This window comes from Panicum virgatum, chromosome 1K (assembly GCF_016808335.1).
Source record: "Panicum virgatum strain AP13 chromosome 1K, P.virgatum_v5, whole genome shotgun sequence".
Lineage (NCBI taxonomy): Eukaryota > Viridiplantae > Streptophyta > Magnoliopsida > Poales > Poaceae > Panicum > Panicum virgatum.
The window spans coordinates 15467904-15539084 of NC_053136.1; the positions used below are offsets into that span (position 1 = coordinate 15467904).

General features: G+C 45.2%; 4 protein-coding genes and 1 long non-coding RNA gene across 7 annotated transcripts in view; 3 read left to right on the top strand and 2 right to left on the bottom strand.

Moving 5' to 3' along the window:
- Positions 1-5675: 5675 nt before the first annotated feature.
- Positions 5676-6500, top strand: LOC120696982. The gene has a single exon (XM_039980067.1). It carries the CDS (start codon positions 5772-5774, stop codon positions 6060-6062), a length of 291 nt encoding a protein of 96 aa, XP_039836001.1. The 5' UTR covers positions 5676-5771; the 3' UTR covers positions 6063-6500.
- A 1138-nt stretch (positions 6501-7638) lies between these two features.
- On the bottom strand, positions 7639-13151 carry LOC120696993. Of its 2 annotated transcripts, none has more exons than XM_039980076.1 (3): positions 12997-13151; positions 11445-11513; positions 7639-10196 (listed from the first exon to the last, which is right to left on the bottom strand). In XM_039980076.1, exon 3 carries the CDS (start codon positions 9925-9927, stop codon positions 8026-8028), a length of 1902 nt encoding a protein of 633 aa, XP_039836010.1. In that variant the 5' UTR covers positions 9928-10196; positions 11445-11513; positions 12997-13151; the 3' UTR covers positions 7639-8025. The 2 variants fall into 2 exon arrangements, with proteins under 2 accessions (XP_039836010.1, XP_039836018.1); XM_039980084.1 differs by lacking the exon at positions 12997-13151 and adding an exon at positions 12673-12929.
- A 5885-nt stretch (positions 13152-19036) lies between these two features.
- LOC120697007 (50S ribosomal protein L21, chloroplastic-like) lies at positions 19037-21603 on the bottom strand. The gene is made up of 5 exons (XM_039980095.1): positions 21253-21603; positions 20725-20805; positions 19664-19765; positions 19510-19584; positions 19037-19374 (listed from the first exon to the last, which is right to left on the bottom strand). Exons 1-5 carry the CDS (start codon positions 21553-21555, stop codon positions 19291-19293), a joined length of 645 nt encoding a protein of 214 aa, XP_039836029.1. The 5' UTR covers positions 21556-21603; the 3' UTR covers positions 19037-19290.
- Positions 21604-54619: 33016 nt separating this feature from the next.
- Positions 54620-61089, top strand: LOC120697015 (BAG family molecular chaperone regulator 6-like). Of its 2 annotated transcripts, none has more exons than XM_039980115.1 (7): positions 54620-55017; positions 56087-58177; positions 58293-58490; positions 58620-58799; positions 58929-59042; positions 59130-59363; positions 59456-61089. In XM_039980115.1, exons 2-7 carry the CDS (start codon positions 56159-56161, stop codon positions 60818-60820), a joined length of 4110 nt encoding a protein of 1369 aa, XP_039836049.1. In that variant the 5' UTR covers positions 54620-55017; positions 56087-56158; the 3' UTR covers positions 60821-61089. The 2 variants fall into 2 exon arrangements, with proteins under 2 accessions (XP_039836049.1, XP_039836042.1); XM_039980108.1 differs by having other exon boundaries at positions 54666-55017; positions 58611-58799.
- Positions 61090-67698: 6609 nt separating this feature from the next.
- The window catches only part of LOC120697031, a 4363-nt gene continuing 880 nt past the window's right edge, over positions 67699-71181 (top strand). Inside the window, exon 1 of the long non-coding RNA XR_005684342.1 lies at positions 67699-67800. This is a non-coding gene — a long non-coding RNA (uncharacterized LOC120697031). The remainder of the gene's footprint in view (positions 67801-71181) is intronic.

A 71181-nucleotide genomic window follows, 5' to 3' on the forward strand; every position in this document is an offset into this window, starting at 1 on the left:
TAGGGAGAAGAATACTGGTGTTCAAGCCCTTGATCACTGCAAAAGGCGTCAAAACGAGCGTTTTTGAATTCTGTGCCATTGTCACTATGAATCGCTCTCATGGCCTGGGGTAACTCGTTTTTCAACCTCAAGATCAAGTCTCGAACAAACTCGAAAGCCTCATCCTTGATTCTCATGAAAAAGACCCAAAAATAGCGAGAAAAGTCGTCCACAATCACAAGCACGTACCACTTCCCACCAACAGACATCACCTTAGAAGGACCAACTGTGTCCATGTGTAGCAACTCTCCAGGGTGAGCGGTCATCACCTGATTAATAGGTGGATGTGAAGTAGCAATCATCTTCCCGTGGCGACACGGATGGCAAATAAGGTCCTTTTCGAACTTCAATCTGGGCAATCCTCGGATCAGGCCAAGTGAGCTCAGTCTCGACAACAAATCGAAGCTCAAATGTCCAAGTCTCCTATGCCACTTCCACAAATCAGAAGAAAGACCAGCCATCAAGCAATGAAAAGGGCCAAAAGGAGTTCCAGAGAAGTCAACCAAGAAAACCCGATCGCAAGGTGTAATCCGGCAAACCAAATCTCCCTTGGAATCCAAAACACGCGAATAGCCCTCCTTGAAGCGAACCTCAAACCCCTCATCAAGAAGTTGCGAAACAGAGAGCAAATTAAAACCAAGATTCAAAACCAAAGCAACTTCTCTCAGGGTAAAGCGATCAGAAACTCGAACAGCGCCAAGTCCACGTACCTTTCCTCTTCCATTATCCCCGAACACAATGTACTCCTTTGAGCGCATCGGGGTGAGGCTGGAGAACCATTTGTCATTTCCGGTCATATGGCGCGAACAACCAGAGTCCATGATCCACCTGTTCTCCAAGCCTCCGACCTGCACATCAGTAGTGAGACAAAGGGTGAGCAAATATCTCAACACTGGGGTTAGCAAAGTGAGAAGCAAACCAGTGTCGAGCCATTTGCTCTACAGAAGGGTTAGCAAAACCAGACAAAGCGTATCCCCCGTCCCGTCTACCGCATGACTGACGAACACCACCGCGAGGAAAGCGTGGAGCCTCAAGACTTCCTCCAAAGCCTCGGTCCCGTGATCCATAGCCGTACTGAAAACGACCAGGAGCACGACCGGCAAAGCGACCACCCGCTGGAGCACGGTAACAACCACCGTCTCCCTGACCTCCAACTACACGGCGCGCCCTAGCAACTCGCCTATTACCACACCGAGGAGGACCATGCACACGAACAGAGTACATGTCCGCGTTCCGTCTCTCCTGCTCTCTCCTCACAGCCCGTTTCCTCCTGAAGCAAAACTACTCCAGGTGACCTTCCCTGTCACAGAACTCGCAGTGGTACCTTACCTCACGCTTGGGAGGTGGAGGACTAGCCTACGGACGGGGAGGAGCAGCCCCCATCTTCTGGGCAACCTGGGCTGTGGCAGCAGGGAGCGTGTCGAGGGGATTCCTCAGCTCATTGGGCTTTGGAACCCAAACCTGCTTCTGCGGAGGTGCTTTCGGTGGTTCTTTAAGCACACCATCCGCGGGGTCAATAAGTGAAGGCTGCGTGCTCGTGCTAGCAGTGTTTCCAGCAGCCTTGCCAATCTTACCATACAACCTGTCAAAGTCTGACTTCGTGTATGTGTAACCGACCCCAAACCCATCACCACGCTTGAACTGCTTAATCATCATGCCCAACTGCGGCTCACTGCTAGAAACCCAACTCAGAATCGCCCTAAGATAGGTATTCTCATTCTCCAGGTTGGCTTTCTCTACCGTAAGATTATCTAAATCAGCAATCAAACCAGGGCAAACAGAGCAGTCAATAGGTGGGCTAGACTCTACGACCTTAGTCTTTCCAAAAGACTTGATCAAAGCGTTCTTCTCCTCTAGCTCCGACCTAAGCGTGGGACAAACCTTACAAGCACCAAGCAAAACAGGCCTAGATCTAAGCTCCTCTAGTTCACAAACAACAGTAGCAAACTTGGACTGCAAAGAAGCTAGATCAGACTTGAAGATAGGACACTTATCGCATTCAAGCACATCACTAACAATGGGAGCGTCCTTGACAAGTTCAACCTCATGCTTGGCCTTGGCTAGCTCGTGAGATACGTCAGAAAGCGAAGTCTTAGCAACATCTAAATTCGCGACGTTCTCATCATGCTTGGTATGGAGAGCAACAAGATCATTCATGTGAGATATGCAGTCAGCGCACTCATCCTCACTAGATTTCTCCCTAGCACAAGCCAGCTCGGCCCTAAGCTTTCTACGCTCTCTAGCTGCTTCCTTAAGCAGTCTTTTCTAGTTGTCGAGAGCGGCGTACAACTCCCTAACATCTGTATCAAACAGGTCGATCGTGGAGTTTACCTCTGAATCGCTCTCGGATCCAGGAGAAGAGCCGGAGTGCGTCGGTGTAGTATGTCCACCTGAAGACGCACGAGCACCATCAGCTTCGCCCGCCATGGTGCAGAAGCTCTTGCGCCGACTGCCGCCAAGCAAAGGCCGATGAAGCCGGTGGCTTCCTTGTCCCGCTTCTTCTTTTTCTTGTCGTCGTCGTCGGAGGTCGGTGAACAAGAGCGGTCGGTGTCGGAGCTCTTGTCGAGGTCGCTGAGCTGCGCCAGGAAGGCCTTCTCCCGCTTCTTGGCCTTGTACTAGAAGCGCTTCTTGAGCGACTCCTTGTCGAAGCATCCTCCCCGGTCACGACTGCGGTGCTTGTGGCGCCGACGCTCCTTGTTGGAGCCTCCCTCGTCGCGGTCGCGGTGGCGGTAGTAGTCGAAGGAGTTATTCTGGCCACTACCGGACTTCATGGGGCAATCGGCGATGAAGTGGTTCAGATCGCCGCAGTTGTAGCACCCGGGGTTCTTCTTCCTCTGGCTGTTGTGGTAGACGCGCTGGAACTTGCTGATGAGAAGGCACAAGTCGTCATCGCCCAGCGTCTCCAGCTGCTCATCTGAAACAGAAGGCAAAGAGACAAGAGAAAAGCCAAGAGTAGAGTTAGCGTTAGAGCTCGATCCACCTGGGCCAGTCACAAGAGCGACGCTCTTGGAAGGAGGGGTACCATTGAGCTTGGCTCGTGTCTGGTTATCCACCTCCGTGGCCTTGAGGTTGCTGAAAAGCTCGTTCACGGTCAGAGTCTCATAGCCTGCAGACTCAATGATCGTGTTCACCTTGAGATCCCACACAGAGCGGTCAAGTGCGTAGAGCAACTTGAGAGCCTTCTCGTGCTCTGTGTACTCAAGGGCACCAGCAGATCTGTTCGCATTGACCTTGTTCACAATCGACTGAAAATGACTGAACATCAGGTCAATGCTCTCACCCGGCTCCTGTGTGAAGTTCTCGTACTCACGCCGGTGAGTCTCGAACAGTCTGGCCTTCACCTGAGGTGTACCCTCGTGGTAGTTCTCAAGGCACGTCCAAATTTTGTGGGCTTTCTAAAAAACCCTGGACGCGTAAGAACTCCGCATGAGAAACGAGAGCGAACAAGGCATTGACGGCCTTGGCGTTAGCCTCGTGCTGGGTCACCTGAAGAGGCGTGGTCCGAACAGCCAACACCTCGTAAAGCTGGTTCTTGGTAATTTCCCAGACCTCGGCTCCCATGCTCTGTAAGAAGGCTCTCATGCAAACCTTCCAGTAGGCATAGTCCTCGCCGGAAAACACCGGGATCTTACCAAGACTCGACATGGTCGCCAAGTGGTTTCGAACCGGTTAAGGTACTGAAAACCTCAACCAAGCTCTGATACCAATTGAAGGACCGAAGCCGGCGACTAGAGGGGGGTGAATGGGAGCCGATCAAAATTTCTTCGAAATTCGAATCGTCGGCCTATGTCCCAAAAACGCCCAAGCCCTCAAACATTCTGACCAAAGTTTGGAATAGCTATTGAAAAGCTAAACCAACACAAAAGGCCTCGAACGAGCAAGCGAAACCACGAAGCAAATCGGAAGCAAATCGGAAAAACTGCAGAACTGATCTGCCTGGACCGGTCTGACCGGTGCACAGGACCGGTCTGACCGGTCACAACTGTTCAAGAACTACCAGACCGGTCTGACCGGTCTTGCCTACCGGTCTGACCGGTGGCACCCAGAAAACCCCCGAAAACTTGGATTCAAATGATGAATCTCAACCAAATGACCACGAAAATCGATGAAACTTGGGGGATAGCTTCGCCCCTACCCCGTGAACATATCCCCAAAAGATCTCGTCCTAAAGATCAACGAATCTTGAGAATTATGGGGGAGATCAAAAGGGATTGAGGTTTTCTCAAGAACTCAAGAAATCGAATTCGAACACGCCAGTGATTCCAGAGGGGTTAGGACAGGGTTAGAAGCACGGGAATCACAGAAAAAAAACTCGTGGACTCCTCGCAATCAAGTGCACCAAAAACGAAATCGAAATTTCATCAAACAAGACACAAAACGAGGAGATGGATTGATTCAAACCGCCCAGAGGGCACGAGGAGGTTAGGGCCTCCTTTCCCAATCAAATCCATAAGAGTTCTCACACAAACAACATTCAAATCTACCCTAAAGAGATGAACAGGGAGAGAGGAACATAGAGGCGGCGGCCTGGGGAAACAAAGAATACACGGACATAATAAAAAAGCCGCTCTTGACCTAACACAAGTGAAGGGGTATTTATACCCGCGGGACCGGTCAGACCGGTTGGCCTGCAGCACCCCCTGTACACGATCTCATCCGACGTCCGAGATTCTTTCTTCGAAACGAAGTCTTCTCCGCGATGCCGCCGTCTTGGTGAAGATCCAGTCCGCGGTTTTGGAGGGTCCGCGAAACCCGGGTAGGTGGCCGGTTTTGAGAAAACCGCCAAAACCTCACGCGCGGGAAGATTCCCGCCTCCGCGCCGTGTCCCTAGACGCCGTTCCCTCCTCGGCCTTCTGACGCCCCTAGACGCCGCCCGACGCCCGTCAACTCCTCGCCCGCAGCGAGGCCCTAGATGCCGTCGACGCCCGTCGCCTCCGTCAGTCCCGAGACCGACGCCCGTGCCTCCACGACTTGGCGTCTTCAACCGCCGTCCGCCTCCTTGGTTTTGTGGCGCAAACCAAGAAACCCGTCTTCCGTCGCCGCTTGCGCCCTCGATCCAGGAGTGGACGCCACAGCTGCCGCCCGGTCCGAGCTCCGGTCCTGGCTGCCCTTCACCGCCGTCCACCGCACGGTCCATCGGCCACAGCACCTCCACGGCAGCTCTCCGTCGACACTCGACGCCCGTATACCTGCAATCCAAAGATCAAGCGCACGATCACACCACATGGTTGATAATTCACTCATCACAAATAGGATAGAGTAATCTCGTTCCTCAGGTTGCAAGTGGGCGAGTCCATGCGGCGGTCGGAATGTGCGGAGGGAGAGCAGGGTGGATGCCGCCGTCGCGATGCGATGCGATCACACTGCACGCCGCCCGGCCGGTTTCCTCTCACGCCACCGAGCGTAGCACCACGATTCATTCGGCAATCATGCAGTATGTTTCTATATGATCATCTGAGGCTGCACGTGTCCGCAGCACTATGATGCCGATTATAGATGGGCGGCCTAGTTTTTTTTTAACTGGAAGGGAGGAAAATAAAATCCTGTCAGACCTAACCGTAGGATCCGCGTTTTTCCATCAGAATCCTACCTCTATAAATACCCCGGCTCAGACGAGCGCCCTGCTTCAACAAACCACCTGCCAGTTCGGAGGAAACAAACTACAAGCCCCAGCAATCGTAGCATCCGAGCCAACCCTGCAGGCCAGCCGGGAGCTCCTGCTGCCAAGAAGCATGGGCTCTCTGGGACCTAGCATGGTGACCCTGCAGCAGCAGCAGCAGCACCCCAAGGCAGGCATGCCCGCGGCGGCGGCGGCGGCCGGCGAGCAGCAGCAGGGCGGCGGCGGCGACGGGTTCTTCCGGATGCCGCTGCACTACCCGCGGTACAAGAGGGCGGACTACGAGGCGATGCCGGAGTGGCACGTGGACTGCCTGCTGCGCGAGTACGGCCTCCCCGTCGCCGGCGACCTCCGCGCCAAGCGGGAGTTCGCCATGGGCGCCTTCCTCTGGCCCGACCAGTACTGATGATCATCGCTGCGTTGTCGTTGGCGCCGTCGTCGTCGTCGTCGTCGTCGTCGTCGTCCCGGATCGTTGAAGCATGCATGGATGGATCGAGATTCTCCCCCGATATTGATGATTCTCGCAGGAGTGAGTATGAACGTGTTTGTCGTCCCGTGATCGAATCTCCGGCGGAACTATGTTATCATCGTGATGAAATAATTATTTCGCTGATCTCCCTGATATCAGCTCGCGTGCATCGAACTGTATGTGGTAATACTAAGAGAGTTACTAGAGTATTATCCCTGAACAGCTATGTATGGAAAGAAGTTGCCGTGGTAGTAATTGTGACTGCAATATTCGCATGTCCGCTGCATTAATGTACTATGCATGATGATTATTAGTCGACCAAATTTTGATTAGGCAAGCCCTGTTTGTTTCTACATTAACATAGTTTACGTAAAATATCACAGGCTGTTGTCGTCTTGTTTACCTGTTCTAGCATTGAGATTCTACTAGAATTATTGGTCACCTGGGCTTCACGTGTTCTCAAATCACGTTCGGCCGTTGCTTGCTGCCAAACACGAAGGCACAACAGGGGGGCCTCGTGTTCCGGAGAACATCCAGAATGTTCTTGCAGCATCGGCTTAGGCTAGCAGTTCGCTGTCGCCAATCAAGTTCGACCAACGAACTCTGCGTGGTTTCTAGAGAAATCACCAGGTCTGTGTCGAAACGAAACCCATCACAGACCTGCTGCTTGTGATCCTAAACGTATAGTATAGTAAGTAGGTCGTCTTAATTAGTACTTTATAAATTCTTAATTTGCAAATAAGCCTGTCATTTTTATCACCAAGAATCATTCAGGTTCAGACTGTTTATGTGCTTCTGAACGCCTGACCTCTGATTGATAGCGGCGGGATCCTAGCTGTTGGTGTGGACGCGGCGAGCAGGGTCAGCGGAACTGCGGAAGCATGCTGCGCAGATGGCATGTCACTGCGGTCGCGTTCACGGATCAAATCAAGAGGCGTGCTCGCCTAAGCTTGCAGTCACAAGGATCAGGTATGTTTAGCAGCACCGCATGGATTGCCCGGCCAATTACGTGTTTGCAGGCAACCTATCCTATCAGTGGTTTCAGAGAGAATGATTCATTCAGGTTTCTGCAATTGAGCCAATATGCCCATCTTGATCGATAGGCTGAGACAAAGCTTTGCGTGCAAGCAGTGAAGCAGAGAGGCTTGGTTCTGAAATTTTAAAGCTGTCACAATTCTTGGTTCATCTTCTTGTAACATGATTGGCATGTTTTTTTTTTCTTTTTTCCTTTTTTTTTTGGGGGGAGAACACGATTACCATGTTAAGGTGTTACAAACATGCCGCCTCCAAATAAACAGGAAACTATCTCGATTGAGCCCCTAAACCAACTATTGTCTGACAAGCACGATCCATACGTCTTACTCTTACAGGAACAAACATGCAAAATCGTAATGCGCAAACAAGATGGCGGAAAAGAAACTGCTATGCACCATAGGTGTAGTGTCATCGAAGTTTCTTACTTCAGACAGAGAACAAAAGTTTCATAGATAATTCACACACTGCTTCCCAAAGATGAATCAACAGGGGAACCACCCACAAGACTAATCTTGTGTGTTCACAATCATACAAAAATGGAAAGAAAGCATAACGGTTCTTGAAAGGAGTACATATAATTCACACTTCGCTTATATTAATGCAACCTCCCTCTATTTATATCATGATGAGGGGTTCCTCTACACAACTCATACAACACGACTACTACAGAGCACACACGACCACACCACTTACAAAGCACGCACGACCAAGGAAACGATCAACAAAGCAGTCCCTGACCAATTATCACACAGACAGTTCACACATAATCACACCATACACAGGATTCACACCAGAGGACACAGGAGGCACTTCAAGATGAAGCGAAGGAGCAAATCGAGATGGAGGGCTCAAAGGAACTCAGGCATTACAGCCAGCTGCGCCGTGCAGAGCTGCTAGGTTTTGCCATGTCACCTGAAGATTTCCAGTTGAGGGTTGCGGAGGTGCTAGCATCACAATCGTTGGTGGGTTTCTTCCCTAGGCTCACACCACCAAGCATGGGCATAAAGTTACCACCATGCACACGGCCCTCATGGGCTGAGGCTGGTGCACGGCGAGGAGCCTCTGCTGGGTGCAGGAAGAAGCTGTGCATGCTTGTTCCAATGCTTGGAGGACTAGCTCCGTGAGAAAGGGCATCGCTGACCATACTGAAAACACCAAATGAGACGCCCCCATGGACGCTGTTGTCGTTCACCAGCGGGTTGTGATGATCGCACAGGCCCTTTTTGCCTCTTCCAAGGCGGTCACAAGGAGTGCTACCGGATCCGAGGTCTGAACCCGGATGCCCCCACAAGCAACGCCTGCCTCCGCCGTGCGCCTTGCAGAAATCAGTGCTTCCCTGCGCACTCTTATCACAGCCGGTGGACTGGCATCGCTTACCCCCACCGTGACCAACACATCGGTCGGTGCGGCCTCTTGCACTCTTCTTGCAACCTTCTACTACGCACCGCTTGCCTCCTCCATGCGCGACACAGAATTGGGTCCCGCCATGCACACTCTTCGTGCAACCTTCAGCTGAACAGCGTTTGCCACCTCCATGGCCCTTGCAGAATGGTGTGCTCCCCTCTGCTCCCTTGGGACAATCGGGGTGTGTGCATCTCTTTCCACCACCGTGAGCTTTGCAAAAATTAGTGCTGCCCTGAGCTCCCTTACCACAACCAGTATGCTGACAGCGGCGACCACCTCCGTGAGCGATGCACATGCCTGACCGCCCTTCAGCACTCTTTGTGCAGTTTGGCTTTTGGCACCTCTTCCCGCCACCATGCTTGATACAGCGGCCGGATTTCCCTCGTGCTGCTCTTTTGCATCCTTCATGACTGCAACGCCGGCCACCGCCGTGTGCTATGCAGTAATCAGTACGGCCTTCAGCGCTCTTGGTGCATCCAAGATAGCTGCAACGCCTCCCCCCTCCATGAGCTTTACAAAAAATAGTCTTGCCCTCTGCTCCTTTGTTGCAGCCTTCCTTTTGGCACCTTCTACCCCCACCATGGGCAATGCACCGCCCTGATGAACCTCTGGCTCCTTTTATACATCCTGGGTATGAACAAACCTTTGTGCTGCTGCTGCGCTGCTGCGAATGGACAAACCCGGAAGAATAGGCTGCTGGACTTTTCGGCTGTTGGACCACTGTTGGTGGTGGAGGAGCTGGAGCTTGAATCTGATTAGAGCTCACTGGAAATGCTTGGCTCAGAGAAAACCCTGTCAATTGTTCAGCCTGGTTAAGAAAAGAAAGCACCATGCCTCCATATGGACGTCGAGCAGATGTAGATCCTTCATCAACTGTTGGCACTAAAGCCATAATACGTGGATGCACAAATGTGTCCTGAAGTGCAGTGGTTCTAATCAGGTCTGTATCAGTTACCCCAGATTGAGATGGTGCCAAAGATAACTTGAGATCCAAACCAGGCTTCTCAAAAGCCCTCCTAGAATCACAAGCCTGTTTATGCAGCATGGAAGTACCCTCATTGCCAAGAGATAACTGAAAATTTATGTCATAGTCCATACATGAGCCATCGTCACTTCCCCTGGCAGAAGAAACAGTGCAGCCAGTACCCATGCTCTGCCGGCTGCTATCTGAGCTTGATGAGTCGCCCAGACCTAGAGCCAATTCAGTCAACTTTCTCTTGTAACCTCTCGGAGCAAGCACATCAGGTTGGCTAGAACCAGGTGCTGGATGACTGGCTGCTGGAACCACAGTATGCTGATTCACAAAGCCATTTGGATTTGAGAAACTTATGGTGAATGCTGAATGCCCATGTCTGGGTTCCATTGCTCCTACAGTCCACCAAACTTATGAGAAAGTACCAGCTGGCCTCACTTCCGGGTTAAATAATTGTCAACAAACCTACGAAGTTAGAAAACCTAGAGAAATTAGCAGGCCTCAACATCTTCGCATCCTCCACTAACAAACCCTGAAGTATCTCTACGATCCATTTCCCAGTGCTGTATGTGAAATGATGCTACTTAATCACGAAGAGGTGACAATTTAGACCCGTGAATAACCAATAAACACTTTCATCCAACGAAGTGACCAAAGTTCTGCAAGCAGTTAACAGAACACAGGTGAGATAAGTGCCTGAGGTAAAATAATTATGAAGACAGAAAAATAATATAGATACTGTAAAAAATACAAAAAAAAATCATAGTTTTTTATGGCATTCTGTCCATATCCATGATGAATGCTGACTCTTCACCTATGCCATTGACATAATTAAAGGGAAGAAAGTCTGACATATGAAAACACAATCTTACATTTACTGCTCAACCAGAATTCAGCAATAAAAAGACACGATGGAATTCATACTACATAGCCAACATAACAAGATTGATGAATTCTAATCGTGCCCGGAGAGGATGAAGACACCAGTGTCTGATAACATATCTCATAAGTGAATGACACAACAGTGGCTTGGCTAACAAAATAGCATAACAGAAACAAACAGAAAGACAGAAAGTGAAACAGGCTAGCTCATTCTGGGTAGCAACTTGTTTACTTAGTTCAAGTTGTGTAGCCCTCTATGTCTATAATAAGGCATTGAGACATGATAGAAGGACCATTTTCATTTAAATCATCGAGCAAATGCCCTCATATGTAAACTAATATCTCTAAGGCTTCAACAACACTCTTCAGTCTTCACTTAAGTATATCTGAACCACAGGAGTTCAAGGCAGTGTGAGGCAGCAGCAATTACACAGGACCAGAAACAGTGCCTACTTTGCACTTTACAGAGAAGACGGGTTAGGAACGATTAGTTCTATTTCTAATTATTTCATTCTGCTGTATTCCAATCTAGCATTGTAATATCTTCTTGGGGTTTTGCACATAGTAGCTCTATATAAGGTAGGGATTTGATGTCTTTATCATCAAGTGACGATGGGTTAAAACTTAAAAATCTCCCAACTCCATCTCTGTTCCCTACTTTTGTCCAGATTTTTTCGAAACAGTATCTGCAAATTAGCTAAAGTAAATTGGCAATGTTACTTAGTAACTAAAATCCCAAATGTCCTAAGTAGTAGAAAGTGTTTACTGAGTGTCCACCCAGTGTGGCTGAAACAGTTTAACAATTGAAAATAAAAATCGCAACAAGCAATGTAATGATAAAGAAAGCCAGAAAGTTAAACGACCAAGCTCTGGGAGTTGAGTCACTGCTAGTTTGAACTTTGAAACAATTATAGGACAAGACAAAACCTACAGGCACTGTACAATTGCACATAATATACTAAGGACTGGACCAAGTTTTGCTATAAGAATATTCAGTGGCACAATTTGAAGCATACGGGCCTTACCAGTGCGAATCAAACAACAGTAGGCCAGATATGCTTATAGCTGACTACCCAAATGCTCAGCAACTGTGCCTGCAAAAGCGAATCCAGAAGCCAAAATCTCATCATGCATGCCAGTCTGCAACTTTATATCAGGAACAAGAATATTAGCATGTCTTGATCACAACAAAAGGAAAGAACCAGCATATATCTGCAATGGGTCGTAGGACTGCGTTATTTTTTCCACAAGGACCATACTAATGTAGGGCTAGAATATTCTAGATTCCTCTCATTCTCAACAAGCAAAATGGAATCTGTTCCAATTATCCAGAGAAAACTATCAAGATAAATTTTAAATAGTGTCTACAGAATACCCTCACAGGCCTTTCATGAGCAAAAGCCACAATGATGAAAGAATATTCTAAAAAATGTAAACTATGAAAGAGGGGGGGGGGGGGTCAGAAGATTCACAGGATAGGAAAAGTCAAAGGAAACAGCCTTTTACACCATAGAACTTGTAAAAAAACAACCATTGAAAGGCAAAAAAGAGGACTATATCAGTGTGCGAAATTTTAGTTACGACAATTGTAGAAAATGTACAAGCAATATCATATACCTAGCCATGACTGATCCAACTAGGGTCCGAAACTATTCTATAAACAAACTAGGGCCCCAAACTGAAGCCAAATATAGCTTCTTGCAAATATACTTCTCACAGCTGTTACTTTATAGGTCATTAGTATTGTTTTTATCAAGCACAAACATCGTAAAGGATATTTATTCCTTCTTCTCCATACATTTTACTACTAAACACTAGATAGCAATTTACAATTCAGCGGCAGACTCTGCTTCAAGGCTGTGACAGAATATGGTTTCACATAACGGATTGATCATATCTATTCAGTGCTTATATGAACCCACAAAACCAGACAGAAGCTCGAGCTCGATGCAGGCTCCTCTCCTCTCACGGTCTCACCTATGCCCGGACACCACCCAAGATCTGACCCAGTACCGTCCCTCGATATAAGAACAGCGTCGCGGCGGAACGGAGCTCAAGGCATCTCCACCAAAAGCCGTCCAATCCCGAGCGCGCGCTTCATGAACCGCAGGAACACGGGTTGAGCTAACAAAAAAAATGAACGCATCTCGCAACTCCGGGGTGCAAAAGAATTCAGTAACCGGAAGCGCCGCCGACAACCGAAGGTTGGGCTCACTCACTACAAAGGCAACAGAGCTAGAACGCCATACTAACCTTCCACCTTGCACCTCTCCGGGTCACTGCGCCGGAGCCGGGGAAGGATCAACGTGCTGCCCACCACGAACTTAAATAGCAGCAGCATCACCCACCCCCGCGGGAGGGAATCCCAATTAAATATCGTAAAGCGAGCACCGGGGAAATCGCCGGGGCAGCAGCGAGAAATTTCCGCGCGAGCCTCGCTGGGTGGTGCAAACGAAACGGACGAGAACGAAAACGAAATCGTCCGTGGAATACGGCGGCGGCGCCCGCGAGGCAGCGCGCGCCCCGAGGTCGGGGGAGGGGAGAGAAGGGGGAGGGGAGGGGTGGGGTGGGAGATACCTAGGCGGCGGCGGGGTTCGCGTCGTCGCCGTCGCCCGCGCCTCGGGGACGCAGCGGGAGGGAGGCGGAGGAAAGCGAGAGGCGGTGGTGGGTGATGCGATGCGGACGCAGGAGCCGGACGGGGAGAAATGGAGCAGAGAGGGCACAGAACGGGAGATGCTGAGGCCAGCCAGGCGGTCGGGGGCAATTTCGGGATTCGTGCGGGGGCGATAATGGAAAAGCCACTTTTCGTTTCGTCATGCCCTTGGGTTGGGGCGCGTGATGCCAAGTTTGTTTGGGTTTTAGCAGGAAAGACCCTCGTGGTACTTCTAATTGCACATTGCGCCATTCTAAAGAAGCTTTCTCACGGAAATTTATTTGTCATGGATGTCAAACCGTACTAGAAAAATAAATGTCGGATGAGGTGATTGTCAAAAGACAGAACTATTGTTATGAGTTATGATGGAGGAGGTAAAAGTACGATGTGAATCAGTGTTTGTTAACTTTTATCAAAGACAAACAATGTATACTACGTACGTGCTATCTTTCTCCTAACTCGCTGAGCAATACTTTCAACTCACGCATCATCTATTGGTTCAGCTATAATTTATAAACTTGTTATTTTGCTCCGTACAAAGAAAAGTAAAGTAGGACAACATCGATGATGCCCGATCACATGATGCAGGTGCTGAAGACAGCGGGAGAAAGCAACAGGGTGTAATGCCATATGAGATTAACCTTTGAGCAAGCCAATGCACGGAGGAATCCGCCTAGACATAAACTAATTCAGATTGATAGTAATAATAAAAGTAACAAGAACATGAAGAGAGAGAGAGAGAGGACATAAGTAGCAAAAGAACACATCTAAGGTATCTTGGATTGAGAGCGCATTTGGTTTGTGTCCACAGTGCGCCATGCTGCAACTAGGACATGCCGCCATACTAAGACCACCGTTTAATTCATGTCCGCAGTTTAGACCTCTAATTCATTTCCGTTTCATTTTGTTACCATGGATCGAAAAATGTCTAGCCGGCAATCTGTCCACCATGTCTGGACCAATGACGTGCGCTCAGTCACGTCGTAACTAGCACGATCCGAAACTAAATTAGTATATACTATGTTGTTAACTAAGGATAGTTTATACTACAAATTAACCTTTCTTACCATAGGACATATTTGATTGGGCAATGTTGATCTCAAACAAGAAATGAGATTGAGATTTAAGAATGCAAGGAAACCCAAACTACAAAACTTTGCTTTGCGGGAACCAAAGAAAATACGTTGGTCGATTTGGAAATATGGAATCCGGTAGGGATCTTTCCGCGAAATCGATCCAAAACCAAACGAAGCCGCCCAGAAGAAACCGTGGCCGCCTGCGCAGTGCGCACCCGCCTCTCCCCCGCACCGCCCACCTCCCCGCACCCACCCACCGACGCGTGGGGCCGGCACCCACCACGCCCCGCACGTCAGCGGCGTCCGCTACGCGCGGACGAGGCGGCGTGGGGCGCGAGCAAGCGCTGCTCGTCACGGGTGACGCGGCCCGCACCGCGCCGGCGCGCCCCCCTGGGAGTGCGGGAGGTGGGCCCCGCGCGCGCCGAGGGCGAGCGAGCGATGGATGGTCGCGGCGGCCGGGTCCCGGGTCGCTTTCCCGGCGCCCTTGGTTTGCGGGGCGGGCCCGGCTGACGTGGCGGCCGCCTCCGACGGTGATCTGTGATCGATCTCCTGCTCCGCGAGACCGACCTGGTGCGGGCTCGTTCGCATCGCGCTTCCAACTTGCGTCCAATAGCGTCGCTAGGGTCTGTATTTTATTTTCGGAAGGCCCATTACGGTTTTTAAATAAATATAGTATAAAGTGCTATTAGCACATGCGTATCCACGTATGCACCTTACTTCTATGCTATCCACGTATGCAAAAATAGGTTACAAAAGCCATATGTTATCCTATGCTAAACCAAAGGAGATGAATTTAAAAAATAATAGAAAAAAGATAATAAATATACGGTTTATTCGTTGGAATCAAGGAAAGATAATCTTGGATGAACATTTGTCCTATGAGTGGTGACACTGATGGATTGATTGATTGAGTCGACGAACGACTACATGCCTAGTACATCGACACCGCAATTTCGAAGATGAACAATGACATGGACCTAAAATCCTGAAGTAATTCCGGAGAAGCAAAGTTTCTCTTGGTCTCAACCTAGTAAACAAACCACCGAATGATGAGTTGGCGTTGGAATTAATTAGCGTCGCGGGCGCCAATCACCGTGGTTACCCGATCGACGAAGCTACTACAATTTGTCCTTTGCCTGACATTTGTTAAGCTAATAAGCCCTCCAAATGATTCAAAATCATAACCGATGTCGCGCGGTCACATGTACTATTTCGGCCACCAACACAAAAAATTAACAAATAATGTTGCCCTTGTAGGATTCGGACGTCGCGGCGTCTTTTGTACCCGATCCTCCGTTGAACCATGCGCTCACACTTTTTCAGAGACGACGACGACGATGATGAGACTACGGTGCGCAGGTTTTATTACCGTTTGTAATAAATTGGCGGCGTGGAGGACCCGCTTGGTTAGGCTCCAATCAGGCTTACTCGCGGATCTCCCGATCCATGTCACCTCGCATTGGCATTGTTTATTAGTGCCACGATGACGCGCCATGTTTTTGGAGCCTTTATTTTGGCGACGCCGCCTGAGTCGTCGCGGAGGGGATATTTTGTCGTTGGGCAGTGGGAAATGGCAGGTGCCTTGTTGCCTGCACTTTTGCCTTCTCTGTGTGTGTGTGCGTGTGCCGTGGCAGGTTCGTTGCACCTGGACGTGGCTGTCGCTGTGTTCTCAGAGTACCAGGATGGGTTCGCCGACGAGGTGCTGGAGCACCAACGAGGGTCCTGCTTCATGTACCGTGTGTGTGTGTGTCTTTTTGCTTGTCTTTGAAATGTTTTCCAATCTCCTGCCACAAGCTTGTTCTATATATATATATATATATATATATGCAGTAAATACCCCATCCATGTTTGAACTTTGAGCTCAATCTAAGTTTAAGTTTTGAGAACTACTGATTTCTCAATTTTGAACTAAAACAAGCTGAAGCTCCGGACATTTCCCCGAATAACTTCGAACCAAAAAGGTACCAAGCATAAATCCATCGACACAAACCCGAAGATCTGAATGTCTCAAACACGCGTTTGTGAGTCAATTCTCAACTCAAATATACTTGTAGTAGACTAATGTCAAGCAGTGCCAGGCTCGTTGGGCCAAGCTAGTTGCGTGCTGACAAGTTAGGGCGTCTGTATGGATCCATCAATGCAAATCAAAGTTCTCAAAACACGATTGAGTCAAGTCTCAACTCGAACACTTGCAAACATTGATCCAGAAATTTACTTAGAAAGAAAACAACAAACGAATGTCGAGTAGCATGTGTATTATGGAGCGCGTCCCAGCACATAGATCCAAACTTACTAAGGTAATTAGTTGGGTGCCGACCGGTAGGGATAGGGTAGTTGAGCGCTAATCGGTTGGGGTGTGCCGTGTGCGTATTAAGATGACTGTCGCGATGCAAAGTGGTAGCATCATATAGGGTGGAAGCTAGAGATACGAGTTCCAGTGTTAGAAATATTTGAATTTTGAAAGAAGAGGTTAAGGAAGAAAATGGGTGAATAGGAGAAGAAGAGTTGTCTAAGTTCAATGAACCGCAAACCTCTTGGATGGCAAAAAGAAAAAACATCCAAGGGGTGCATGTAAACTAAAAATCTTATATGTGATTTACCCTCTTTTTTTTTACAATTTCTCTTCTTCTTTGTATGTATATACTTTAGCATATCATAGCTTTTGCAGTCATTCTACTTTTGCGCTAGATGAGACAAAAGGAAATAATAAGGAACCTTTTCTCTAAATAATATTTACGACTATTAAAGCAAGTCCAACAATAGCTCCTAAATTAGACTCTTCAAATGCTAAATGAGGGCTCCCTAGAGACCTCTAAGGATGGAGGGTGGCAAAGAGGATTTGGAGGCCTCCTCGAAATAGTAGGCCTAGCAGAGGGTCTACCGGAGTGCATCTTTTTAGTTTAACACTCTAAACTTGAAATTGATGGATGTTTAGAGGCTCCACTGGAGTTGCTCTTATAGCCAATGGTATAAAAATGATATGCAGCTACTTTTATACGTGGACGTAACGATACACTTTTGCACCATACAATATACTACATATTACTAGAGTAGTTAGTATTGATAAAACAAATTACATTGTTTGAGTTTTGAAATACTGTGCATATCTTACAATAAGCGACACTCCCTTCATTCCAGATTGTATATATTGTGTTTATCTAGATGTGTTGCAAAAGGTATAAATCTAGAAAAATCAAAACGGCCTATAATCTGGACTGGAGGAGGGAGTAGCATTTTAGAAGGAAGACCGCTAGCATTCATCCATGATAACACGTTACCTTGTCTATTAACTCTATTTGGACTTGGGAGAATCCAACCAACCATAAAAAAAAAGCATGTTTAACAAATGGATGGGTGATCCCTCCAGCCGGCCCCGTCGTTTTCCGGCCTCGACGTGGAATGGAATCTACTCACGCCGCAGCAGCATCGGCCAAGCCAATCACCATGTGTGACTCTGCCGTCGCGACGAGCATCAGTAAACAGGAGTGGCTTCAACGCAGGAGGTAGCACTTGCGCAAAAGAGATTGGCTGATGCGGGGCAACGTTTTTCCAGGCGTGGATTTGGATCCCCCCATGACCTGACGACGATGATCGGTGGAAATTGCAGAGGCAGGGGCTTTGTGTACATCAGACAAAGCAGTGCTAGTATTTGCTGCAGATGAACCATATCTCTGTCGAGATCACACAGCGTTTTTCAGAAAAGACTTGTAGCCAGGAAACACTCCTGCACTTCCCTGGACGACCTCTACCATGGAGATTCTAGCATAAGGTTCTTGTTGCTGACCTCTCTGTCCCTGCTTTCAAGCCAGAGCTTTGTCCTACCCAAAAAAAGGGATTTTTTTTTACTTATGGCAGTAGGTTAATTACCTGTCCAAAGCTTCTGAATTACTCAAGCGGTCAAGCCTGAGAGCACTTGGCACATCAACTGCTCCACGACCCGGTAGATTGGATTCGGTCATCAGAGCAATTTGCTGATGCCCTCCCAGGACCTTAAGTTGACTTGCATGAAGTGGTTAACCGAGCTTTGGTCTCCGGAGAATGCATTCTCAAGCACCAACTTGTCTCTGAGTCGGACAACGGGTTATTGTATGGAACACAGATTAGAGAAGCAACCCCTGGATGTGAATACCTGCATAGTTTACACATGGGTTGTACGACCATTGCGCGATCAAGATATTTCTTCTTCTGAAAATAACTAACCCCTAGTTCCCCTTATCCGTTTCGAGCACCATTTGCTCGTTAATAATTCAAACTCAACCTTTTTATCAGAACAAGGATACTCCCAGACTCCATTGCTGAAATCAACGAACTCACAAAAATGCAGGCTACATAGTTTGTGTACCTGAAGTTATAATAATGGCTATGGAACTCAGATACACAAGTGTGCAAACTTTTTTCTTTGCTTTGCACCAAAACCTGATGATTCTTTGACAGCCAGCAAGCACTCAAACCACCATTTCCATGAGGTTCCCTCGTTCAAAAATTAGATGAGCATATACCTTGCTCGTAGGTAACATGGATAACTGGTGCAGTCAAATCTAACTATGGTCACTTTAATACAATTGCATTCAGAACCCAGAAAGTTCTGGGAGTTGCCTAGTTAAACCCAAAAGCAGTCCCACACGGCAACATAACTACACAACTAAAAAATAGTTTCAGCTCACACAAAGATTCTAATGCCAAGCGTTACTACAACATATTTACGCCAGAGATACATTTGTTAAGGACACGATTATTGCACAAGCTGTGCACGGTGCTTTGAAATTGAACTTGTAACCGGTCAGTAATATTATGACAGCCAACGCAGAAAGGTACAAATTTAAGCAGTGTTAGGTGTGCAAATCAACAACCATGCAAGGCGCCCATACCAAAAGTTAAAATGCCCATCTTGTAGTAAGAAAAAGAAATTCTCTTCTTCTGGAGGGATCGTGTAACAGTAATACAACTGGCTACCATACACAATCTCAAATTGAACAGGGAAGCTGATGGAATAAACAGGGGATGGAACCACTGGATGACTGGCAGAATTTGGAACACGCAAACAAAGTAAATTTTTGCTGAAAAATGTTCCTTGCAGAAAAAGAAAAATTTGCATGCTACTGTACTACCAGCCGTTTGTAACTACATAACTTACAATTTAGCTTAAGCTGTAGTAGGGTCAAGTATTGGGTCAGCAGGGTACTCTTCATATCCGCTTATGCCTGTGATTCTTAACCTTGTGTTTGGCTACAAAATAAAATGAAATTGTAGACATAAAATTATTCAGTTTGTTCTGGAGTTTAGAATGCAAAATGCAATTAGGTATTTATCATTATATTTCCACCTTTCCTTGGGAAATGAAGAATGTAACTGGAAGCATACCTGTCTGTGACCAAGTTTCCTCTGGTACTTCTTCTTCTTCTTGTACTTGAAGACTATAACTTTATCATCCCGTCCCTGGGGATCAAATAATGGGGAGGAATTGGTGTTAACTAATTGCGCATCCATCATTACTGCAACAACATGCAAGACAAACCTGTTCTTCGACCACTGCGTGAACAGCAGCATTAGTCACCACTGGCATTCCAATGTACGCTTTGTCTCTAGTTGACACTAGTAGCACCTTGTTTAATATGATCTGCAAATCAAGCATTGTTAGGGAGTGCAGATTCTGATAAAATGAGAAAGGCACTGAATTGAAGAGACATTAATGGCTGAGTCAGGTGAAGCTAATACATACACCGGGACCGGAGCACTGAGCAGCTCCCCACTTCCCTAGGACATATTAGTTAATTTATATGGAGGATAGGTATTGTATTTGCTATAACAGACAAGCGCATCACACCAACAAATACAAATGATTCTAAGAGAAACTACACTTCTACACATAGCCAGAAATAAAAACATTTACACTATTACAGATTAACGATTCTTTTGCTTCTAGTACTACATCAATAACACATTACATGATTGCAAAATGTACTATCGACTATTCGTATAACCATTTTAGCATTCCATAGTTTGTTCTAGCACACCGAGGGGAAAAATGCATTAGTATCAAAGATAATGACACAGAACCTGCAAGTGGTCTTAGAAAATACCACTTTTTCTACCTAACATCAATTTATTCAAAAAAAGAAGAAAAATAATTTTTAATTATTCTTATATAATCTTATCCACCCTTTATATTTGTTGTTCTTGCCAGCATATTGACTCCAGAACCAAATCAGCAACAATCATAAAACCTGAGCTGATCACATCATCATGGCAGAACTCTCTATGCATGCACCTCAGATGCATTGTATTATTGGGATCTATGAGCCAAAGAAGACTGCAGACTGAAAAACATAGTGGCTTTCCTGTGCTCCCAGCATATCAAAATATGCAATGAGAAATTGCTCTATTCACCAGAAAAACAATACATCATGCAGGAAGGAGTTATAGGTTATGGTTTTTGCTAGACATCAAGGGAATATTTAGCAAGAAATTGCTGCCACAAGAACAGAATGCATTAAAGATAATTAGACAATTCTAAAAATGACTTCCTTACACAACATTGTAGGAGGGAAACGATGCAGATAAGAAGTATCACCAAACCTGATCATTGACATTGGCACATTTCAATCTCTGTGTGTATATATACCGGCCTGGCATCACAATGTATTGCCTTGAACCAATCTGCAAAACAGGAGTAGTCAGAGTGGATTCATCGTTTTCTCGGACAAGAATCACAGAAAAGCATGCCACAAGATGTATTCTTGCAAATTTCAGCATTTTAAAAAGTTCTTTAAAAAAAACAGTCAATGTAAGGTTACTAGTAACTCATCTTAAGCTATGCAATTGAAAGAATCCTCATGATAACATTATGACCTGTTCACATAGGTCAGTAGCGAGTGCACATTGTTGTTAGTACTGAAAATCTGACACCTGCAGCCTACCCATTACCCAATTCCCACGCAGCGTAATACAGGCCTAAAATGCTTGCTTAGCAACAGGGTAGGCAGTAGAGTGCCATTCGCGGATGCCATTCATAAGATTACAGATAATGTAGCATAATGGAGGCACTCAATTTCCAATAACTCGGTCAAAAAATTGCATCACTGGAGGTGCGAGAGGGCAACCCACCATGACAACAGCGAAGATGTCGGCATCCTTCCCGGCCCCCGCCGCAGCGAGCTGCGCCTCGACGGGCTCCGGCACCGCGGGTTCCTCCTCCTCAGCCTCCGCCTCGGGCTCCACGAACTCAACCTCCACGGCCTCGGGCGCCTCCTCGGCGGCGGCTCGGAGCTGCCAGCGCCGGTGCGGGACAGAGGCGACGGAGAGGGAGCGGCGCGCGGAGGGTACGGAGGAGAGGGTCAGGGTCTTGGAGGGGAGGAGGCGGAGGGGCAGCGTCGCGGTGGCCATGGCCGCGGCGGGGAGGGGAGGCATGGATGACGAGGTCCGACCGTGAGAGTGGAGTGCGGGGTTTTGGGAGGAAGACGAGAGAGGGCTAATATTGTGGATAGGACGAGATAGATCGCCGTCCGATCGAGAGCCAACGGTTCAGATTAGCCAGTTTGGTCGTGGAGAGAGAAACGATCGAGTTTGAGTAAAACTCGTGGAACTAATTTGAAAACTAAGCAAAACAAGATTTTGGAAACTGTTTACACAAAATCAAACTTTTTTTTGGCTATTTGTATAGAGAAAACCACCCATTCATTTTTAATTGGAAAATGATTGAATTAAATTTTTTAGACAGGACTCGGACCAGCTAAAAAAATTTCAACATGGTTTCCTATGACCGAGTCCGGTACAAGGTGGTAATGGATCATGATCCTAATGCTATTGTCAAAATGCAATTTGTTCCTTATGTATGTTAGCTAAAAAAAATGCATAAGAGAGGAGCTCACTTTTTTTTAATACGGCACTTTGATTATCTAAGCTAAATTTTATTTGAAGCCTTTTTTTAAAAAATCTTTTAAGGCCTTAACCACCCCTAACTACAACAGATGTAGGTTGGCCAAAACCTAACGGGCTCGGCAAAAAGTGCTCAGCTCCGGTACAAATGTTCAGTTTCACATCTACGGGAACAGAACTCACCTCTAATACCAAACATAATATCAACCTTTTTCCATTATCATAGGTTAGGTTAAAATAATAAAAATATTGTTGTGCTGTACAAACACGTAAATAAATTTGTGTTTTAGGATGTGCAATTTCTTATAGAGTATTTTTTAGGAAAAAACTAGGATAGACTTTGTGAAGCGTCCCCTCATAAGAGAAGACTTAAATGTGATACAAAGCACCAGTCCCAGGAGGCTGATGCCACATTTATTACATCAGATGGTTCAAAACCGTACAAACCTTGGAGGACACTCGATACAGATGATAATAATAATTAACCAAGCTACGACATAACACCAGACCGCAAACCACATAGGGTCTATCACGGGCTCAGAGTACTGCGACAGCGGAGGCATCTCGACAAGGCCGGTTCCACAGGCAAGGTTGGGTGTAGAACGATAACCCTACTCGACGTCGTCTGGCACGAAGTCTGGGTCTTCTTCTATAAAAAGTAAGAGTGGGGTGAATACAAACATACTCAGCAAGTCCAACCACACCCACGGAGGGGGTTATAACAGAATAATATGCATAGGTAAATCAAGGATAAGGTTACAGTTTAATTTGCAGAAAAACGACATTTTATGCAGGGGTTCATTTTACGGAAAACCTTTTAGAAATCAGTTTTTGCAGTAACACAGAGTTCAGGTTTTAAAACTGCTACCGGACTCCCCATCCGTCGTAGCACACGGCACAACTGCCGGAACCAATTCCAAAACAACTCACACCAGCCCATCCCAAAGAAACACTAGTTATGTGACCACACCGTAACTCGCCCAATACCGTGGGCACGGACTATTCAAATAGATTCTTAACTCTGCAGAGGTGTGCAACTTTACCCACAAGTAGGATACCACAACTCGAACACCGTCGTGTCGGTGTAGATCCCAACATAGCCATTACCCACCATAGCTAAGCCTGACTAGCCATCACGGGATGTACCAAGGGGTCATCGACCGTTCACTTAGGTATAACCGGGCATAAGTCACTCGGGGCTTATCCCTTTTCCTTAGTCACCCGTTGCTCTCAGCTCTCCTGATGGCTACCACACCAACTAGTGGGATTTATGCTACGCCGTTGCCCATTCAACGGTCGAGTGGTTTGCACGATAGTGGAGTTAGGTGAGATGACACACCAACTCGGTCCTTAGACACGACAAGATGGATATCTCCCTTCTTTGCCCTGCCACACAGGCATAAGCACACCAATCGGCAATTCACACAGAAATGCCGTCCATCCCGTCCATACTCATCTTTCGAAAATCCACATTTATCCCTTCCCACACACACGCATTTTCTTTATAAAATAAATCGTATTCTGAGTAAAGTCCTAAGTGTTCTAATATTGATTAATGTCCAAGCAAAATCAGACATTAACCTAGGTAGTCAAGGAATGGTCATCACAAATCAAGGGGTGGCTATCCAACCATGTTTTCATGCAAGCAAAAACATATGCAGTTTTATAAAGCAGGCCATTGGGTTGTGTTTATAAAAACTAGGACAGAAACATGCATCAAAGGATGGGATTGAACTTGCCGTCTTCGTAGCCTTCGGGAAAGTCCTGTCCTTCGGGCTCGGGGTCGTGGAACTGATCCTCGTTCCCTTGCTCGCAGTACTGCTCACTAGCGGGCTCTCCTTCGTTCACACCGTGGTCTACAGCACACACAAACAAGCATCCAATCAATACAAAGAAAACAAAGACCTGTCGTTGAGCTCGAATCAGGAACGCATGAAATATGGAGTATAGAGTAATATTTTCGAGTGGTTTCTGAATGGCATGGCTAAAACTGAGTTATAATAGGCATGGTAAAGTTTCGGGTCGAACAGAGTTTGTTTGGTACATAAAATGATAGGGCAACGAGGTGGTTAGGGTTCAATCAGTAGTTCAGGGACTTGTTTGTAAATTTTTCTGGAATAGAAAGGGCTTGGTTATAATTTCTAAGAATATTTGGGCTCATTAGAATAGTGTAGGGGTCTGGTTATTATTAAGTTTAAATAACGGAGGGTTTGTTTGCAAAATATGAGAACAGGGAGGGTGTTTTTGGAAAAAGGGTTATAATGGAAAAGGGTCTTTAATAGAATGGGAGGAGAGGGAGGGCCTAAACGCAAAACGGCCACTCATCCCCTTCCTCCCATCGCAGAACAGGGGAGGGGCGTCGACTCGCCGGCGGCGGCCCGATTCGGGCAGCCTGGGCGACGGCGGCGACCGGGGAGAGAGGGGAAAGGGAGAGGGGAGGGAGGAGCTCCGATTCCCCTACCTAGCTCGGGCTATGGTGGAGTGAGGCGGCGGCTTCACGAGGGCTGGCGGCGGCGGCGCTAGGCGGCTCTGGCGGCGGTGCTAGGGAAGCAGGGAAGGGTGCTGGGGGTGGCGGCCGGGATTGGGGAGCGACGGCGACGCCGTGGGGGGCCTTTTATAGCCGGATTAGGTCGGTGGAGAGGCGGGGGTAGGTGGCCGGCGTCGCGAGTTCTGCGGCGGCCATTAATGGCGTGCCTTCGTCGCGACGCGGCGTGCGGCGAGGGCGTGGGTGCCGAGGCCGACGTCGAGCACGTGGGGGAGGCGCTGTTCGGCATAGCGGCGGCGCGAGCGGCGAGGCAGGGCACGGCGAGCGGCGCTGCGGGCGCACGTGGGCGCGTGCGGGCCGAGCGGGGCCGGGGCGAGGTGCCAGCGGCGGGCGTCGCGGCGTGCGATGGGGCGGTGATGGCGGGGCGCTGGTCAGGCGGCCGCGTCGTGGCGCGCAGGGGCAAAGGCGGTGCGGCGCGTGCGCGCGAGTGGCGCCGAGCGGGGCAGCGAGCTTGTGCGTGCAGCGGCGCCTCACGCGGCGAGGGCAGTAGTGTGCGCGTGCGAGCCGCGCGTGGGTCGGCCACGGCGGGGTGCGCGTCCAGAAGGCGAGGCGTGCGGCAAGGTTGGGTGGTGTGCGGCGTGGCGGCGCGGTCGGGCCGAGCGCCGTGCGTGTGCGCGCGAGGGCAGACCGAGCGGGGCGCGCGCGCAGGGGGTGGAGGGCGCAGCCGGGCGGAACAGGGGGCGGCCGGAGCGCGCGGGGGCAGAGGGCCGGGCACGGCGGCGTTCGGGGCGTGCGGGAGCGAGGCAGGGGCGGGAGAGGGAGAAAGGAAGGAGAGAGGGAGAAAAAGAAAGAAAAAGGGAAAAGAAAAGAAAAGGGAAAAAAAGAATAGAGGAAAAGAAAAAATGGGAGAGAGGGAAAAGAAAAAGGGGGGCGGTGCGCGCCAGCGGCGACTGCGGCCGCGGTCGGCCACGCGTGGCGTCGCCACGCGGGTGCGGGCCATGGGAAAGGGCACGCGGCCAGGGGGAAAGGGAGGAAAAAGGAGAGAGGAAAAAGAGGGGGCGGGATTCGCGGCGGCCGGTCGCGACGCGTCGCGTTGGATGGGGAGAGATGGGACGCGGAATGAATTTGGGTGTCGGTCGTTCAGGAGAAAATCTAGGGTTTAGGGTTTAAGGGAGATTCGAGCTCAACGGCAAAGAAAACAGTTTTAGCGCACGGTTTAACTTAGTGGATTTTCTGGATGTTACACTTTGTCATCATTCGTGATCGATAATACACTAACACTCTATTTGGATGTAGATATTCAAGCTCGGAATTCGGAATTGGCATTGGTTACCCTCAATTCCTGCTATTTGGATGTACTTGGAATTGGAATTGGAAATCCCATCCAATACCAAAGAGGTATTGGGCATACAGCGGATGGGTAGATTGCTAACCTAAGAGCCAGATAGAAAACACGCAGATCCAAGTATTTTAGACAGGTGCAAGCCATAGGTAAAGTGTAATATCCTACATATGCGCCTGTGTTGACTGTTGAGTGATTTGTATTGTTGGCGAGATTAAATTTTTTTAGAGTCCCCAGCCATCTTATATATCAAAGGTAGGGTTACATGTCGGTTTTCAGGTTCGAAGCTACTAGTGCTCGAACATCTGATGGGAATTAATCCATCAGACACTCCGTCACGATATTAGAAATTAACTATTGTAACATTTTGAAATCACTACATGCAACATTACAAAAATATAAAAAACATATGTCATCGGATTTTGATAGAAAATTCCAGCCGTAATATGACACTGTGTTTCATGCAACATCCAATGAGAATGACAACATATAGAAATAGATCTTGTAACATCGATATCTACTTTTGCAATATTTAGAAACTATAATTGTGATATTTTCGAACTATAATTGCAACATTAAGAAAATATTTTTAAAAAGTTAATAAAAAATATAGTTGATTAGATTAAAAAGGTTCAACATGGAAAATCAGCTATTGAAACAGGAAGAATAAATATATGCAACATCCTAAAATAGTTGTTTCCACATCATCTCACATGCATCTCAAACACACTGAAAATGACCACTCAACCTCACATATCAACCTATTGAATAATTTTGTTATAACTATTGTAACATCAATAAACAACTGAAACTTCCACAACAACATCCATAATTGAGGTTTGAGTGCATTTCTCGTTGCAACATCAGCATATACCTATCGTAATAAAATTATGTGTAAGAAACTCCCACCGTGACATCAGTGCGCTCAGAGAAGAAGTATGTCTGATTTTTTTGGCGACGTATGTCCTGACGCTAGCATTACCATTTCAGGTTTTGTATGCTTCCTAGACTCTTGGTCAGTTACAAAGTGTTAGATTTGATCTAATTACAATAACGGTCTTTTCAATCACCAATCATGATATATCCATATCCTTGCGTCGTACGCTATGTTGATTGGTAGCTCTCGTATCCTATGATATTGGGACGAGCCACCTCCCTAGTGGTAGTCATCCAGGCCCAATCACGAGAACCCTAAGATCATATCCGGATATTCCTGACAGACTTTCAGTCAATGAAGAAGGCATAGTTTCTTTACTAATGGCATTTGTAGCAGGGGCGAAGCAAGCTAAAATAGACGAGTTTTGCCTATTACATATTGGGGCCTTTGTCTTTGGAAAATAGTGCAGAACAATATTTCTCTTTTATTTTGCACAAATTCATCGGTTATCTTTGGAAAAATAGTGCAGAACAATATTTCTCTTTTATTTTGCACAGATTCATCGGGGTATACGGACCCGATGGCAAAGGGCGGCTCCGTTACTGATTTGCAGGCATGAATGTGAGAATTGGTTATCAAAGACTATGACGTTGGTGTAGAAGAACCATTCTAACAAGTGGAAAATAAGTAGCTCGGAATCGGGACCCCCCTTCTAGTTGAAGAGTCTCAAACTTAGACTGGGTGGCCGCTTCTCATGATCTAGCCGCTTCACGGGATCGACGGGTGGAGTTGTTCACTGACGACATCTAGAAGAGGGAGAGATGAGAACAACGGGAGATGGAAGGCGTGCAGGATTTTTTCCTGTTGATCAAATATAGAGAGGAGGCGGTGGTGTTGGAGGCAGTCGCGTAAGGAATGGCTGCACCTGACAACTAGAGCGAGAAGGGGTTAGTATAATCAACATTTTGGCTAGTGGGCTGGGACAGATTGTCGCCAAGTTGATCGATAGGGATCACATGGGGTATCTGGTGGAGATGGAAAGGGTAAGAACTCTGAAGAAACTGGTATTCAGAAGGAGTCTATGGGAGGAAACGAGATTGCTGATGCAGTAATGAAGGAAGCAGAGGTGGAAGAAGGAGGGTCTGATCAAATTGTGGGAGTTAAATGTGCTAGATGCACATATAGCGACGAAGTGTGTGGCTGATTTGTACTGTGCATGTGATCTGTGTGGACGAGATCATGTGAATCACATGGGCCCAATTTTGAAGCAAAATAGGCTGGTGGCACATGCAATTGGATATGCTGTTCATGGGTTAGGATTTTATCATATCCCTCACCCTCCTTTGCCAAGAGCTAGGAAAGAATCCAGATAAGCCATTATCACTGTGGTTGGAGGGGTTCTCACCAAAGCACAAGTTGTGGCCCAAATGCGGAGACCTTTCTATGAAAGTGGGTGTGGGAGTTAACTGAACATGAGGAGAATGCCTTCATAACCAAGCCCCCAACTAGGAATGACTTGCAAAGGGCAATTGCTCTCTTTTTTTGGGGGGGTGATGTAAAAGAGATTCAAGGCACTCGGGGGATTAGGCTGCAGTTTGAGGATTGGGGGGAGAAGGAAGAAGGTTTTCTGTTACCAAAAGTTAGGATCTGAGTGTACGCATATGGAAAGTTTTGAGGGAATTTCAGAATCTTTGGGCAGTTAGGTCCATGTTGGGATCAACCCAAATGATGGATATGGAATCGACTAAGAAAAATAATTTTGGGATAACTCAAGTTGCAATTCTGAATCCTATGCTCATACCATCACATCTGGATGTAGTAATAGGAGATCATTATTTCCAGTTGGTATTTGAGGTTGAGAAACTAGGGTAGGATGAGAATGGAGATGAAATGGAAGTGGACCGGAGAGGTGAAGATGATGGGGAGGAAAGGGGAGGAGGAATGTGAAAAAGACTCAATGGAATACATAGATCCTAAAAGACAGAAATTTAGAGGTACCATAACATGATGGTGGTGGCAATTACAATGAGCACAGTTAGCTGAACAATAATTTGAACATAAGTTTTGGGTTCCAAGAAAAGGTGGCAAAAATGACAGCAGAAGAGTTCCTTACCTTCCTAAGGGAGCAAGTTAGAAAAATTATGGATGGAGCTGTCAGCCAGGCCTTGGATGAATTGGTTGACAAGATTATGGTAGAAGAGGATGAAATGATGCTTGACAAAGAGAACTGGTTGGTGCAAGACAATGAAAAGAGTGTAGGGGAGGAGGAAGGGCAAATTTCTGAAACACGAGGGCAAGACACATCTGAAAAGCAGGCCTAGTCCTGATGTTTTGGTGGCCCAGGGCAGAATTAAAAAGAGAGCCCCCCCATAAGGGCATCCACAATGGGCCGATAGTGCTCTCTATAGGAGAGCCACGTCAGAGAGAGAAATGAAGATAGAGAAAAATTGCCACGCTGTTCCATGTCAAGCTAATCCCACAATGCTCTTTTCTAGCGCCGAGGGAGCCCATGCCTGGATGAGAGGAGAGAGGATGGGTTTGGAAATATTAAATAATTTCTGTATGGTAGGTCCCACATTAATTTAAGTAATTGTGCTACAGAAAGATTGTTGGACAGATTGCCTATAGTATATACTGTACCCTACATGGACACTACTATAGAGAGAAACTTACTATAATTATTGTGGGTGCCCTAACAATACTTTGAACTATTAATACCTAATTAATCAATGCATATACATTGGGAGGCCCCTACATTTTTTGGGGGGCTCGGGGCGGCCGCACAACTTGACACCCCCCTCAGGACTGGGGTTGTTGAAAAAGGAAGAGGTGGTGGACAGGAGTGTGCAGTTATAGGATAGTGGTCAAGCGGCAGCTACAGTTCTGACAAAACATAAGGAAGATATAGGAAGCTCAGTTGGGCAAAAGAAAGTCTAGACTGCAGTTGCAATTTTGTAAGCTATTGTGTTACCGATTTGAGCAAGTCCAAGATTGATCAACTCTTCTGATGAACATGTGAAAGTGATCTTGGCCCCTAAGTGGGTTTTGGTGAATAATGACAAAACACATGAATATTTAATTGTGTAATTAAGCATGTGTGCAAGTGATGAATATGTATAGATGAATCAAGTGATGGCGTATGGCCCCTCAAAAAGGAAATGAAAAAGGCGGTGTTCAAGCATAATCATGGAATTAGTTTTTATTTTTGAAATTTGAGTATAGGGACGCCGTACTATCAAGAGGGACTTAATTCAAAGGTGTTGACTTGAAACTAGTGCTCAAGAGAACCTAGACAAATACTTGTGAGCCACAAAATAATTCAAGAGAGCAAAAATCAAAGTTTCCCTGCCTAACCCGGATACTCCGGGTATAGGGCCGGATACTCCGGACCTCTTTGCCCGGAGTGTCCGGGTGCTGTTTCCGGGCTGAAAAACTTGTGTTGCCCGGAGTCTCCGGGCATATACCCGGAGTCTCCGGGTACCCTTTCGCCCAACGGCTATTTCTGGGCTGAAGACTATAAATACCCCCACCATACCCCTTCAGCCCTTCCTCTTGCCACTTTGACGAGCTGAACTCAAACCTAAGCCAAGAAAAAGCTCTCTCACTCCCTTTTCTCCATTCTTGAGTGATTCCATTGAGGGATTTGAGTGAGAAGTAAGCAAGAGCAAGGATTCGAGTAAGTGAGCCTCATTCCCATCTTTTGAGCACTTGGTTTTGGTCAAGCCTGCAGATTCAAGTTTGTTACTCTTGGAGCCTTGTGCTCCTAGACGGCTAGGCGTGCTTGTGATTGCTCAATCAAGATTGTGAGCTGCACAAGAAGTTTGTAAGCTCCATTCCTCGCCGAGGAATCCATAGTAAGTAACCTTGGGCTTGAGAGGTGATCTCGCCCTTGGAAGAGGAGCATAGGGATTCTTGAGCACCGTCTCTTGAATCCTTCCTCAACGAAGACGTAGCACCTTTGGGTGTGAACTTCGGGAAACAAATCCTTGTCTATTTTGTGCTAGTTTACTTGATTTCATTGCTAGTTGCTTGTGAGACTTCTTTTCTAGGGTTTGAGCTCGATCTACTCACTCATGAATTTCTAGTGAGTTCTGCCTGTTGGATATCAATCTTAAGGAACCCCTGGTACTCTTACTTTAGCTCGATCTACTTTTCATACATAAATTCTTGCAGTTTTCCTTCAGGTCGTTCATACCCGGAGACTCCGGATATATCTCCGGATACTCCGGATCACAAAACCCGGAGTATCCGGACTCATACCCGGAGTATCCGGGCTGGTCTGTGTCTGACATTTTTCTTAAGTATTTTAAATTGCAGATTGCCTATTCACCCCCCTAGGCATCTTAAGATCCTTTCAATTGATATCAGAGCAAGGCTCTCCATTCAAGGGGCTTAACCGTCCGGAGAGGTCAAGAAGTCGGATGATGAGAAGAATCCAGAGAATCCGGTTAATGAAGGTGAAAAAGGTGATCCCAGTGATAAAAGAGACAAAGACAAGAATGTAGAGCCATCCAACAACAACAAGAAGGGAAGTTATAAGAACAGTGGAGAAGAAAGTGAAGAAGAGACATCCGATGATGAGATGTCTTATGAGGAGTGGAAGGCATGGAGGAATAAGAAGAAGGAGCAAAGGAAGAAAAAGTATAGCTCCCGAGTTATCATAGATTCTAGTGATGACTCCGATACCGATCCCAAGAGAAGAGCCTCACGCTCTTCAAACAAGGGCAGCTCATCAAGGTCAAAAGGCAAAGGTGACTATCGAAGAGTTGCTCATGACTATACATTTTCACTACCTAGTGAGCACAATACATCAATTCATATGGGCAAGCCACCTTTCTTTGATGGCACCGGATATAACCAATGGAAGACTAAGATGTTCGGTTACATGAATGCAATTCACAAGGATCTTTGGAAAGTTGTGGAGGTTGGATGTGAAATTCCGGATGAAGTTGAAACTCCAACACCGATTCAAGCATATGTGCTACAAAGGAACTTTCAAGCATTGAACATCCTGCACACATCCGTGAGTCCCGAAGAGTTTGACAAGATAGAGGATGCACCAACCGCCAAAGATGCTTGGGACACTCTCCTAGTGAATCATCAAGGGTCAAGAAAAGTACGTGAATCAAGAATCAAAACTTTGGAAGATGAATTGAGCTTATTCTCCATGAAGAACGATGAAGGTGTAAAAGAGATGTATAACCGCATGAAGAAGATCACAAATCAAATTAAATCTCTTGGTGGTGACAAGTGGGGTGACCGTGAGATCGTGGACAAGCTCTTGACCGTGTATATGGCTAGGGATGTTACTCTACCTAGCTTGATTAGAGCCGAAAGAGGATTCAAGCACTTCACCGCCGAGAATGTTCTTGGGAGAATTGAGGCTCACCATGATCAATTGAAGAGAGTCAAGATTAACCAAGATCTAGCCGAGCTTCAAGAACAAGCAGCCAAGAATAGTGGCTTGGCACTTCAAGCTAAGTCAAAAGGCAAAGAAAAGGCAAACCAATCCTCAGAAATTGAAGGCACTAGTAGTGATGATGATAATGAGCTTGATGATGAGCAAATGACTTTCTTTATCAAGAACTTCACAAGAGTAAAGAAGAAGAGTAACTTTAGAAACTTTGGGAAGAACAAGAAGTATGAGCCAAGAAGATCTAATATGCCATATTTCGGGTGTAACAAAGTTGGGCATTTCGTTGCCGATTGCCCGGAAGAAAAGAAAAAGAACAAAGACAGCAAAGAAAGCTCATCCAAGAGAGATAGATCAAGATACAAGAAGCAAGCCGGAGAAGCTCATCTTGGCCAAGAATGGGATTCACAACAAGAAAATGAGTCCGAGAAAGAAGATGTTGCAACCATGGCTTTCAAGGCATCATCTCCACATCCTACAAGTTTATTTGAAGATCTCACCAACGATGAGGATGAAGATCCTATCATGTGCCTCATGGCTAAAAACTCCAAGGTAACATCTCCAAACTCATCGGATGATGAAATGGATAATGAAGTAGAAGTTGCTAAACTAGTCAAGAAATATAGTAAAGGGGCCGCAACTAAAATGATGAAATTAGTTATGAAACTAGACAAAGCGGATGAGACTCTTGAAACACAAGAAGAATTGCTTAGACTTGAGAGAGAGAAATTCAAAGCTCTTGAAAAGGACCTCGCCTATGAAAGGGAGGAAAACAAGATGCTTGTGAACTCAATCAAAGTCAAGGATGTCACTCTTCTTGAGTTAAAAGAGTCACTCTCTAGCGAAAAAGAAATAGTGGATGATTTGACTAGAAAATTTTATTTTGTCAATAACACTAACACTTTCCTAAGGAAGGATAATGAGAAACTTCAAGAGAGCATGACAAGCTTACAAGCTAATCACACGGCACTTGAAGTTCAATTTAATACTCTTTGGGAAAGTACTTCTAAGACTAGAGAGACATCAAATTCATCTAGTCCTTCTACTAGTAATGGATGTGCACGGTGCTTTAATATTGATATTCAAACTTGTGCTACTAACCTTGTTGAGATGAATGCAATGAAGAAAGAAATTTCTAGACTCACTCATTTGTTGCGAGAAGAAGCTTCACCACACACTCAAGTCCCAAAGAAAAATCCCTCAACAAGGGTAGGTGAGTTTGAGAAACACACCAAGTGATTTGGGTCAAGATACATGAGCAAGTTTGGGTTCGAAAAAGGTAAGGAACTTGGTAGGAATGGGCAAGGTACTCCACATGCCATTCTATTTACCAAGAACAAGGACAAGACCGCCTTGGGTGCTCAAGGAGGTCTAGTGAACATGACCACTCCCGTTCACAAGACAAATGATGTGATTCAAGAAAGTGGTCATGTCAAATTCATCAAGAGAGGCACAACATGTGATGAGGGTGCTAAGATTGTTGCATCTTCATTCAAAGTAGATAAGTTCAAGGCCTCTAACTCAACCAAGATCAAGGCACAAGAATCATCTCATGTATCATTTTACGCCGATTATGTTTTGACAAAGAACCACCGTGGTAAAGTGGTTGCCAAGTTTGTAGGACGTCGTACATGGAACACAAAAGTAAAAAGTCATGTTTGGGTGCCCAAAATTCTTGTGACTAACATTAAAGGACCCAAGTATTGTTGGGTACCTAAAAGAAAAGAGTAACTTTGTTTTGTAGGGATACTCCTCCGATGGATCAACTTGGGTGATTGATAGTGGATGCACAAATCATATGACCGGAGAAAGGAGTATGTTCGAAACTATAACCGCATCAAGTGGAGATCATTTCATTACCTTTGCGGGAAATCAAAAGGGAAGAGTGCTTGGTACCGGTAACATTAATTTAAACTTAAAGTTCACTCTCTCAAAAGTTCTTTTAGTTGAGTCACTTGGTTATAATTTGTTGTCCATCTCACAACTTTGTGATTCGGTCTTCAATTGTTTGTTCACTAACGAGGGTGTAACCGTCATTAGAAGAAGCAATGACTCCGTTGCTTTCAAGGGGGTGCTCAAGGGAAAGATCTATCTTGTGGATTTCTCTCAAGAGAGGGCTCAACTTGATGCTTGCTTGATAGCAAAGTCTAGCTTGGGTTGGTTATGGCATCGCCGACTAGCTCATGTTGGGATGAGAAATCTCAACAAACTTCTAAAGGGGGATCACATCCTAGGACTAACAAATGTTTCTTTTGAGAAAGATCGTGTTTGTAGTGCATGCCAATCCGGGAAGCAAGTTGGTGTTCCACATCCATCGAAGAGTATTGTCACCACCGTCAAGCCATTTGAACTTCTACATATGGATCTCTTTGGTCCGGTGGTGTACATTAGCATTGGTGGTAACAAATATGGTCTTGTCATTGTTGATGATTATTCTCGTTTCACTTGGGTATTCTTTTTGCATGACAAAAGTGTAGTGCAAGAGACCTTCAAGAAGTTTGCAAAAAGAGCTCAAAATGAATTTGAGACTAAGATCAAGAAAGTGAGAAGTGACAACGGCACCGAATTCAAGAACACTAACGTAGAAGAATTTTTAGATGAAGAGGGCATTGGTCATGAGTTCTCGGTTCCATACACTCCTCAACAAAATGGAATTGTTGAGAGGAAAAATAGAACTCTCATTGAGGCCGCAAGAACAATGCTTGATGAGTACAAGATCTCGGATCAATTTTGGGCGGAAGCAATCAACACGGCATGTCATGCAATCAACCGTCTATATCTTCACAAGATCTTAAACAAGACGGCATATGAGCTTCTACTTGGTAAAAAGCCTAATGTGTCTTACTTTAGTGTTTTTGGAAGTAAGTGCTTCATTCTTAACAAGAAGCCTAATAACTCTAAATTTGCACCTAAAGTTGATGAATGATTTCTTCTTGGTTATGCCTCAAATGCTGATGGCTATCATGTTTTCAACAAAACCTCCGGTTGTGTTGAAATAGCGTGTGACATGACATTTGATGAATCTAATGGCTCTCAAGGGGAGTAAGTTGATAATGTTGTAGTAATGGAAGAATCATCAAGTCAAGCCATCAAGAAGTTGGTGATTGGTGAAATAAAGCCTCAAGAACAAGTGGATAATGATGATGGTGATGAGATGATGTTTCAAGGACCATCTACCTCTACATCCGCTGCAAAACCCGGAAACTCCGGATATGAAGCCGGAGACTCTGGACATACTGACCGGAGTATCCGGACTCCAAACCGGAGTATCCGGGCTACTCAAGCCGAGGCATCAACTCAACATCAAGATCAGTCTCAAGATGATAGAGAAGCTGAACCAATCCAACATCAATCCTCCATTCCACATCCAAAAGTTCATCACATAATTCAAAAGGATCATCCCGTGGATAATATCCTTGGAAGCATAAGTAAAGGGGTAACCACTCGATCTCGTTTGACTACTTTTTGTGAACATTACTCATTTGTTTCTTCCTTGGAACCTCTTAAGGTGGAGGAAGCATTGGATGATCCAGATTGGGTGATGGCTATGCAAGAGGAATTGAACAACTTCACTCGGAATGAAGTCTGGTCCTTAGTAGAAAGACCCAAGCAAAATATAATTGGAACCAAGTGGGTTTTTCGAAACAAACAAGATGAACATGGCGTGGTGACAAGAAACAAAGCAAGGTTGGTTGCTCAAGGCTACACACAAATTGAAGGTTTGGATTTTGGTGAGACTTATGCACCCGTAGCTAGGCTTGAATCAATTCGTATTTTGCTTGCCTATGCTACTCACCATGATTTCAAGCTATATCAAATGGACGTGAAGAGTGCTTTCCTTAATGGTCCAATCTCCGAATTAGTATATGTTGAGCAACCACCGGGTTTTGAAGATCCCAAATTCCCAAACCACGTCTACTTGCTCCATAAGGCACTCTATGGGCTCAAGCAAGCCCCTAGAGCATGGTATGAATGTCTTAAGGACTTTCTCTTGAGGAAAGGCTTTGAAATAGACAAAGCCGATCCCACTCTTTTCACTCGCAAAGTTGATAGAGATATCTTTGTGTGCCAAATATATGTCGATGACATTATATTTGGTTCTACTAACAAAACTTGGTGCGATGATTTTAGTAGGATTATGAAAAAGAGATTTGAGATGTCTATGATGGGTGAGTTGACATTCTTCCTCGGATTTCAAATCAAGCAACTCAAGGATGGCACTTTCATTAGTCAAACCAAGTACATCAAGGATATGCTCAAGAAGTTTGACATGGAAAATGCCAAGCCCATCAAAACTCCCATGCCAACCAATGGGCATCTCGACCTCAATGATGATGGAAAGGCCGTGGATCAAAAGGTATATCGCTCCATGATTGGATCCCTTCTTTACCTTTGTGCATCTAGGCCCGATATTATGCTTAGTGTATGCATGTGTGCAAGATTTCAAGCTAATCTGAAAGAATGTCATTTGATGGCGGTTAAGAGAATCCTAAGATATTTGGTCTTCACTCCTAACCTTGGTTTATGGTATCCCAAGGGCTCATCTTTCGACTTACTTGGCTATTCCGATTCGGATTATGCCGGTTGCAAAGTGGATCGAAAGAGCACTACAGGGACTTGTCAATTTCTTGGCCGGTCCTTAGTAGCTTGGAGCTCTAAGAAGCAAAATTCGGTTGCCTTGTCCACGGCGGAGGCTGAATATGTTGCCGCCGGTGCGTGTTGTGCACAACTCTAGTGGATGAAACAAACGTTGAGTGACTTTGGTTGTCATTTTGATGCAATTCCTCTATTTTGTGACAATGAGAGTGCAATCAAGTTAGCAAACAACCCCGTACAACACTCCCGAACAAAGCACATAGATATTTGTCATCACTTCTTAAGGGATCATGAGGCTAAGGGAGATATTACTTTACAACATGTAAGCACCGACGGGCAACTTGCCGATATCTTCACTAAGCCTCTAGATGAGTCAAGATTTTGTGCTTTGAGAAGTAAACTAAACATCTTGGATTCTCGTAACCTAGCTTGAATGACTGCATACACTTGAGTGATCATAGATTAAATGGTTATCAAAATGAAAAGATCATAAAAACTTTCAAAAAATGTGTGACTTTTGTTTTATAAATTTTTTTTGGTTATTCACTTTACTCAGTTGAGATCATTGTTCTCCTTGATTGACTGTTGGCTGATCTCGAGTTGAGTAATTTCTCTCACACCATTAGATCTTCAAAATCTATCTTTACCAAATTCATATAGATCAAGGTCTTTTGAACATCTTTTTGCTCAGTCTCAGGGGGAGCCGGAGTCTCAGGGGGAGCCGGAGTCTCCGGCTCAGGGCCCGGATACTCCGGACTGTCCGGATACTCTGGCCCAGAGGCCGGATACTCCGGGTAGTAAAATGTTCCTATATATACCGTGAGGGGTCGGGGTAAACGGTTCCTCACTTCTTTTTCACTGCCGACGCCACCCTCTCCCTTCTCCTCTCCCTCTCTCTCACCCTAGGGGCGATTTCTACCTTCCAAGCTTCACAAACTCGTAAATCTTTGAAGGAAGGCTCTCCTCCCCTCCGGAAACTCCGGGGAGGCTTTGGATTTGAAGTTCTCACGCTCTCAACGGTCTCAAAGGTATTTTGAACTTCGGATCGCCCGATCTCCCAATGCCGTTGGTTTCTTTGAAATATCTTTAGGGCATATCTTCCTAGCATGTGTAGGAACCTTTGGCTCAAGTTTCATTCAAATCCCATGGTCAAATCCTTAGATTTTTGAAACTTAGGGTTTCAGGTGCTCAAGTCCGGATACTCCGGATATACACCCGGGTACTCCGGACCCTCTAGCCCGGAGTTTCCGGGGATATACCCGGAGTCTCTGGACTGGGTCACCACTGGCACATCTTCTTCTTCCAGATCCTATCCAGCTTGGTCTTGATCTCAGTTATCTGTTCTTTAGGCATGGTGAGGCCACGTGCTGGTGAGTCCTTGGAGGACGCGGAACAAAGAAGGCAAAAGCGGCGTCATGATCCTCGCACTCAAAGGGAGGATCCCCCTCGAAATCCTCCAAGGGAGCTGCGTCCACGTCATCGTGCGGGCAAGGAACCCACTGGCAGCAGTTCAGGAAAGGAGCCAAGGAAAGCTCCTTACATTATGCAAAGCCGATCCGCAACTCCTCCATCCCGTCCAACTCCAACAAGCAAGGGTATTGCTCACGACATTTGTCCTAAAACCCCTCCTCGCTTGCGAGTTGAATACTCATCTGAGCAGCGCAACTATCCAAGAGTTCCAAGGCTTCATCGTCCTGGAATTGTTCCTGGCTTTGCGGTTGAGATGGAAAGAAATTACTACAAGCAAGATGTGGCACTTAGGGAGGCACGCAAGGAGGAAGTCTACAAATATGACAAGAGTGAAGGTCTTGAGAGGCGCTTTTGGTGCAAGCTTCATGAAGACTTCTATTCCTCAGTGGTGATGCGTAAGTCTCGTGCTCCCATTGTCCCATGCAAGTACGTGGATTGGAAATTTTATGAAAATATGAAGGATCCATTCTTTAATGAGGCTATGGAAAAGTGCAAAGAGATGGGTCTTTATGATATCATGGGTTTTCGTTATGATTGGAATGAGGAGATCCTAGCTCAATTTCACTCCTCTTTGTACTATGATGAAAGGGATATTGCTTTCTATTGGACCACCGAGGGAGCCAAATATGGAGTGGATTACATGACCTTCTCTAGGTTACTTGGACTTGGCACTGAGGATGAGAAAAGAGATCACATTCATGTTGAGGAACAACTAAAGCCATATCAAGTACCTACCTTGTTCTATAATCCTATTTGTGCTCAAGAAGGAAAGGCCAACTATCTTCTACCGGTATACTATGCAATGAATCAATTCTTCAGAGCCACCATTGATGCAAAGGATGGTGATTCCGTGGCATTGAGATACTATGCAGTAAATCTTCTAGCCCGTACTTTGCCCAGTAGAAGACCTTTTTGCATCATGGACTTCATTTGGAATGAGCTAAGAAGGACTATGATTGAGGCCAAGAAGTCACTTCCTGCAGCACCATACATCATGTACATGATAGAGAGGGTGACAAAGGTCACATTTCCAAAGACAGTCAAGCATGAATCTCTTCACCTGCGTGCCCGCTCTGGTGATGCACCACCTCTTCCTCCATCTCATGCTGGTGCAACAAGAAACCCAAGGCATGATCCTGCTCCATCTTCTGTGGGTGCCTCTTCATCATCTCGTCACCGTCACCATGACTCTTTTGTGAAGAGGGCCCTCCGCAGCTTGTTTGGAATGTGCAGGAACATTGCACAAGATGTTCATGAGAACACAAGGTCGATCAATGAAATTCGGGGTCACTTGGGGCTTCCTTTGGATTCTCACCACGAGCTCCCGGACTTTGATGATCCTTTTGCTGAGTGGGATGCCGCCGATGAGGCTGCTGTTGCTGCTGCTCATGCCCTACTTCCTCGTGCTCATCGCCAAGTCCGTTCTCCTCATCATTGTACTTCTACTTCCTCTCGCCGTGCTCCTCCAAGTGGCCAAGAAATCTTTGATGAGGAAGAGGAGACCGAGGAAGACGCGCCCTTAGACTACCGTGAGCACCCCGACTCCGATGAAGATGAGGATACCTCCGAGGATGCCGCCCAAGATGCAGATGATGAGTAGATGCACTTCATCCCTCTTTTCATTCCCTTTTTGGCACTTGATGACAAAGGGGGAGTGAAACTACCATTTATGTACTCATTTGGGCATGTGTCGCCTTTGTATCGAACTTATGTCGTTTCCTTTCCGTTTCGAACTTCCTCGATCATGCGTAAGGACTATGTGGTGTGAGAACATTTGTAATGTGTGCTACTTTGTGCCTAGATGTGTTGTTTATCTTTGTTTTAAGGAAGTTGTGCTAGGATGAAAATTCTTTCCCTGATTGGTGATTGTTTTTCTGTGATCTGGTTCAAAAGGTCCGGATACTCCGGGATAAATGCCGGATTCTCCGGATTCCCTGACCGGAGCCTCTGGGTTTGCTGGCAAACACACTTTTTATTGAAGTGGATTGAGTGGATAACATGTCATATGCATCACACTTGTTTTGCACTCACATGTCCACCCCACTGTAAAACATATAAGAGATTTTGTGGTTCTCTTGGTATATATGCCAAAATTGTTGACATGTCAAGTCAAAATTGAAATTCAAAGTTCATGGCATACATTAGGGGGGAGCTCTTATATGTTAGATGTTTATCATTTTATGTTAATCAAATGAGCTACATGTGGGTTGTCATCAATCACCAAAAAGGAGGAGATTGAAAGTGATCTAGGCCCCTAAGTGGGTTTTGGTGAATAATGACAAAACACATGTATATTTAATTGTGTAATTAAGCATGTGTGCAGGTGATGAATATGTATAGATGAATCAAGTGATGGTGTATGGCCCCTCAAAAAGGAAATGAAAAAGGCGGTGTTCAAGCATAATCATGGAATTAGTTTTTATTTTTGAAATTTGAGTATAGGGACGCCGTACTATAAAGAGGGACTTAATTCAAAGGTGTTGACTTGAAACTAGTGCTCAAGAGAACCTAGACAAATACTTGTGAGCCACAAAACAATTCAAGAGAGCAAAAATCAAAGTTTCCTTGCCTAACCCGGATACTCTGGGTATAGGGCCGGATACTCCGGACCTCTTTGCCCGGAGTGTCCGGGTGCTGTTTCCGGGCTGAAAAACTTGTGTTGCCCGGAGTCTCCAGGCATATACCCGGAGTCTCCGGGTACCCTTTCGCCCAACGGCTATTTCTGGGCTGAAAACTATAAATACCACCACCATACCCCTTCAGCCCTTCCTCTTGCCACTTTGACGAGCTGAACTCAAACCTAAGCCAAGAAAGAGATCTCTCACTCCCTTTTCTCCATTATTGAGTGATTCCATTGAGGGATTTGAGTGAGAAGCAAGCAAGAGCAAGGATTCGAGCAAGTGAGCCTCATTCCCATCTTTTGAGCACTTAGTTTTGGTCAAGCCCGCAGATTCAAATCTGTTACTCTTGGAGCCTTGTGCTCCTAGATGGCTATGCGTGCTTGTGATTGCTCAATCAAGATTGTGAGCTGCACAAGAAGTTTGTAAGCTCCATTCCTCGCCGAGGAATCCATAGTAAGTAACCTTGGGCTTGAGAGGTGATCTCGCCCTTGGAAGAGGAATATAGGGATTCTTGAGCACCGTCTCTTGAATCCTTCCTCAACGGAGACGTAGCACCTTTGGGTGTGAACTTCGGGAAACAAATCCTTGTCTATTTTGTGCTAGTTTACTTGATTTCATTACTAGTTGCTTGTGAGACTTCTTTTCTAGGGTTTGAGCTCGATCTACTCACTCATGAATTTCTAGTGAGTTCTGTCTGTTGGATATCAATCTTAAGGAACCCCTTGTACTCTTACTTTAGCTCGATCTACTTTTCATACATAGATTCTTGCAGTTTTCCTTCAGGTCGTTCATACCCGGAGACTCCGAATATATCTCCGGATACTCCGGATCACAAAACCCGGATGTAACGAACATGGCACCATTGATGCCATTTCGAGTGATTTTGGTGATCGAATGACAACACAACACTTGGACTAATATGATTGTTAAGATGATCATTCTCAGGCTTTTAGGTTCAAGTGATGACAAAGAGAAAGAGAAGATAGGCGTAGCAAGGCCCGATGGACTGCCCCTACTCTTCGATTCAGGAGCACCGGAAGAACCGACGCCAGGGCATCGGAGCATCCGATGGTAGTCGGAAGAACCGACGCCTTGATACTTTGGTGCAGAAGGGAATCGAAGCCAAGTCAGCCTATAGGCACCGGTTGAACCGACGGTCCAAAATAGGGCATCGGTGCATTGGGCGTCCTATGTACCAGAGACGATGTCAAGCACCCAGGAGAAGTTTCTTCAGCACCGGTTCAACCGACGGTGCATCGGAGCATACCGTCGGTGCATTGACCGTCCTTTGTACCAGAGACGATGTCAAGTGCCCAGGAGAAGTGTCTTCAGCACCGGTTCAACCGACGGTGCATCGGTGCATACCACCGGTGTAATGACGTCAGCATCCAGGAGAAGATTTTTTCAGCACCGGTTGAACCGGTGAGGCATCGGTGCATTGCATCGGTTCAACCGGTGGTCTCTGCGTCAGCTGTCAGGACTTCAACGGCTACTTCATGTTGTGAGTGACCGGATGAACCGACGCTACCCTGCCAAGAGGCATCGGTTCTTCCGGTGGTAGCAGATTTTCAGCTGACCGTTGGAGCAACGGCTACAAGACTTGGTGGCCTATATATACGCCTCACCCCGTCCATTTGAAGTGTGCTGGAGTTGCTGAACATCCCAAACACACCCAAGAACATCTCCAACCACCATAGAGCTTCATTGTACATCATACAGGCTTAAGCACACTTGTGAGAGTGCTTAGTGCTTGTTTAGGGATTAGTTCTTGCGAGAGCTCCCTTGAGAGAAGTCTTGCTGCGGCAAGCAACTTGTGATCCGTCGTGTGACCCTCCGTCTTGGTGTGGAGTGGCAACGACACTTTGTGCGGGGGAAGAGGAGGCCCCCTCCTTGGTGGAGAAGCTCCGTAGTGGATTTCGGCCGGGTGACCGAGAGAGACGGTGGCGGTGCACTAGACTCGGTGTCTTGTGCTCACTTGCCTTTGCTTGCCGGCATCGCCTTGGTGGCGTAGTGCAAGACGGTGATCGGAAGAGCCTCGGTGTCCCGTGGACGTAGGCGTTTGTGCCGAACCACGTTACATGACCGTGTCTACTCGGGAGTTTGCATATCCTCTCCCTTACCGCTTTACTTACCGCATTACGTTTCCGTATTTACTCTTTCTTGCTTACCTTTACTTTCCTAGTTAGTTTGATTAGGATTGGCTATAGGTTGCAAGTCTTTTGGGGTAAGTAGAGGGTAGCATAGATAAACCTTAGTCATAACTAGCTTGTGTAGGACGTGTTAGGTTTATCTTATGCAATTAGATTGAGCCCTAGGATAGAAAAGCGATTAGCGACCCTATTCACCCCCTCCCCCTCTAGGGTCGGACACCCCGGTGATCCTTACACCGGAGTATCCGGGCTCTTACCCGGAGTATCCGGGCTGGTCTGTGTCTGACATTTTTGTTAAGTGTTTTAAATTGCAGATTACCTATTCACCCCCCCTCTAGGCATCTTAAGATCCTTTCAACATGTCTTGAAGAAAGCTGAGAAGAGGATGGAAGTGAAGAATCTAGAATCCATGAAAGGTAATGGCTCTAACTAACCTTTGTTTCTTATAGATAATAATATCGTTTCCTCCAATTTCTTGCAATTAGGGGTTAAAGTGCAACCTGAATCAGTAGCTACCTTGTGTAACAAGGTTTTTAACAAGTCAGTCTGTGTAAGATAGTTAGGAAATTTTGAATCTAATAATTTAGAGTATCCTAGTATTAAAAATGAGGATGGAATAGAGGGGTTCAAAAATAATGCAGGAAAAGAATTATGTTGAGAGCTTTTGGAGGAAGTGTTTAATGAGGAGAGCTACTTGTCAGGGTTTGCTCAGAAAAGGTGTAAGAGAGAAGATAAGTCTGGTGCTAAGCCACTGAAAAAAGACTTGTAGAGTAAATTTGTTGAAAAACTCTTTTAAGGTGTCCAAATGAGAGAAATCTTCTAACCACCTTGTGGTATCCCTCGGTGGGCTTGGCGGCTAAACACTGACATTTATGGACACCTAAACTACCTATATTGTATACTCTTGCTTGTAGATTACAAACTCTAACACCTAAACTTCTCATCCATGCCATGGATAGCTGGATTATTAAGTGTTCTTATTTGTACAAGGCGTGCAATGATATATTCTCCCATTTTAGGCATGGTACCTCAAACTTTACCAAAATAGATGTTATAATGTAATGTTTACCATGCACAATAATTTTCAAACATATGGAGACATTAAAATATTTGGTCCATTGTAATTAAACCAAGGAGTTACAATCATTCCATAGGAAACAGAATAGTTTCAATCCAAGGAGTTTGTTTTGGTACAAAAGTAAATGACATTCATTCCATAGGCAATAGAGTAGTTTCAAGCCAAGGAGTTTATTCTAGTACAAACACAAATGATTAGGTTGTCAGGCCAACTCAGATTATATCCTTGCATTATCAAACAAACCATGACCCTCATTCCCATTCCTTATGGAGCGGTCTCTCTTATCACCAACAAAATAAATCTTTCCCGTTTGCGGTGAACTGGCGCTCCTTAGCTTCAATATAGCGCTCAGCCCATACATCTTTCCCATTTATGATAAAGTGGAACATCTGCTCTCCATTGAGAACACTAGTCAGTATATATGGCGAGCGAAATGTGATGAGGGCCCAGAGAGGATTAGGCCTTATACTTGGTTCCTCTATAGTGATTTCTTCAACCACTCCAAACCTACAATGTTTGAGAAATGCAATTTAAAAAGTAGATAACTGTATAAGCAATATATATAGGTGTAAACATACTTTGTTTACTGAACTTCATATAAGGTAACATGAAACAACAAAATTATCAAAATTAGGTAGAAATAACTTTGTAGAGTGATAAAAAAAAATTGTAGTCATGATGACACATAGGTGAGCATTCTCTTGACTTTTCATTCCTTAAACCATATATAAACAAAACAAATAACTACATAATTTTATATACTTAGATGCCCTCAACATTCAATTATGTCTTTCATGTTGTTGCAATTAATAGAAATGAATAAGCAGCCAAGCTCACAACACTCTATTTCTTATTAAATATTTCACTAATAAAATAAACATGCACATTTCTAAATATAAAATTGTGAACATGTGTAGGAATCATATTATTGAGAAAACAAGTTACCGGCTGAAGAAGTCATTTAGTTCATGTCCTGTCAATGGATAGCCATCAAAGAAAGTCACAAGAAGAGTTCTCTCTTCCTTTAGAATGATTTCTAGCCAGCGCTGGAGTTCCTAAAGTGTTTAAAGAAATTGCTTAGTTGAACGTAGCAATGAGTTCGATATAACCATGTAACAATTTTAGCTGATCCCACATAATGAGCATGGATACATAAACTTATTGACATCCTTACATCTGGGGTCTCTGATATGCTCAAGGCATCTAAAGTTTCTCCCAAAGAGTCAATTGATGGTGATGAAGTTGTCTCCTCCTCTATAGGTTCCAAGAGATGATCCCTTGTGCCTTGACTAGAAGATTCAGCCAAGTTGGGTACAAGACCCTGCATAGCAAACACATATAGATTTGATAAAACACATTAATGTTAAAAATTCCTTAAATATATCTAGAGAACTCATTGCCTTTTAGCAAAAGATTTGAGAAATACAATATCCATTCCATGCTTTGGATCTTTGTTTCTATTAATGTTCTTCTGACCGGATATGCCTCCCTTTCCCTCCCACCTCCCACTCCTTCAGAAAGCGATCGTCATGCTCCCCTACCCTACCCATCACTTCCTATGGTGCATAGTCCATCACCAGATTACCATTGCTAGCATCAATAACCTAGTAGTGCCGTGCCCTCTATTTGCTTCCCTAGTCACAAGCACCACCCACCAGGTGCGCCGGCTCCAAGAGAGGCTGCCACTTTGTAGCACCACCACATCACCATACCACTATGTGATGCATTTGACACACCATCTAAACCCAAACTCCACCTAGACCCACAAACCATGACCATAGAGATCGTAATAAATATCACCTAAAATTATTGATTGAGATTGAGATTATGTAGTGCTCTTACCAATCTTGTGTAAATTTCTTCCTTCAGACGTTCATCATGATCTTGAGCATATTCATAGATTAATTCCTGGATCTCAAAATCATTAAGAAGATCTCCCACGGCATCATAGCAAAAATTGTTGAGGTAGAAATCAATTCCTTCGATAACTTCTTTGCGGGAGGGGGACCCAGTATTTGAATCACTTGATTCAAGATGAACAAGTGTGTCAACACACTTCTGAACAAAAGTAATCATAACAGAGATATGGTGATCATCAAATGCATTTATGCATTCAAAGAAATCAAAACAACCATTTTCTTGAACAAACATCCAAAAGGCAACAATCGCCATTGAAAGGGATGGATCAATTCCTAGAGAAAATATCAAGCGAGAGAACAACTGGCGCACTTTCTTAAGGTAGGGATGTGAAGCCATGGGTGTTGGGGGAAGAAAGACTTGGAGGAGAAAGATGATGTGATAGAACTTTAGATATATACCGATGAAGATCGAATCATTGAGATGTCGTTTCGATTGCTTTAAAGATATTTAGTAATTTGAAACGGTTTGAGGTTGAGTGCACGAAATGAATTGCTCATGAAAGTTACTAATAACGGCTAGCCTTTAGTCATTAAAGACATCCTTGTTTTTAGGATACCTGCCAAAATACCTTTACCAACTTTTGGCATGTATTACCTTACAATAGTCTCTGAGTGCATAGTTGTATGCACTCCAAACTTGTGACATCGACTCACGAGAATTTTCAACATGTCCAAAATGTGGGTAAAATTATCTTTTTATATGTATATATAATAAAATATTACAATCTCTTTGAGAATTTATTATGCATTCATAAATGATGTAGCACTGGCCTGATCTTCCGAAACGTATGGTAAATTCGATTGGTAGAGACTCGACGTTGAGGACCTGTGCTTCTAATTAGACATGATTTGAAATCATGCAACCATTACAACGTTGCTCCGTTGGTTATCAACCAAGAACAACTTGATTGACCTCGTCAAGAAGATTTTTCCTGCAAGCGAAACGAAGAACACAAGCAAGAAAGGGTAATCACGCAATCTGAAATTGCATATGTGTATGAAGCAAATATGAGTATGGGGTTCAAGCTTTGATCACAAAAGGACTAATCACCACAGTGGTGAAGAACAAGAACCGGGGCCCTGATTCACAGCAAAATGACTCGGCTTCACAGTTACAAACACTAATATGCAGCGGCTACTGATATTATACCATAGAAAGGGAATGCTAGGGTTGGGGGCGACCAGGGGGACGCCCACTGTTACACGAATGACAACAAATAAATGAAGCAACAAAGTAGATCAAACACAAAGGACACGAGGATTTAACATGGAAAACCCTCCCAAGGCGGAAGGGAAAACCACGGACACCAGCCAGCAAATCTTCACTATATCGAGTGTGCGGTTACAGGATGCCGAACGACGGCTTACAAGAGGTATATATGGAGTAACCCTAATGTGTACCGCGGCCGCACCCCCATGCGTCCCCGGGTGCTGGCAAGCAGCCCAATGGGCCTCTGCTGCGCTACGTCCGAAGTCGGCCTTTATATGTGTAGGACTGAATTTGGATCACAATTCAACACCCGCAACATGGGCTTAAGGCCCGACATGATACAAAGGCCAACTCGGCCCAAAATAGGTGACGCAACAATTTTTTGTGGTCACACAGAATGATCCACGCATTATCTGTATCTGGTACCAGAACCAAAAGAAAGTTTTGTCGTTAGCTTTCCAACGCACCAAAGAACACCTCGTTTGTCGTATGAGGGATATGTGGCCGATTCTGTCAAGGGTGGTCTGCTGAATCTAAACCGAATGTGGAGTCCAAGTCAATGATGATTTTTAACTTGGCGAAAGGCATGGCTCGTGTGTATCCACCTTGGTTATGTCCTCCTCATCATCCCCTTCTTGAATTGGTGTCATCCTCCACTCCATCCCACCATCAAACTCCTGCAAAAGGTTAGTGACAGCAAGACACAAATTGCAAGACATAGTATTATGACCACGTGAGGGCGAAACAGGTCTACAAAACATAGTAAGCATGGTACGGCATGGGGCACCATCAACATAATTTTCAGCATTCAAAGATGTTTTAGCAATTAAAGCACCTCCCTTCAATTTAATCTCTTTGGTTGTAGCTGCAGATGAGTCTAACGCATGGTCATTCTTAGAAATTTCACCAAGCTATTTATCATGTTTGACAATTACAGCTGGTGTTAATGGCAGCAACACAATTTTCTTGCCCTTATGCATCAAAGTATAGGTATTAATTCTACCATGGTGTAAACCATCAATATCATATTATCATGGACGTCCTAATAAAAGTGAACATGCTTGCATAGGTACAACAACAAAATTAGCATAATCATGATATGATCCAATGAAAAAGTGTATCCTTGCTGATCGAGTTACCTTTTCCTTACCACTATTATTGAGCCATTCAAGGTAATAAGGTTTGGAGTGAGCACGCGTGCTTAAGCCAAGCTTCTTGACCAAATCAGAACTAACCAAATTATTGCAGCTCCCACTATCAATTATTGTTCGGACACGATAATCCTTCACAATGAGAAACATGTGGAACAAATTATGGCGCTGCAACTTCTCCGGCTCATGCTCAAGTTGTGTATTCGACACACATTGCACAAGAATAGATTTGTAGCCAGTAGCAGCAGTCGTAGAATTAATGGCCTCTTCTTTGATATCTGAATCTGCAACATGGTTAGCAACAAGAGCCAAATCATATTCCACATCACTAGCACTTACTACCCTCCATCATTTGTAACAACGAACGCATGATGATTCGGGCAATCCTTAATGACATGTCCCATGGCCTTGTAGCGGTGGCACACGATGTTGGTGGAGCGGCTCGATGAAGCACTAGTAGAAACAATCTTCTTCTGCGGTTGGGGCTGCACAGAAGACACATTACTCACCTCAAAAGTAGGTGTAGTAGTAGCAATAGCAGGCAATGTCGCTCGTGGCTTAGCAACAGGTGCCTTGGGCTTGTCAATGTCAGAACACTACGTAAAAGATTTCCAAGTGTTGGATTTGAAAGCATGTTGTTGTTGTTGGAGTCCCTATACTTCTCTTTCAGCCTTAAGAGAAAGGTGATATAATTGGCTGAACCGGGTCCATTCTTTATAATCAAGGATATCATGTATATCTCGATGCAAACCATCAAAACATCTGGCACAAGTATCCTTATCATCCTCATGTATAGTACTCCCTCGGTTCCAAATTATAAGTGATTCCAAGAATCTTGGAGAGTCAAATCATCTCAAAGTTTGACCAAAATTATAGAGAGAAATAAAAAGATTTATGACATCAAATAGGTGCACTATGAAAATATAGCTAACAAACAATCTAATGATACTTAATTGATATCATAAATGTTATTATCTTGTCATATAAATTTGGTCAAACTTGGAAAACTTTGACTCTCCAAGATTCTTGCAATGACTTATAATTTGGAACGGAGGGAGTACAATGTGCTAAATCAATAACGAACTCCTGATAGTAGTCCTCTGTGCCATTGTCACCATGTTTTAAAGTTTACAATTTTAAGCGCAAATTACATTGATAGTAAGGAGGTACAAAGTGAGATTTCATTCATTGTTTTAAAGCATTCCTAGTCTGAGGGACAACATTGCCATTGTTAGGAGCAGTGCAAAGATCATTCCACCAAAACAAAGCAAAACTAGTAAACTCACTAGTAGCAAGTCTAACTCTATGCTCAGCAAGAGCTAAATGAGAATTAAACTTTGCAAGGCGGCCCCCAAGCTATAACTTTATTTTAAATATAAATAGGCCTCAGGACCCAATATAAATAAGCCTCAGGATCAACAGTACCAGCAAAAGGAATCATGCTAAACTTTATTTTAACAAAAGGATCATTATTACAATGATTGTGATTACCTCCCATACCTTGACAATTGCGCAAAAGGCGATCCACATCTGTAACATCATCATCAAGGTCGGCATCCTCATCCTCTTCCTCGTCACTATTATGTGGTTGTCGTCGGTGCTGATGTGGTGAAGGCCGTTGTTCAACATGTTCAATTCGAGTGAATAGACCGTTGATAGTGCGCATCAGCTCGTGAAATTTCCCATTCATGTAGGTGCCCTGGTCATCAACAAGCTTTGTAAGCTCATCCTTGGACACACATTCATTGAATGCCATAAGGGAGTCTACTCCTCCACCTTTTTGGGAGCCCGACATGGTTAGAAGACAGTAAAAGACAACACCAAAGTAGTATCCCTATCAACTAACAACTACCAACTACTAGGTGGTGGTGAAGGTTGAATGCAAAATCTCAAGTAGCTTACCACTATCTTGCAAGTGTTCTTACAAAAGCCAATAGGAAGGATCAATCTATTATAAGCTTGAGTGCAACAGTTGCAAGATGAACCTGTGCTAATCAGAAGTATATGTGTAGCTTGGGCAGGCACAATATGGTAGCAAGGAATTAGCAATAATCGCAAATAAATTTGTAAAGTTCAATAAGTATCCGAAGTACTAGTCACAGTTGCTGGCTAAGAGATGTCCCCAGACTGTGACAACAAGTGGGAACAAAAGACGATGTATAGAATTCAAAGAACAAGCAAACAACAACTCATGCAATTGTTTTTTTTATTATTTTTCCTGATTTTCCTCCCGTCGTTGTTTCTTGCAACATTTTTATTTTTCAACCATTTTTATATATTTTTATCCAAACAGTTGTCACACCAGATGGAACCATAAAACTTTTCAGCTTAAACAGAGATAGGATGTGGTCCACAGAAAATCAGGCATGTTCTTTGAAAAGCGTACAAAAACTTTGGAGCTTGAGTTCTTCCACTTAGAAGTTGAATTTTGAAATTCTAAGAATGCCGTGCTAGGCAAGGACAGGGGCAAGCAGATGCGAAAATTCTTTTCCAGCAATTTCAAAAAAAAAGTTTGCCCCAATCCGAGTTACATACGAAAAGTTATGCCTGTTTTAAGGAAAGGCCTCCGAATCAGTGTTTTTAGAAGGAAAAAACAAGGCAGAACACGTCTGTGTGGCTAGGGCAAAGCTTCCCTATCCTCCAACACAAAATCACGCCTGAGCAAAGCTTCTCGGCAAGCGAACAACCTAGTGCAAAGCTTCCCTGGTGTATGCAACAAAAGGATTCACCAGATGAATCAAGTGGGGTTGCGATGCAAGGTGATTTGTGTGGCTTACAACCTACTCTATATCTAAGGCTTGCGTTACGAGAGTTCACACAAGGCAGCTATTGGGGCAAGTCAAGTAACATGAGGGCTCGACTTGTTGTTTGGATATAGGTGGATGGGATAGCGGCGAAACAAAAAACAACAATGGGCGGTTGATCTACGACTTTGAACACACTAACTAAACTAGCAACAAGACTCGACCACTGAAATAAACTCAACAAAGAGAATGTGTAATGAAATTGCGAGGCTAAAATAGGTTATAGGAGAACAAAAAGTGAAATATTTTTGGGTTTTTTGTGGACTCTGGGTAAAGGAACAAGATGAATCTAAAGGGGAACATGAAATTATACCTCACAATAAACCTGAGTCTTGATACCACTTGATGTAGCACAGGACCAATCTTTTCAAAGGTATGGTAAATTCGATTGGTGGAGACTCGATGTTGGCGATCCAGGCTTCTAATCAGACACGATTCGAAGTCCTGCAACCATTACACTGCTGCTCCGTTAGTTATCAACCAAGCATAACTTGATTGACCTCACCAAGAAGGCTTTTTCTGCAAGCGAATCGAAGAACACAAGCTAGAAAATGTAATCACACAATTTGAAATTGCCAATGCGTATGGAGAGAATATGAGTATGTGGTTCAAGCTCTAGTCACAAAATGACTAATCGCCACAGTGGTGAAGAACAAGAAAGGAGGCCCTGATTCACAGCAAAAGGACTCTGCATCACAGTACAATGAAGAAGATAGTTTTCCAATGGAAACCTTGATCTAAACAAAACTAAACTCCAATATGCGGTGGCTATTGAGTTTATACCATAAAGGGGGCGTCCTAGGGTTGGGGGCGACCAGGGGGCGCCCACAACATGGGCTTAAGGCTCGACACGATACAAAGGCCAACTAGGCCCAAAATAGGTGACGCGGTACTTTTTCGTGGTCACCCAGAATGATCCAAGCACGTTCTAGAGCTGGGACCAAAACCAGAAGAAATCTTTTGTCATTAGCTTTCCAACACATCAAAGAACACCTCATTTCGATGTCTTATGAGGGAGATGTGGCTGATTCCGTCCAGGGTGGTCTGTTGAATCCGAACCGAGCGTGAAGTCCAAGTTGATGACGACTTGTAACTTGGCAAAAGGCATGGCTCGTGCGTATCCATCTTGGTGATGTCCTCATCAATGAATACCTCAAAGTCTATTTGGACCATCTATTTGTATGTATCATTGTCATGATTTTTAAAAGGTTTAGGCTTGCAAAATCATATGGTGTACTCCCTATTTGCATGTTTCATAATAAAGCTTTGTTTTGATTTCCTATGCCCAAAACCCTAGCATCGTAGTTAGTATAGCTCCTTCGTCGAGATGATTGGATGCTCACCATGCCTACGCTGATTACACTCATGTGGAAGGTCTAGATGTGTCTACAGGGCGGAAAATAGTAGTAGCTAAAATTGGTCCAGGTTACATAGAGGGGCTAACTCTAAGCCTGTCGGTGTTTTACTGTCACGTCTACCTAGGGATACCCTTAGGTAGATGGATGATCATGGGAAGACGTCGAGATCAGAAACACGATGGTGCAAGCAACACAAGAGTTTAGGCAGGTTCGGACCGCACAGATGCATAATACCCTATGTCCTGTTGGGTGGTTTGTATTGCCTTGAATGTAGATGGGAGAGTATGCGCTAGGCTATGGAGTGTTCTACCCCTGGAGGGATCCTTGCCTGCCCTTATATAGGCTTTTTTTTGCGACTGCCTGCCCTTATATAGGCTGGGGAGGCAGGGTTACAAGAAAATCCTAGATCGGAATGAGCCTAAGAGTCTGCACCGAGTACTACTCAGTTGGTTTCTTTCTATACCGACTAGTTTTAAGTCTATTCGACTAGTTACATGCAGAATCTGTACGAGACATGCCCCATCCCATATCTGGTACTGAACCGTGCCACGTCAAGTATCATGTGGCCTCGGGTCTGACAAGTCCCCCGAACTCTTCACAGTCGAGTAGTCGCAAGTCGTCGAGTACTTCTGAAGCCGCCATCGAGTAGTTCCTGAACTTCGTGCAGACAGCCTTCCGAGTACTTCTTGAACTGCACCAAAGCTGTGTGGTGCTCTTGCTCGAGTAGTCTTGACGCCCTCGGATAATAATTTTCATATATGGGGTGCGATGAACAATCGCACTCCATATGGAGTAGCCCCCGAGCCTTAGGCTGAATGGAAAAATTTAGGCCATCTTGAATTTCGAATGTAATAAAATGTTTTTCAAATATTTTTGAAAAAATAAATTCCATTTGCCACGTACCCAGTAGCCCTCGAGTCTTGTGCCCAAATTCCCAAAATCTAGAAAGAAGGGTCCAAAACATCGTGGCACGCTGTGAGTAGTAATTGGAAATAAAATAACTCTGCACACAAGGTTCCCGTGCCACAAACAACCCGCATGTTCCGTGTATTGTGGGTACTACATGTTCGAGCATCTAAGGGTGCAAAGGAGATATACTACAGATCCCGAATGTTTAAAGGGCTACTCTTTATTAAGGAATGAGTAAATTGCACTCCAGATCCCCAAACATGTCCCGAAGTTTCGCTTGGGTCCCCAAACTCGCAAATCGTGCATCTAGGTCTCTATATTCAATTTTGCGATTCATTGATAGTACAAAACCTGCGCAACACCCTTTGCCCACGTGGAATGCCACGCGCGACCGAACCAACCCCCCCCCCCCCCCCCCCCCCCCCGGTCACGGGAAATCCGCATCAACTGTAATGCTACGACACGAGACAATTGGTCATGGGATTTTGTTGGGGCCTTGCTTACTACCTCTGATATGCTTTACAATAACCTTTGATGGTTCAACTTTTATGATCCATAATTTTATATTTAATATGTAACTTTATCAATATACCATATACTATTTGCCTCAGAATCTATGAATCACATAAATACAATATTACCATAAATGTCTCAAATGTTTATAGCTCTATTCAGAAAAGATCTCCACTTACATTAAAGAGTGAAACGATACTAAAATGCTTCACGTTCTTGCATAGTAAAACACTGGCTCAACTATCACAGGCGCGGTAAAGCCTTGCTATGTTTATGTTTATAGTAAGGTCTTGTTTAGATCCAAAAATTTTACACACAAAACTTCATATCGAATATTTTCGCACATGCATGGCATATTAAATGGAGACGAAAAAATCTCTATCACAGATTGGGTGTATTTTGCGAGACAAATTTTTTGAGACTAATTAGTCCGTGATTAAACAATATTATGCTACAGTAAATATGTGCTAATAACATATTAATTAGCTTTAATAAATTCACCTCGCAATTTACAGTCAAATTTTATAATTAATTTTTTATTTAGTCTATATTTAATAGTTCAAATATGTGCCAACATTCTTAAAAATTTTACAGATAAAGAACTAAACAAGACCTAAATAAAAACTAATAATAATTTGGATAAAGGGAGTGGACTGTGGAGCTGTGGAGAACTGGAGACAGACGCTGGTGGAACCGTCGAGAAGGAATTCGGCCGGAGCGCGCGCGGCGCGGACCCAACCGAGTCAACCTCCCCGGCCGCGTCGCGAACCCTCCCGAAACCCCCAGCCAGCCCAACGGTCTCTCCCTTCTTCCACCTCCTTCCCGATGCGCCTCCCCCCGTCCCCGCATAAATGCCGCGCGTCCGGCCGGCCGGCGGCCCGGCACTCGGAAAGGACCAACACGCAGGAAGCAAGAAAAGCGCTCGCGAGAAGGAAGAGGAGAGAGAGAGGAGGACGACGACGGCCTGGGACCCGCGGACCGCATCGCCCGCCGGTAGCTGACGCCATTCGGCCCCGTGGAGTTTTTCAAGCTTTGGTGGTGGGCTGGTGGCTCGTCTGTCTGATCCGCGCTCTGCTGCTTTTCTCCGCCCGCCGCACTGTGAGTGCCCCTCCTCGATCTCTCCGCCTCGCAGGATGGATTTGGGTGCTTTGGGTGCGTCCGATTGCAGTAGCTAGTGCAGGTTTCGTCAGGCAAATCATGCTGCGTTCTGCGTTTCTTGGGAAATTCAGCTGTCAGATTTTGGGTGTGCACGGTTCATGGTTACCTGCGATCACGGAAGGTCTCGTTACTAGCAAATTCAGCGATTTTGCTGCTTGAGCCCGTGCTCGACTGCAACAGCTTTTCTTCCCTTCTTTTAGTTGAGTAGGAAAATCAGGTTATTTGAAGAGATTGAAGGAAAAATCTTTAGTAGAGTACCATGGCCTGCGAATCAAAGTAATCTTTCTTAAAAAATGCAAATGCCTAATTAGGGGGAAAGAGGGGGGGGGGGGTGAGTTAATTACCAGACTGTTGGAGAAAAAGTTTAATCAGACACTTGAATATATGACAGTTTACCTTGTAGCGTATAATTGAAAAAATTAACAACGTGCATAAGAGCGGGATACCTAAAATGAAATACCCTGGTTTATTTTTTTTTCTCCACTAATTATCCAGTGAAATATTCTCATTCCTTCTGTTTTGTGTTTGGTGCTCCATAATTTTTTTACTGCTACTGTACAAGATACTTCTTCAGATGACGAATCAAGATGCTTTTTGAACAAATACAAAAATTTGTAATTGCATCTATGATCAATTGATAGGGAATCATATGGCTGGGAAAATAAAAGGAGTAACATTGTGGCTCTGCTTTGTGTCATGGTTTACCCTCCACTCAACTCTAGTAGTAACTGAGACAACAATAACATGTTGTTTGCACTTGCCTTGTCCATTCAAAAATTTGGGATACACTTTATATATACAGCAAATATGAAACATCACAGCATGTCATTTTTTATTTTCTTTCCTCCCTGTCTTCTGTTATCAATAGCTGCTAGCAAAAACTAAGTTATTTCAGTTCCTTTTTTCTGAATTAGCACTCGGCTTTGCTGTTGTTTCCTTGCTTGTTCTTATTCAGAGCTTCATCGCCTATATATCCAAACTTACACAATACTCTTCTTCACTGTTGCAGGTATCACAGCCATAGTACCTGTTCGACAGGTCTAAGGCATTTATCCTACTAGTATATATAGACTAGTAAATAATGTATCCTACAAACTACTACATGGATCCATACCACTCACACTACAGGAATCACAATCCCTACCCTTACTATCCTCCTCCCCAATGGGAAATTCCATCCGGCCACCCTCGGGAAATGGACTCATCCTACCGACCGCCAACTTATGGACCTTGGCCATACAATGCTGGTATACATCACCCGCATCCTTCTGAGTTCCATTGCTGCTGTAACCACATGTATCCTCCTGGTTACTACAGTTTCAGACCCCCATTACCTCAAGAACTTCCACCCCCTCATCTATATTATCATGGACCATTTCCACAGCATTCAAACCCCTGCCCACCTTACTTTGTCCCAGCACATCCCTGTCCTGCTGATCAAATGCCATATGGTTACGACAAGCTCAAGAGCCATTGCTGTGGATGTCCGAATCATGTGTGCTCTGGGGTAGATAAGAGCAATGTGAAAATCGAGGAAGAAAGGCCTGATGTCAAACTTGAGAGTGAGCACAAAGATGCTGATAGCAGCAGTATAATTCGCCATCCAAACAACCAATATCCATCCATATGGCTACCACCTGGCAACATAGAATGCCAGGAGAATGGAAAGAGTTATGAATTAGCACCTCAGCTCTTGAATGGATGGGCTCCTATGAATAGAAAGATGGCAGGGGATGTGAAGAAACAAGAGCAAGACAATCAACTTTTAAATGGATGGGCTCCTGTGAGTAGCAAGAGGACAGGGAATGTGACACACCAAGAGCAGGACAATCAGAAGGAGAAACAGTTCCATTGGCCAATAGTTTGGGTTCCTGCGGGATATGATGAGCCAAAACAAAAGGCTAAAGAGCTGAAGATGGGAGAGGCCCCAAACAATTCTGAAGAGGCTCCTCAATCACCCAAGATCAAGTTCATTCCCTTGTCATGGTTTGAGAATGGTCGCCATGATCAGAAGTCATCTAGTAGGGATGAATCTGGAGATCATGGTGACAGATCAGCAGTTAAGAACCAACCTGCAGTTACTGAGCATCGAGATGGCATGACATATAAAACCACTCCAGTTGGGCCTAAGACAGTAAACGATGAGAAGAAACCTTTAAGGGAAAACTACAAGACCATTCCGGTGGTGCCTGAAAATGAGATTGATGAAAAGAAAGCCACTACGTACAGAACAATTCCAGTCATGAGAGAAAGCGATGAGAAGCAGACTGGCATGAGTGAAAAGAAAGAGTCGAAGAAGGCCAGCAATGCTGACAAGCTGGAAGAAAATGGGAAAACAAAACATAGTGAATCATCAATAGCTAAGCATTCAAAATTGCCCCCTGTATGCTTACGAGTGGATCCTTTTCCAAGAAAGAAATCTGGAAATGGTTCTTCAAGGTCTCCTAGCCCACCAACCAGGAAGGATGGTGACAAGGCCAAGAAGGACTTGAAGCAGGCCCAAGGCCAGAACCTGGAATCTAAGCAGTCTGATACAAGGCATATTACTGTGTCTGAGGTTAAAGAAAAATCACCTAATGAAATGAAGAAGGGAATGGTCTCTAACAATGAAACAGTGCAAGCTCCTTCTCTGGAACATTCACGGGAGGAAGAAGTTCCCACGAGTAAAGATGACCAGAAGGTCCAAGCTGGTAGCAGTACCATTGGGACTCCAGAAAGTGCAGGTACAAAGAGCCTAAGGGCAGGTGATGTGCAAGAAAATGCTGATGCAGAGAGCTTCAAGGGATGTGAAAAAAGCAAAAATGAGGATGAGACAGTAATTGAAAGTGAAATTGCAAAAGATGATGCCAGAACATGGGGAGCCAATTTATCAGAACCAGATGCTGCAGTGCGTATTCAGTCTGCATACAGAGGGTATGATGTCCGAAGATGGCAACCTTTGGATAAGCTTAGGAAGATTAGGAATGTGCATGAACAGATGCAAGGTGTGAAGAAGCAGCTTCAATGCCTTGAAGATTCTTGCAAGAAGCCTACTGATAAAGAGCAAGTGGCCATCAGTGAAAATATTATGAATTTACTCCTGAAGCTTGACACAATCCAGGTATCTTGTTTTCATTTCATTTTTTTTCCTTGGAACAGTATAGACTTATTTCTTTTTGGTATTCTTTTCCTGCTAGCTGGGCTAGTTCTAAGACCATGATGATACACTTATGTAGGGCTTGCATCCAAGTGTAAGGGAGGCCAGGAAGTCTGCTGCTCGAGAACTGGTTTGCTTGCAGGAGAAGCTTGATTGTTTATGCAAGCAACCATCTGGGGAGTTAAATCACACAAACAGTGATGAAGAGAAATCAGAGAGGGCCGGGAACATTGTCCCAACTGTAGCTCCTACCATTACAACTGAAGCATGTGACATAGTATGTATTACTTTTATAATAATGCTCTCTAACCTTATTTTGCGGCTATTGTCCTATAAAAATTAATTTGCATATTTATGATGCGGCAAGTTACTATAATATACTAATTTTACCTAAAAGCGATCTCAGGAGGAGCAAGCTGTGGAACTGGGCAAGTTGGAAGAACCATCTTCAGTGGACTCCATGGAGCCATGTGATGAAGTTCCATCTGGAATTCCCATGGAGGTGGAGCAAGATGCAGATGCCAATGAGCAGAAGAATGAAAAAGAGGAGTCATGTAGCACCACAATGGAAGAAGCAAATGAAAAAGTAAGTTAAGTTTCAGTTTCTAGTATGAAGCTCTGCATTTTCCTTGATGTCTGCATTTGATTTTCTTCATTGAATTTTTTAAGTATTCATATTCAACTGGGAAGAGCTGCTGAACAGTTTGAATTACAGGTGCCATCATCGACGCATATGTTAAGTGATGCAGGTTTGCCTGAACATCCTACTGACAACCAGGAACATGAAGTTGAAGAATCAAATGCTGTTTCAGTGGAACAAGTGACTGAAGTAAGTTGTTTTTGCCATTCATACTATAAGTCATTGTTTAGCAAGATACCTTGAAAATGGGTACTGATAGTGTTGCCGTTGCCACAGGAGAAACCAGCTGTCGAGGATGAAGGACAAGAGGCGCCATTATTAGCGAACTCCACGGAACAGTTGCATGATGCAGCTTCAGCAGAGGACTCCAGTAGGCTGAAACAATGCACAGCTTCTACAGAGCAGAGTTTACATGCTGAATCAAATACAGGGTTGTTTTCTGCTTCTACTGAGGACATTAATGCCACTGCTGCGGTGGCATCTCTAGAAAGTGGAGTGGCAACTGAGAAAGTAAGTTCTCTTATTTATTTTGATGATGAGCTCTATAATCATTAAAGTTGTAAACAACACATTAATACAGATAACATGGAACATGAAAACAGGATGGCTCAGTTGACGATCAGGTGCATGGAACTGCAGCTGTAGAAATCATGGAGCTGAAACATGATGCTTCACCTGCTGAAGATCAGAAGAGAGAATTGAGCTGCCCAATTGTTCATTTGGAGGATTCATCAGTGTCTTTACAGGATGAAGGACAATATGATCCAAGTCCTGCAGACTCCATTATGTCTAACACAGAAGATCAATCAGAGGAAGCCACGGATATCAGCATACAGGAACAAGCTGTGGATACCATGCAAGATTTAATGGAAGAACCAGATGGAATACCAGAAGCTTCAATGAATAATATTGAATGTTCTGCTTCTGCAGATGCAGACAAGCCTGATCAGCCTGCCTTAGTGGAACCAATTTTGAAGCCTGACTCAGACCCGGAACAAACTGTGGTGGACGAGTCTGATGACCCAGTGCAATGTGGGGTTTCTCACAAGGATGAGCCTCCACATGAGGATCAGAAAACTGAAGCTACTGTTGACAAGCTATCAGGAGGTTCCACAAACGATGGGGATTCTCTTCTCGGGGCATCAAGGAAGGAGCCTGACATTCAGGAGAGTCATCCTAACCTTGCAGAAGAGGCAGATGATACAGGGGATGAAAATGAAATAGTCTTCCCTGAACTCGGCGGCTATGAATTATCATGTGCACACGAAGGTGGCATCACAGGTCACGAGAGATCTGAGACTGAGGTATCATCGGAGAGCCAAACTGATGTGCAGAAGGATAATGCAGATGTGGCTGTATCTGAGACAGATGCATGCACTGAGACGCTGAAAGAAGCTCCAGTGGACTCGTCGACGTCAAGTTCTGCTGAGGATGTTGGTGTGCAGGTGTCTGTGACTGAAAAATGCACTGAGATGCTGGAAAATTCTGCTGAAGATGTTGGTGTTCGGATGTCTGTGACTGAAAAACGCACTGAGATGCCGGAAGATGCTCAAGTTGGTGCATTGGGAGCAAATTCTGCTGAGGATGTTGGAGTGCAGGTGCCTGTGACGGAAAAATGCACTGAAGATCCTTCTGTACGTGCAGCTGGTGCAAACGCTGCTGAAGAGGAAGCTCTGAAAGAAGACATCGCTGTGCAGACGGAGAGCAAGGCTTCTGAAGAAGCTTTATCAGCTTCTGCAACTCCTGACGTTGGTCCGAAGGACAGTGACGACAAGAAGCTGGCGGAAGAAAACAAGCAGCTGAAAGAACTTCTGCAGAAGCTACTTGCATCGGGCAACGATCAAATGGGAGTAATCACAGACCTAAGCGAGAAGGTCAAGGCGCTTGAGCGCAAGTTGGCACGCAAGAAGAGACCAAAGGTGAGGGTGCACAGGCCGTCCGGCCATGCGATGGCCAAAGTCCACTGAAGAAGCTTGATCTCTTGAGGTTTGAGATCGTGATGTATGGATGGATCCTATGTTACTGTTTGCATCCATGTTGTATCTGCAGACTGCGGTGTACATCTGTGTTGCGGCACTGTGCTGTGTGCTGGGAACACAAGGTCTTGTACGTGCTGTATTATGTGTGTACGTGTAATGAATCCAAGTTGATCTGTTGTATTGTGGGAAAGTGATCTCGACGAAGTGATCTGGTTTTGACTTGCATATATATAATGAAACTGGTGAGATACAGCATACAGGTTGGGGTGAGCATCTCTTTATTGGAAGATCTTGTCAGTGTGGTGCAAGATTAAAGAGAGCTCCGCCTCTCACGCAGTGTCATCTCTACTAGTAAAGGTTTTGAAGGTAGGTGGACCTCAAGTGTTGTAAAGCTGGGCTAGTTGAGTTCAACTGTGTGCTTGCCCAACTTGTTATGCGATCACTGAACCCACAGGTTTCAGGTATGGCATCCATGAAAGATAAATCCGAAGAAGAGAGCTGGCTCTAATACTGTTGTGCACAAAGGCATACTTTAGCGTGCCGCAGTCCGGTAGTAGAGAGTATCATATACACCACCAGCTCGTCAAGCACTTTCTAAATCATGTAATAGAAGACGGCACACTGTGCCTGGCATTAGAGTACCCGATGTTGGAACATAAGAGCAATTCTAGTAGAGCTGTTAAATGGACTGTCATTTTTATATTTGCTCGGTGGGTGTAAAAAATTGATCTCCAGCAGGCCTTTTAAATGGGCTGTCATTTTGGTAGCCCTTTTAAATTTCTCCCCTACTCCCCAATTTGATGGTTTTCTATTTGGGCTGACAGCTGTGGGCCCCACCGATTTCATTTTTTTTCATTTTCTTGATCCCGATCCCTTCGGCCCCCACCCCGCGATGCCGCCGCCCCCGCCCCGCCCATGCCGCTGCCATGCACCCCCGCCGGTGCTCTGCTCACCACGCACCGACGACGCGTGACGCCGCGCCGTCCCCCTCCGGCCGCGCCTCCCCCGGTCAGCTAGCGCCGGCGACACTCCCCTTGCTATTTGCCAATAAAAGGCGGAGTCGTGCTCGCGTGCCCAAGCACGCCAGAGCACCACCATTGGCGCCGCCGCTCGCCAGCCGCACGACACCCCGCGCCTCCGCCCTCTCCCTCCCAAATCTAGCGCCCCAGCAACCTTCTCCTCCTCCTCCCGAAGGTACCCAACCTGGGCGCCCCTTCCAAACATGTCGGAGTGCCACCGTCGGCGAGCACCGCCGCCGCTACCCCTTGCTCGCTGTGGATGCGCCTCCTCCGGCCGTCCCGATGCAATCCAGGCCACCCAAAGGTGCGCCTAGACCTCCTCTCCGTTTTGCCCCACGGGCCCCACCACCGCCGACGAGGTTCGCCGGAAACAGGCTGGCCGCCGCGTCCCCTGTTCCTCAAGTTCGGCCAAGGGCCTGAATGCAAGGAAAAATAGAAATTCCAAGGTCTAGAATGCAAAAGTTACATGAACATCTAGAAATTCCCGAGGACGTGCGATGAGCCGTGCTGCGGGCGCCGGTGGTGGCGCCGGCTGGGGAGGCGGGGCGGAGCGGCGGTGCCGGTACCGCGGCGGGCGGCGGGCAAGTGGGTTTCAGAGATCCGGTACCCACGCGGTGCCCGAGGCCGCCGTCGTCACGCCCGCCGCCGCATGCCTCCTCCGCGGCCTCCAGTCCCGGGGAACGGAAGAGGGGAGAGGTGTGTGGCGTGCTGAGAGAATGATAGGTGGGGCTCGGTTGTCAGTTGAAAAATTAGAAGTCCAATTTACTCAGCCCGCCGGAGTGAAGGCCCATATTTGGGCGAGTAAAATTTAGAAGTGGAATTCTAAATGTGCATTTGCTCACCCAAATTTAGCAGTACTACTGGAGTTGCTCTAAGAGCATCTCCAAGAGATCATTCATCGCTTTTCCTGATATTAAAAACTGATGTTTTGGTAGTTAGAGTGCTCCATCAGATTACCTATCTAATCCTCATTACCTAAAAGTTTTTAAATCATCAAAAACACACCTCCCTCTCACCTAATGAAAGGGATTTATCGCTCTACCCTATCCTTGAAGATTGAATTTTTGATAGTCTGCTGCAGCAATTATTATTAAAAATAGGGAAAAGTCTAATTTTCACCCTCGAACTATTGTAAAAATCTGATTTTCAACTTTCAACTACGAAACCGGACAACATAACCCATCCCAACTGGCAAAACCGGGTAAATTTGGCCCTTGGGGTGGTTTTGAAGGTGGTTTTGCATTTTCTAAAAAATTAAATAAATCTAGTTAGATTTAAAAAATCAAAACTAATTCACTTTAAATCAGAAAAATATGAAACTAGTACCAATTTTTTTCTAAAAATATAACCTATCTATTATTGTTCTATTTGAATCTTAGTTATTAAAAATATTATGAACATAAAAAATTAGATCTGAATAGCTCACAAGTCATGTGACAATAGATAGGTTATATTTTTAGAAAACTTTTGATACTCATTTCATAATTTTTTGACTTAAAAATGAATTACTTATAATTTTTTTAGTATAAAATTGAATATTTTTAAGTATCACAAAATGGAAAACCACCTTCAAAACCACCCAGGGGCCAAATTTGCCCGGTTTTAACAGTTGGATGGCCTATATTGTCCGGTTTCGTAGTTGAAGGTTGAAAATCGGACTTTTGCAATAGTTGGAGGGTGTTAACCAGACTTTTCCCTTAAAAATATAAGAGTAACTATTGGTAATGGAAAGAGTGCGTATTTTGGGTGGGAGGAACGAGCGTTGGAGATGCTCTGACCACTACCCCATCCAATGTCTTCCAAAAGTTCGTCGAAATGTAATGTGGCAGATGCAGATCAAAGTGAAAGGTACTGCAGCAAAATGCAACAGGGAGTGCAACAGGGATGGGCGGAGAGGTGTCAACATGAGCGGCGCTCGTTTCGGCTCCTTCTCTGCGGCAAGCCGCGAGCTGTGATCTTCGTCCTCACCGTGGAAACTCCGTTGGGGTGGCACCTCGACCTTGGTCTCTGGGTGGTCGCCGTCAACCTGGGAAGTCAGAGGCGGCGATAGACGACATCTCCACGCCGGTGTTCGTACGGTATGCCCTCAACGCTGGCTTCTCCAAAGATGATTTGTTGCAGGCTGAGGCAGCTTTGAACAACGACGATGCTTCCTCTTCGCTGCCGAGACGGATCATGGATGCAGTGGCAGCACAACACACGGGAAGGAAGCCCTGGGTTGGTCCACTGCCGAAACCGAGACGTTCGCCGGCGATTACGATTGGGGATGTTCAGGTAACTTTCAAGAAAACGAACAAGAAAATTGAGTCCTCTTCCACGGGGAGCCTGTCTGGCAAACGGCCGGCGAGGACTTCTGCCCCGCGAGATCTCTCCAACAAGCAGCCGGTGAGGGCCGACGACGGTAGCTGCTGCGGCAGTTTTCCGATCCTCGGACTTCAAAATTCAAAACTGGAAACGTCTTCGGATCAAGGCGAAAATCACGGAACGAATCGTTCGGCGTCCCCGGATCAATCTGTGGGCCGTGTCCTGGTTCTGACCTACGGGTCCACCGTGGTTCGCCGACCCCTTCCGAACTTACGCAAAGTATTCCCGAAAAAACCAATCTCTCGGTTCCGCAAGCCGGCGGCGACGCTATCTCATCTTGACGAGCGTTCCTACGCCGAGGTTCTGCGGACGCCGCCCACCATGGATCGGATGGCTGGAAAGTCAGTGAAGGAGACTGCATCGGGTCAGAGGCAAGCGACGTCTAGGGCACCTTTGAGATCGACGGGGGCAGGTTTTTCTTCTACACCGACGTTCCCACAGGTGCCTGGATCTGCTCCTTTTCTTGGTGCTGCACCGAAGCACTGCGCTCCGGCCATTGGAGTGGACACTGGGCTGGGAGTTTTCTCTAGCTTCGTGCAGGCAACAGGGATGCAGCAGGGTTCTTCTGCTACGTCGCAGCAAAACCCACAATTTGGCTTTGGTGCTGGTCCTGTCCCCAAAGGAACTACGGCTCCAGGTTTGTCCACGGCACCACAAGGCAATTCTTTTATGTTTGGTGCCAGGTCATTAGAACGAGTAGCAGATACTTCAATTGAGGCTGCTATTGCACGAAACAAGAAACCAGTAGTTATTGATGCTAGGCGCCCTTCATCCTTCGGAGGTCCCAGTAAGAATTTTGGGGCTCAGTTTGGTGCTCAGAAAATTGATCTCCAACCAGTACCTGCTGCGTTTAAAAGAGTTGGTAGTAAGCGTCATGCACCTGAACCTACTGCTACTGAAATCTTGTCAGATAAAAGTGATGGGAAGCAAGCCAAACCAAAGTTTTGCTTTCGGTGTTTTAGCAAAGGACATGCTACTGCAGAGTGTCAGGCAACTGTCTTCTGTGAGATCTGTGAAAGCTCAGAACATGTGAAGCAGAAATGCCCCATAACCAAGGCAGCCAAGAATGTGGTGCAGTGGGTAGGCCATGCGCTAGATGGGAATGGTTTTTTCCACATTCCACATGCCCCGTTCAAGGGTGACACTGACAAAAAGACTGCCAAAATCACTGTGGATGGTGGAGTTTTGAGCATTGAACAGCTCACTGAAGAATTGCAAAACCGCATCCCCTGTCCAAGCACTTGGGTTTGGGACATTCGCCAAGATGAGGATGCTTTCATAGTGACCTTACCAACTGATGATGATTTGCAGCGCATAATCATGTACGGAGGTTTCTTTCTCAAAGAAAAAAGATACATCTCAATTTTGAGCAGTGGGCCACTGAAGATGAGGGACTGTTAATCCCAAAAGTGTGGTTTAATATTTACTCAGTCCCTAAGAGATTGAGGGAATTACGGGTGGTGTGGGCACTGGGTTCCATGATGGGGGCTCCTCAGCTAGCTGATATGGTTGCTTCAAAGAAGAATGATTATGTACGGGTTTTAGTTTCTGTTCTGGACTCAAAAAATCTGCCAGCGAAACTAAGTGTTGTGATCGGCGACCGTTGGTTTGAGTTCCCGGTTAAAGTTGAGTCCATAATCCCTGGGGTGGAATCTTTCGTGGAAACATCCATTGATGGGGATAAGGATGGCAACACTGGGGATGGTAATTCGATGAGTGGAGATGTTATGAGAGATCAAGATAATCATAAAGAAAGTAATGGTTCAGCAAACAATCAGTCAGACATGGATATCGCTAAGGAGCACACTGGCCAAGAAGACCAAAGGGATGCTGCTTTGCCAGTTAATTATGAATCAATGGCACATGGTATTTTGGATTTTGTGACTGGGCAACTTTTTGAGGAGATAGCGGATAAGGTCTTAGCGGAGGACGATGGGCCGCTAGTCGCACCTGCCACAGCTGCTACCGCTGACTCCTCCTCTGTTGCTGCTGCTAGCACTCTGCTGCTAGCGGAGGACGATGGGCCGCTAGTCGCACTCTGCTAGCACTCCTCCTCTGTTGGATTTTGGTGATCGAATGACAACACAACACTTGGACTAATATGATTGTTAAGATGATCATTCTCAGATTTTTAGGTTCAAGTGATGACAAAGAGAAAGAGAAGATAGACGTAGCAAGGCCCGAAAGGCCCCTACGGGGGTTCCGCTACCCGGTTAGCGGACGGGGGTCGAGGGGGAGCCGCCCCTCGCGGGTCTCATCCGACGCTTGTCGGAAGAACCGACGCTATGATGTTTGGTGCAGGAAGAAGTCGAAGCCAAGTCAGCCTATAGGCACCGGTTGAACCGACGGTCCAAAAAAGGGCATCGGTGCATTTGGCGTACTATCTACCAGAGACGATGTCAAGTGCCCAGGAGAAGTTTCTTCAGCACCGGTTCAACCGACGGTGCATCGGAGTATCGCATCGGTGTAATGACGTCAGCGCCCAGGAGAAGATCCTTGAGCACCGGATGAACCGGTGATGCATCGGTACATAGCATCGGTTCAACCGGTGATCACAGCGTCAGCTGTCAGAAGTTCAACGGCTACTTCGGGTTATGAGTGACCGGAAGAACCGACGCTACCTCAGCCAAAGGCATCGGTTCATCCGATGATACGCAGATTTTCTGCTGACCGTTGGAGCAACAGCTACAAGACTTGGTGGCCTATATATATGCCTCACCCCGGCCATTTGAAGATTGCTGGAGTTGCTGGACATCCCACACACACCCAAGAACATCTCCAAGCCATACAAAAGCATCAAGATCATATCCTTAGCCCTTAGCACACTTTGAGAGTGTTGTGTAAAGGATTAGCTCTTAGTGAGTGAGATTGCAAGGCCTCGAGCCTTTGTGCTGTGGTTCTCTAGTGAACCAAAACAAGAGCTTGGTGCGCCGGCACCTTGGAGTGTGAAGCTCGCCGGCAACGTCATCGACCCTCCGACTTGGTGTGGAGCGGCGACGACATCTTTGTGCGGGGGACGTGGAGACCCACATCCTTTGTGGAGAAGCTCCTTAGTGGAACCCGGGGCCAAGGTGACCGTGATTGTGTTCACGGAAGAGACTTGGTGGCCGAGTAGCAATACTCTTAGTGAGTGCTACAACAACGTGGATGTAGGTGTGCCTTTGTGGCTAACCGAACCACGGGATAAACACCCGCGTCAAGAGTTTGCTATCTCCTATCCCGCTCTTTAAGCTTCCACTTTTCATATTAGCAATTTATGTGCCTTTACTTTCATAGAATAGTTTATTGGTAGGAAAGACTATAGGTTGCTAAACTCTTTTGGGATAGGGTTTTCACACTAGAACAACCTAGTTGCACATCTAGATAGCCTGTTTTAGTTTAAGTTTTGTGCAAACTAGTTGGAGCCATAGGTCTAAGTTTTTATTAGTGCCTAATTCACCCCCTCCCCCTCTTAGGCTAGAGCACCCGATTACTTTCAAACGCCAACAAGACGCACCAGCAAGCGAAGAGCTAATTCTCTGGATGAACATTCTCTAGATAGAGCATAAAGATTGACGGCTATGCGAAATCTGGATGTGCCAAAAGGTACTCGTCCATCTGCTTCCTTTCTGTCTTTGACTGATGATTGTATTATCTCTAATATCACAAATTTAGGAGTTTTGATGGGAGTTAGCGAATCTCAGTCTAAATGTGTGACTAGACATATTAGGGAACTGGAACATGGTAGGCTAGCCAGCTCGCCAGCAAACCAGTCTAAAGTTAAAAGAGATCTAAGTAAAGATCTAGATGCTTTAGAGGACACGGAGAATGGTGGCTTTGATCAACTTATGATAAAAGAAATGAATAGTGCAGCACTGGAGGATTTCTTGACCGAGAACAATAGTCACCTAGGTGATATTTGTCCTCTCAAGTCACGAAAAAAATCTATATCCAGTAAAATCAAACATGTCCCGAAAAAAAAGATAGGGACAAAAACAATCAAGAAAACAAAGGGTTTAAAATGAAGGGAATCTTTTGGAATAGCAGAGGTCTCCGTGACTTAGCTAAATTCAGATTCTTGTCAGATCTCACAAAAGAGCAAAATCTCAATTTCATTGCTCTCCTAGAAACGCGTCATAAAAATTATACGGACACAGAGTTAAATAACTTGTGTGCCGGAAGACAATTCCTATGGAGTTAGATTGAGCCCAAGGGTCACTCAGGTGGCATACTGTTGGGTATTAATCCTTCTGTTTTTGACATTGGATTTATCTCACAAGATGAATATTATATAAAAGTTCGCATGAGAAATAAAGCGGATGGTTTCCAATGGAACTTAATAGCGGTTTATGGAGCTGCTCAACCAAAGCATAAGCAATGCTTTTTAACCGAATTAGTTCAATGTTGTCAAAATGAATCCTTACCTCTTATGTTAGGTGGGGATTTCAACATTATTAGGGGACCTGGTGAAAAGAATAAAAATAACTATGACGACCGATGGGCATCTTTATTCAACGCGGTAATAAACAGTCTAGATTTGAAAGAATTAGAGCTTTCAGGTCGCAAGTTCACCTGGGCTAACTCTCTTATTGATCCTACTTTTGAGAGACTGGACAGAGTGTTGGTTTCCACTGAATGGGAACTTCAGTTCCCCCGTACCACAGTGCAAGCATTAACAAGAGAGATCTCTTCCGATCATACGCCTTTGCTCCTATCTTTTGGAGACACAACGGTGACACCACCTATGTTCAAATTTGAATTAGGTTGGTTTACCCGAGATGACTTTCATGAGGTAGTGGAAAACGTTTGGCGAGAAGAGAATAGAGGGGTCTCATCTATTGAGAGATGGCAGAATAAGATAAGACGGCTTAGACAATTCCTTCGGGGCTGGGCCAAGAATAAAAGCGGCCATTACAAAAAAGAGAAAAAAGAACTTATTTCAAAACTAGAGGTGCTGGATAAGAAAGCAGAAAATGAGGCACTCCTTCAGTGGGAGATTGACCTGAAACAAACACTCAAATCAAGACTTATCCAACTTCTACGTGAAGAGGAGATAAAATGGTACCAAAGAGGAAAAACAACCAAAATTCTTCAGGGTGATTTGAATACCAAATACTTTCAACTGATTGCTAATGGCAAGCACAGAAAAACTAGAATTTTCCAAGTGGAAGATGGGGATAAAATTATAAAAGGAGTTGAAGAACTTAAAAAATACATCACGAATTACTACCGTGGTCTTTTCGGTCCCTCGGAGAATAATTTTTTGACTATTGATGAAAATAGAAGGGAAGATATACCACAAGTAACAGATGATGAAAGTGAAAGCTTAATTGCCAAGTTCACCCAAGAGGAGGTTCGAACAGCGATTTTTCAATTGGAACATAACAAAGCACCGGGTCCGGATGGTTTCCCAGCTGAGTTCTACCAAGCTTTTTGGGAAACAATTAAAGATGACCTAATGGCTTTGTTTCAAGACTTCCATGAAGGCATCCTTCCTCTTTTTAGCCTTAATTTTGGGATTATAACACTCCTTCCTGCTTCCTTGCCCGTGTGGAACATGTGTGAGCATAATGAGGGTTCCTAAAAAGGTTGAGGCTGTACAAATTCAACAGTATAGGCCGATCTGCTTATTAAATGTGAGTTTTAAAATTTTCACAAAGGTAGCTGTCAATAGATTGACGAATGTGGCGGATAAAATAATTCGCCCAACTTAATTTGTTTTCATGCCAAGAAGACACATTCTCGAGGGAGTGGTGGTCCTTCACGAAACACTACACGAACTCCAACGAAAAAAACTTAATGGAGTTATTTTGAAACTTGACTTTGAAAAGGCATATGATAAAGTCAAGTGGAATTTTCTCCAGCAAACCCTACGGATGATAGGCTTTCCAGAGCTATGGTGTTCTTGGATTGAAGCTTTTGTAACAAAGGGAAGTGTAGCGATCAAAGTCAATGATGACGTCGGTAAATACTTCCAAACGAAAAAGGGCTTGAGACAGGGAGACCCATTGTCGCCTTTGCTTTTCAACTTGGTTGCGGATATGTTGGCAATTTTGATTGAAAGGGCGAAACAAGATGGACAGATCTCAGGCCTTATCCCACATCTAGTGGACGGTGGTATATCCATCTTACAATATGCAGATGATACAATCATTTTTATGGAGCATAACTTTGAGGAAGCCAAAAACATGAAGCTGTTGCTGACCATGTTTGAGCAGCTATCCGGACTCAAGATTAATTTTCATAAAAGTGAATTGTTTTGCTTCGGTGAAGCGAAAGGGGTGCAACAAGAATACATGAACATCTTTGGATGTAATGTTGGAGAGGCCCCCTTCACATATTTGGGGATCCCCTTGCACTATAAACGAATCAGTAACAAAGATTGGAAAGTTATTGAGGATAGATTTGAAAGTAAGCTAAGCACGTGGAAAAGTAAGCTACTTTCATACGGAGGCAGGCTCACTTTAATTAACTCGGTTCTTAGCAATCTTTCAGTATATATGCTCTCCTTCTTTGATATTCCAAAAAAAGTTCTAAAGAAGTTAAATCACTTTAGATCAAGGTTCTTCTGGCAAGGGGATGGACACAAAAGAAAATACAGACTAACAAAGTGGAGCATAATGTGTAGGCCTAAGGAGCAAGGTGGCCTAGGAATTATGGATTTAGAAACACAAAACAAATGTCTTCTCAGTAAATGGCTTTTCAAGCTTATTAACGAGGAGGGCATTTGGCAACAAATGCTCCGAAACAAGTATCTTGCCAACAAAACAATTACTCAGGTGGAGAAAAAACCTGGAGATTCCCAGTTTTGGTCAGGGCTAATGAAGGTCAAAAATGTTTTTTTACGATGGGTTTCTTTCAAGGTTCATAATGGTGAACAAGTAAGTTTCTGGAATGATGTCTGGTTAGGGCACACCTCCTTTAGGGAGTGCTTTCCCAATGTTTATAACCTGGTTCGTCGAAAACATGACACCGTACAACAGGTCG

What these genes read in the sequence shown, in the direction of transcription:
- LOC120697007 (XM_039980095.1), bottom strand. Translation starts at nt 21,555, where the DNA reads ATGCCTCCCCTCCCCGCCGCGGCCATGGCCACCGCGACGCTGCCCCTC. An exon ending in GTGCCAATGTCAATGATCAG is followed by an intron (nt 19,766 to 20,724) that starts GTTTGGTGATAC and finishes CTTGATTTGCAG; the next exon opens with ATCATATTAAACAAGGTGCT. An exon ending in GGAAACTTGGTCACAGACAG is followed by an intron (nt 19,375 to 19,509) that starts GTATGCTTCCAG and finishes TTTATTTTGTAG; the next exon opens with CCAAACACAAGGTTAAGAAT.
- LOC120696993 (XM_039980076.1), bottom strand. Translation starts at nt 9,927, where the DNA reads ATGGAACCCAGACATGGGCATTCAGCATTCACCATAAGTTTCTCAAAT.
- LOC120696982 (XM_039980067.1), top strand. Translation starts at nt 5,772, where the DNA reads ATGGGCTCTCTGGGACCTAGCATGGTGACCCTGCAGCAGCAGCAGCAG.
- LOC120697015 (XM_039980108.1), top strand. Translation starts at nt 56,159, where the DNA reads ATGTATCCTACAAACTACTACATGGATCCATACCACTCACACTACAGG. An exon ending in TGGAAGAAGCAAATGAAAAA is followed by an intron (nt 58,800 to 58,928) that starts GTAAGTTAAGTT and finishes TTTGAATTACAG; the next exon opens with GTGCCATCATCGACGCATAT. An exon ending in CAGTGGAACAAGTGACTGAA is followed by an intron (nt 59,043 to 59,129) that starts GTAAGTTGTTTT and finishes CCGTTGCCACAG; the next exon opens with GAGAAACCAGCTGTCGAGGA.